Source organism: Microtus pennsylvanicus, chromosome 8, assembly GCF_037038515.1.
Source record: "Microtus pennsylvanicus isolate mMicPen1 chromosome 8, mMicPen1.hap1, whole genome shotgun sequence".
In the NCBI taxonomy this organism is placed as follows: Eukaryota; Metazoa; Chordata; class Mammalia; order Rodentia; family Cricetidae; genus Microtus; species Microtus pennsylvanicus.
In genome coordinates, this window is record NC_134586.1 from 7,296,779 (window position 1) to 7,368,574 (window position 71,796).

Consider the following 71,796-nt stretch of genomic DNA (forward strand, 5'->3'; position numbering starts at 1 on the left):
CCCCAGATCATTTCCTGAAGTCGGGTCCTCCCTGAAGCCATGGCTCCCTTAGAAAACTCCAAGGACATTCTAGGAAGGGTCACCAGTAGGCCAGCTGTGGTCTAGTCCAGGAGATCTGCCTGGCTTCAGTTCTAAAACCATTCCCTATGGAACCTGAGCTGGATGTCTGTACCCAACAAAACCTTCGGCCCACACCTGTCCTGCCTGCAGGGGCAGTGGTGGCTCAGAGCCTGTGAGAGTGGACAACCAATGAGCTGTCTCACTTGAGGCCCAAGAGGTGAAGGGAGCCCATGCCTGACACTGTCTGCATGGCCAGGAATTGGAAACTGGAAGGTTCAGGGACCTAGGGTAGAATCAAACATAACTGACCAAAAATATAAAATAAAATTAAGTGAAATAATTCCTAATGATATTCTGCTATATTCATAGATGGATGCCTAGCCCAATTTTCATCCGAGAGGTGTCATCCAGCAACTGATGGGAGAAGATGCAGAGACCCACAGCCAAATGCTAGGCAGAGCCAGGGGAACCTCAAAGAAGAGGGGAAGGAAGGACTGTAAGGGGGGTGGTCAAGAATACCATGAAAATATGGCCCACAGAATCAACTAACCAGGGTTCTTTTTTTTTTTGAAGTATACTTCTTTATTAGGTTTCTGTTTCTATTTCACAAATTTCCATAAATTCATGTCATTGCAGAATTCATATCTATGTGGTTACATCTCTGAAGTTTCAGTTTGTATTGTGTGCATTCTGTGTCTCCTGTCATTTTCTCATATGTCATTGGGAATCTGGGAATAATTTTTTTAATTAATTTATTTATTAAGGATTTCTGCCTCCTCCCCGCAACCGCCTCCTATTTCCCTCCCCCTCCCCCGATCAAGTCACCCTCCCTCATCTGATCGAAGAGCAATCAGGGTTCCCTGACCTGTGGGAAGCCCAAGGACCGCCCACCTCTATCCAGGTCTCCTAAGGTGAGCATCCAAACTGCCTAGGCTCCCCCAAAGCCAGTACGTGCAGTAGGATCAAAAACCCACTGCGATTGTTCTTGAGTTCTCAGTATTCCTCATTGTCCTCTATGTTCAGCTAGTCTGGATTTATCCCATGCTTTTTCAGACCCAGGCCAGCTGGCCTTGGTGAGTTCCCGATAGAACATCCCCATTGTCTCAGTGTGTGGGTGCACCCCTCGCGGTCCTGAGTTCCTTGCTCGTGCTCCGTCTCCTTCTGCTCCTGATTTGGACCTTGAGATTTCTGTCCCGTGCTCCTCTGTCTCTGTCTCCTTTCATCGCCTGATGAAGGTTGATATTCATGAGGTTCTTAGAGGAACACAGAGACTGAAGTGGCAATCATGGAACCTGCATGGGTCTGCTCTCAGTCTTCTGCATACATGCTGTGGTTGTTACCTTGTGTTTTTGTGGGACTCCTAACAGTGGGGGTAGAGGTATCTCTGACTCTCTTGCCTATTCCTGGGACCCTTTTCTTCCTATTGGGTTGTCTCGTCCAGCCTTGATATGAGGGTTTGTGCCTAGTCTTGTTATGTTGTGTCTTGTTATGCTGTGTTTGGTTGTTATCCTGAGAAGCCTTCTCTTTACTGAAGGGAAATGGAGGAGCAGTGGAACTCGGGGATGGGAGGATGGGGGAGGGGAGCTGGAGGAGTGGAGGGAGGGGAGGCTTTGGTCAGGATGCTGTATGAGAGTGTAGTGAGAGAGCTGTGGGCCTGCTTTTCATCCCGCTCTGCTCCCAGCATGGCTATCATTACACCCGAAATAACTGTATTCATATAAACACTGCTTGGCCCATTAGCTCTAGCCTCTTACTGGCTAACTCTCACATCTTGATTAACCAATTTCTATTAAAGTGTGTAGCACCACGAGGTGGTGACTTACCAGGAAGATTCTAGCCTACATCCATCTTGCGTCGGAGCTTCATCATGTCTGACCCACTTCCCTTCTTCCCAGCATTCTTTTCTGTCTACTCCACCCACCTAAGGGCTGGCCTATCAAATGGGCCAAGGCAGTTTCTTTATTAACCAATGAAATCAACACAGATTGACAGATGACAATACTACATCATGAGAGAAGAAGAAATATAAAGAAAATAGTTAAAAATAAAACCTGAAAAAAAGAACAAAAGCAAAAAAAAAGTCTCCTCCGCTTGGTGAAATAATTAATAGCTTTCATTTAAAAATCAGAATTTTGGATTTGTTATGCAAACCTAAAATATTTTCATACCAGACTCAGCTCCCATGGGGCAGTAAACTATGGAGCATCTTTGTTCCAAGGAGACAAACTAAACAGGCTCCCGTTTCCCACATTCCCACCTCTCCCAGTTATCTTCCTGCAGGCAGCAGATGGCTTTTATTATTATAAAAAATTATTTCTATTTGCACATAAAATATTCTGAATTTTTGGTAAAATATCATTTGTTTAGTTTTATAAAGATGTATATTTTAATTCACAGGGGCAGAAAAGAGCATCAGTTATAGACAGTTGTGAGTCATCTCCGAGGGCTGAGAACTGAACCCTTGGTCCTTAGAGCAGCAAGCATCTTAACTCCTAAGTCATCCTTCCAGGTCCTGCCTCCTCTCTCTCTCTCTCTCTCTCTCTCTCTCTCTCTCTCTCTCTCTCTCTCTGAAGGTAAAAGCTTGAGAAGGCCAAATAAATCATTCACGAAAGACAAAAGTTTTGCTTATGGGAATCACCATAGTTAGGATGAAAACTGTCTGCTCACAAAAGATGGTCCCACATCAGCCTGCCGTGCTATTGGTAGGTGGCTAACCTTTAAGAGCAGGTACCCAGTGCAGGAAGGTAGGCCACTGGGAGCATGCCACAAGGAGATAAAGGAACCCTGGCCTTCTCTTCTCCTTCTTGTTGCTTCCTGGCTACCAGGATGTAGAGCCTTTCTCCAGTGTACATTCCCCTCATGATTCCTTATGACTCCACAAGGCTAAAGCAACAGGGTCCAGTGGCCTTGTAGGAAACCTATGAAACCCTGATCCAAATCAACTCTTGTCTCAGGCATTTGTCAGGACAGCCGAAAGCAGACCAACAAGAGTGAAGGTGGTTTTTCTAAATGTTGATTATGAAAAGCTTTCACATCTATCTTGTCCTTGATGTCTTTCACTTAACTGTATCTCAGACTGTTTCCTACAGGTATCGGGTTATGTGACCTCTGGCTGAGGATTGAGTCCTCCCTCAAGAATCCAGTGCTCACAACACAGGCTCAGTTTGATTAATTAATGTTCTCCTGGCCCTGTTTTATTCTTAGTGAGAGTTTATATACTATCTGCGGGGCCAAGACTCCCCCCAAGTTCCTGTCAAAGTCAGCCTCAGCTGTCAGCTCACATACTTGGGAAGAGGCCACCTCGCTGGTTAGAGGAACTGAGAATGGAGGGGATTGTCTTCCCAGAAGTCCTTGTGTTTTGACCTTATTGTCTGTGATGGAGTGTCCTTGTTGAGGGGGCAGGGAGGAGCTCTGAAAAGAGCAGCAGCTCACTGTCTTCCCGTTTCATAGATTTTCTGGAATAAACATTTTTTGGCTGCCATCTACCATTAGGGCAAGTTGTAGAAATTCATCCTAAATGTTTGTTTATTCACGTTATTTTTTAAAGACTGCTCACTCTCGACTACCAGTAGGTCCACCAGGTCCTTGGCTCTGAAAACAGACATTGTTGATACTGTTAGTGTTGCTTTCCTATTACTTCATGAGTGCAAATGCTGAACCCTTTTCAAAGACATATTCAGCTCTCCTCTCATTCTTGAGTTGTTTGATCTTTTTTAAAGAAATAACTCTTGATCATAGTAGGGGTTTTTTTTAAAGCCCGCCTAAAGAGCACAAAGTTTAATATATGAGTTTCAATATTTTCTGGCAGTCTGTGTCTTGCTGTTTATTCCCTTAATGATGACTTTAACCAACATGACTTCCTAACTTGTGGAGTCCAATTTTAATACTCTAACAGTGAGTACTTTTATTTATTCTTTGAAGTAGTCTTTGCCTTACTCAAGATTCTGAAGATGTCCTGTTTTCCTCTAGAAGAGTTTTATTTCAAACGTTTATCTATATGTAGTATAAGGTGGGATTCATGTCACTCCCAAGAATGAGTACCATTCATTGAAAAGAATTCCTCTGCTTACTCAAATTCTCCTTTGCCTTGAATCAAGTGACCATGTATGTGTGTACCATTTTCTGGACTCTTTCTTTAATTCCATTGGTCTATCCGGGTAGTGTTAGGTTCAGTTTACACAATCCTTAACTACTCCTGCTTTTGGCACACTTTAAAATCTCTGAAGCCCTAACAGTTTTTCCCCTTTAAGAGTTATTTGGCAATTCTAGGACCTTTTTGTGTCTACATAGATGTTGCCAACTGTCATTCACTCATGAACAGATAGAGAAGTGTGATTGCCTGTTTGGATTTTGATCCAACAGTATTGATTTTATAAATCATAAGAAGAATTTAGACTTTATAATAATCCTGAGTCATCTGCTCTGTGATTTATTTCTATGATTTCTATATAGGCACTCACTAATGATCTCTGGAATGTTTTCTGTTCTCTCTCCTTTGCTTGGAACTCGCTGTGAAAGACTAATACTTCGACATGATTTTTCCATATCATCATAAATAGTATTGGTTTCCAAATCCTTTTTTCCTCTTTTGACACAAGAGCTCATGTAAGCCAGGCTGACTTTGAACTTCCTATGTAGCCAAGAATGACAAGAAAGATTGTACTCAGTAAGGTAACCCAGGCTCAGAAAGACAAGCACGGCTTTTCTCTCTCTCCTTTGGTTTCTAACTCCAAATCTCCAGGTGTAAGTAAATAATCTGGAGTAACTGCAGTAACCAGGAGTAAAGGACGAGGACTGGCGATGCAGGGTAGCTCTAGAGAGTGGGATAGCAGGGACACAGGTGATATGAACAGAAAATGGGAAATCAAAGAAGGGTCTTAGTTGGGGAAGTAGGAAGGAGGATGATATAAAAAAAGAGGAAGAAGGCATAAATTACCCTAATGGTGCTTGAAAACGACATAGGGAACCCCGAAATTACATATAGCACCAATTTTAAATATATGCATCATATACGTTAAATTAAGTTACATAACTTGAGGTGACAGTACCCCCCCCAAAGAGCCATAAACTAACAGAAACCCCAGTACCAGGCATGAGAAGCCTCCCTTTGAGTTGTTGATGAGGGTTGTACAAGAGACTCCCCAAAAGCTAGTGCTATTGTCCTTGGTTGTCTCCGAAAAGCTGAAGGTGAGACCCTGTTGCTAAAGACTCCATGTGCTTTGAACATAGGACTCAGGGGATTTTAGCTGGAATTGACGGGAAAGCCTCCCCTCTAAGGACTGACTTTCATGGTATTAGATATGCAACCTAAGGGAGAAAGCGGTCAATAGTCCAACCTAGTCATAGTGAGTAGGACAATGGTGACCAGCATGGCGAGATATCCCTGTTTCCACAGCAACGCTTATCTCTTGGCGATAACCAACAGCTTTCTATTTGGACTTGAAGCCCATTCAACAGGAGGGAAACCATGCCCAGCACTGGAAAGTATAGGGCTTGTGAGGTCATGGGTCTTAACAAAGACCTCCACCTACGACTTACTAGGCAAGCATAATTTCTGACTGCGTTCTAAATACTTGTCTTTATATTCATGGATGCGTGTAGCTCTCACCCCTCATCAAGGAGCTTCTGTTCATAGTAGACAACGACCATCACAGAAAACAGCAGCTGGTCAAAATACAGAGAACAACTCACCACAGGATGCCCAGCACCCGTGAGTACATCTACAACACAGTTCCTGAAATTAAGGCTCAGGGACCATCAAGAAAGAGTGGGCAAAAGATTGTAAGATCCAGAGGACCAGGAAGTCTGCTGTGAGAGTGTACCTTCTAGCCAGGACAGGGAAACTGTACCCGTGAAATCTCAACAGCATGGCTGCCTAAACAGGACCTGAACAATTCCAGCATCAGCTGATACCCTAGTGGAGATGATGGGAATCTCATGAGCTCTATCCCTAGGTAAAGAGCTGTGAGTGATTGACAGCTGCTGAGAGAGGGGAAATCACCATTTCCCAGGGGTGAGCACCATTGATTGATTGTCTAATACCGAATGGTCATCCCTATAAGTATATACATGCAGGCAGTGCTGAGTTATTCATTTATGTAGCTATTCATTTATATGTATAGGTAACAACAAAAATGAGGAGGGTGTGAATTAGGGAGGGGGCTTGAAAGGGGCAGGGGGAGGGGGAGGAGGACAGAAATGAGGTGATTTATATTTTAATTAAGTAAAAGTAAATAGTTTAAAAGAGAACCAATGGGGATGGAGGGATGCAAAAATTAACTATTAAAAACCTAATCCTAACAATAATTTTATTTTTTAAAAGGACCTTGAATTTCCAGTCCTCCAAGCTACCCTTGCTGGGTGTTGGCATTACAGGGCTCCACCATCATGTGCTGTTGCTATGTTGCTGAGCATCCATTCCAGGGCTTCACACTTGCTAGGCAACTGTACCGACTGAGCTACAGCCCCACTATCAAGCTCCACTTCCCTTTGCTGTCTCTCAGAGCACAGGTGTCCGGTTTATGTCATGTACTGACCTCACAACCCAGTGACTGTTCTCAGTTCATGTGTTTATCCCATTAGTGAATTCTTTGCTATTGCCTGCACGTATGATCTTTCATTTCTGTTGCTGCCATAGGCATCTTTCTCCTTCAAATATTTCTCCTTTAGTATATCTCTATTTTTTGATACTCAATTAAAAGTTTGTTCATTTCTTCATTAATGTATATTGGTCCTTCCATTGTTAGGCAAGCCAAAGTTTCCATTGTGGTTCACTGAAATGATTGAGCATTTCATTACTGCATCTGATGGAACCTGGGATATTGGAATATTATCATCAAAGTGACTGAAAGAAGAGTTCATTCTTCTCTCTCCAGCGTCCTGTTTGCGTTTGTCCTCAAGAGATCTTTTTCTACCCCAGTATTACGACTCTCATTGTATCTCTTCTAAACTGTATCTCAGAAAACTTTGTTGAAAGTTCATCTGCCAAGTCCTGGAAACACTCTTGTTTCCCATGTCTCTGTTCCCTTCCCCCTCAAACTGTAGCTACTGGCTACTTCCTCTACTGTCTTCATAAGTAGGAATCTAATTTTCCTAAGCATTCCTTCAGTGATATAGTTCATTGTAGTGACTAAAAGACTTTACCTATTTAGACCAAAGGATTTTATTAGCAGTATTATCTTAACAGTGATTACTCTTGGTTGCCTAGTAGTATTCTGTGCACATGAACCTGAACTGAGTGGAAGAAAACGTTTTGTAACCTCTGTTATCAGAAAAAATCCAGATAACACCATTTTTATAATAGACTTTGGCTCAGTGATGGTTTAAAAATTATTCTTGTGAAGAATTGCAGAAGGTATATATAGACACATGGAATGTCAGCTTAGATACGGAGATTGCTCTGCCACTTGCTGGGGTTGTGGCCGAGGTCCAGGGCTGTCTGCGGCTTGTGTAGGGACTCAGCCGTGAGTAGATCAGGTGGACGATGTCATCCCAGAGTCAGTCGGGCCTCCTTCACAAGTACAAGGGCATCCTCTTCTCTTCCATGTCTTCGGAAGGACTCCTCGATTCCTTGGATTCTTTTGATGCGAGAGAAGATGACATATTTCTGGTTTCCTACCCAAAATCTGGTGAGTTTTTTTTTCTTAAGTGTACTATAAGATGCAGAGATGTAACAATACCAAACAGAACAATCATTTTCAAAATAACTTTATTTATCAGAAATTTTATTTGAAAAGGGGAACATGATCTTTCAGGATTTAATTTTTTGAACTTCAGAAAGATTCAGGTGAAATAATTAAAGCTCTGTACAGCTTTCCTTTTTATTCACTTTGTGAAGAAACGTAAGTGTTGATAAATCATATGCAATAAGAAAATCAGAGCACACAAATTCCCACCGTGCCTTGCTCCCGTCTCTGTGATGAGTAAACAGCCTCTATTCAGTTCATGCTTATGGGTCTGGAACATTTGCATCTGCCCTAAGAGCCGTCCTTTCCTGGCTAAAACGTTTTCTTCTGAACTGGTTCCTGAGCAGTTGTATACGCACCAGCATTAGCCATCGGAATTGGTTCTGTGCTAATTTTGTTTTTCTAAGTAATGTCCAATTGCCTGCTGCTAATTCCATAATAGTGGTCACATGGAGATGGCAGCTACCCAGTAACCAGTTCAACAGCGAGCAGGCAAACTGCCTTTGAGTCGGGTGTGCACTGTAGTCACCAATTAAACCAGGAGGTTCTCACTGTGGGAAGCAGCAAAGTGCACATGGGTGAGAAGTTTTTAGAGACCACGCGCGAGCGCGCGCGCGCGCACACACACACACACACACACACACACACACTGTAGCAACTGTATTCTGCTGTTTATTCTAAAAGAGGAAGGGTACCGTGGGGAGACAGAAAAGGGAGACAACTTCTTGTGTATGTGGTGGGGGGAAGGTAGAACATAGTCTGTAAGAGAAGGCTGAAGGGCTCATGGAACATGGAATCACATTAGAGAACACGTACATGAGTTGGTGCTTTGAAGAGTCTAGAAATGAGTAAAAACAACTTGTCTTTTGCCAGGGAACCAGCAAGCACCCCTTGCAAACCTTTTCACTCTTGTAACAGGATTCTACTTAAAGCAAGTTAGCACTCATCAGGTTTCGGGGGCATCATAGTCACGACTGCTGATTAGAATCATGCTTGCCTTGCTTAACTTGCTCACCTTCTACATCCGTTTCTTCAGCTGAGACATTTAATTAAAGCTGCATTTCATCATCTGTTTGTGTGAAGGAACCCACTGGGTAGCAGAAGTCATCGAGAACATTCCCAACATTGGAATTACCCTCACATCTCCTATCGAGTGGGGAGACGTCTCTAAGTTTGAAGAGCTAAAGATGGTCCCGAAGAGAAGAGTCATCCCGACACATCTGAGCTACGAGATGATTCCTAGGACTGTTAAACAGAAGCAGTGTAAGGTGAGTCCTGCTCGCAGCGTGCAGCTTTGGAAACGATGAGTTTCCCCCCAAAGATTCATTTTCTTGTATGTGTATGTGTGAGCGCCTTTGGGTGTGTGTGTACCATGTGCATGCAGTGGCTTTGGAGACACAAAGACAGCATCGGATCTCCTAGACCTGGAGTCACAGACAGTTGTGAGTTACCATGCAGGTCCTGGGAACAGAACCTGGGGCCTCTGCAAGAGCAGCCAGTCTCTGCAGCCCCAGCTACCGTTCTTGGGTTCTTGCCTTGTTGTGGGGCTTGATGGCAGCAAAGCAAGTGCCATTTACATCTAATTTTTTTATGTTTTCTAGGAAACAAATGTTATAACAAGAAATGCTAAAGGACAGTTTCCTCAAGCCATTATTATTAACTCATAGGTTATTATTTTTAAAAGCCAATTATAATTTACATGAATATTTCCGTTTTCACGGTTTTCTTTTTCTATTTACATTTTCATGGAGGGGTTTTTGTATAATAAAATGATGAAGAAACCATGCTCTTAGGTATAGTATAACAAATACTCTCAGTTTGATTGAAACATTTCTATACAGGGGGAAAAACACTAAATGCCAATAGCTCAACAAGTAAAGTGAATTTCTAGTGTATGGCATTAACATTCAATTTAATCTTTTTACAAATATGTGCATAAGGAACATTTTGATCGGAAATAAAACACAAGAATAATGTTTGGAAATGAGAGATAAGACACATATGGGATCGCCAGAAATGAAGCCTCCTCCATCCATGCCAGTCATTTTCTAACCACACAAACCTAGGCACCTGTCACTCCGGAAGGCACAGAAGATTCTCCTTCGACTGTGACTGCAGCTCTGCATGCTCCCTCTTCTACACAAACACAACCAAGCAGGGTCAGAATGTCAGAACAGGGGAAGCTGTCTGTCTTTCTGTCAGAACAGAGGAAGTTGTCTGGCTGTCTGTCAGAACAGGGGAAGTTGCCTGTCTGTCAGAACAGGGGAAGTTGCCTGTCTGTCAGAACAGGAGAAGCTGCCTGTCTTTCAGAACAGGGGAAATTGTCTGTCTGTCTGTCAGAACAGAGGAAGTTGTCTGTTTGTCTGTCAGAGCAAGGGAAGCTTAACTCAATTACATTTTCAAAACGTAGTGAACAATTTTCCTTTCTGAGACAGAGAGAGGGGGAGGGAGGCAAACAGAGAAAGGCAGTTAGACACTCTCATCCTTCATGTCTGGGTTAAATGCAAACCCAGAAAGGAAGGGAGGAGACATGGGGGCAGCAACGTTGGAGACAGAGGAGAGAAGGGGGAGGATAAGGGGAGGGAGGGAGATAGAAAGAAGGAGGGAGGGTAGAAGAGAGATACACACAAGCTCACTGTAAGAGAGGAGGTGGGGAGGGATGGAGAGAAGAACTTACTACAGTAACTAATGGCATTCTTAAACCGGGAGGTTTTGTGTTTGTCCCATGCACATGGCACATGTAGGTCATAGGCCACTTACGAGTAAAGAACCTAAAGCTCAGATAAGTGCTTCTTAATCTCCACACTGAAGGTTCAGCCTTAAGGCACAACCCTACCTTAATGGCCCTAAGGAGAACCAAGGCCATTATAACTCCCTTCTGATCTCCAGAAGTTAGGATAAAATTAGTGACTCAGCAAATACTCCCTTATCTGTCCGTCCATTGAAACGCAAGTTGAATATCTTGTTCCTATCCGAATATGATGCAATGCTGCATATAATTGAATACTGGCCTCCATGGATAGGATGTAGACTATTTGCCCTTCATGGATGGGATGTAGACTATTGGTCCTCCATGGATGGGATGTAGGTTATTGGACCTCCATGGATGGGATATAGGCTATTGGTCCTCCATGGGATGAACTTGTAGGCTATTCTCCCTCCATGGATGGGATATAGGCTATTGGTCCTCCATGGATGAGATGTAGACTATTGGTCTCCATTGATGGGATGTAGACTACTGTTCTCCATGGATGGAATGTAGACTACTGTTCTCCATGGATGGGATGTAGACTATTGGTCTCCATGGATGGAATATAGGCTATTGGTCCTCCATGGATGGGATGTAGACTATTGCCCCTCCATGGATGGGATATAGGCTATTGGTCCTCCAAGGATGAGATGTAGACTATTGGTCTCCATGGATGGGATGTAGACTACTGTTCTCCATGGATGGGATGTAGACTATTGGCCCTCCATGGATGGGCTGTAGGTTATTGGTCCTCCATGGATGGAATATAGGCTATTGGTCCTCCATGGATGGGATGTAGACTACTTTTCTCCATGGATGGGATGTAGACTATTGGCCCTCCATGGATGGGATGCAGGCTATTGGTCCTCCTTGGATGGGCTTGTAGATTGGTCCTGAAGGCCTGAGAGTAGGTCAAGCTTCCCTGTCTGTGCAGGGCTGACTTCCCTCTAAATGTCCCCTAAAACTTTTCACTTTGACTTTTCTTTTTTCAGATAAAAGTACTTTATGTGTATAGGTGTTTTACTTGCATGTATGTCTGTGCAGCACATGTGTAGCTGGGGTGTGTGGTGGAAAGGCAGAAGAGGTCATCAGGGAGTTATAGTTGTATTATTTTCTTCTTAATTGTTCTTTCCTTCCTCCCTTTTTGTTAGGAAAATCCCTGACATGAAATTTATATTTTGTAACTCATTTTATGATACTTAATCATGGTTTTATTTTTATGATTTGTGTGTGAGAGAAAAAGATGGGGGAGAGGGAGAGGGAGAGAGAGAGAGAGAGAGAGAGAGAGAGAGAGAGAGAGAGAGAGAGCGAGCGAGAGAGAGAGAGCATGTGCATATGAGTAGAGGTGTCCATGGACACCTATAGCATTGGATTCCTCTGGATCTGGATGACAGGTGGTTGTGAGCTGCCCAGTGTGGGTGCTGGGAACTGAACTCAACTCATCTGGAAGAACAACAAGGACCACTAAGCCATCTCTCTAGCCCCTCATGATGCTTTGGTTAATAACTCTTTCCCTGCCTCTCATAGAGTATCACACTCTCTTTTCTTTCTAGTCCCTAACTTTCTCTGGTAATTCTTCAGGTTTCTCTGTTGACTCTTATATCTACAACAATGCGTTTCATTATTTTCGTGAGTAGATATCACAGACATATAACAGCAGGGCTTCTCCAAAAGCTTGCTTCTCTATCCAAACAACTATCTTTAACTGATCAATGGCGGCTTAAATCTTTGCTACTTTATCCCATTTTGTCTTTTTAGAAGTGAGTTTGCCAATCTTTGGGTTTCTGGAAGCCTGGCAGAGTGAGAGAAGGCAAGGCCTGGGAGGTTGCTTTGTGTTATGAAAGCTAGAGAGGACCTTGGGTGGGGCTGGGTAAAGGTGGTTCTTTATTCCTACACATATTGACCTTTACACATCTCTCAACTAATGAGGAACCAGGCACTCACTATTCATGTGAGCCACACAGTATTTGGACTATGAACACGCTACTGGAAGATAGCAGTGTATTAAAAATGACTCAGCAAATTCTGTCTTATCTAGGCAAATTGTGACTGCCCCGGTTGTCAATTAAAAACACAAGAACATCTCTTCCTCAACTGCAATGTTGGCTATGATCAGAGATGCTCCATTATCCAGCTTTTATTGTTTTCTGGGGTCTTCTCACCTGTTCCTTTTGTAATCCTGTCTTAGAACTCCTACCTGCTCCATTGTCAAGAGCACATGTCATTGTCTGTTCCCTCAGCTGACTATACACTGAGAGAGAGGTCGCAAATCACTTCCATTTTGCTCACTGTTGGAACTGGATCATTGCATATCGCCTGGCATTCAGCACACACTGAATACATGTTTATGGGCTGAATTATAGTTACAGTATTCCTAGACACTGGGAGGGAATCTTAGATGTTCTACTGGGCAAGGAACTCAATTGTCAAAAAGGGAAGGTCTAAACTATAGTTTTTCCTATAAAATAACAATGCATGCAAGTGTTTTCTAACATATAGACAAGCAAAGAGTAATTTTGCCTGACAATAAATAGGGATTTTCCCATCCCTGGCCCTGAAAGACAGGACCACACTTAGTCAATAGATTTAGAAAGCTGTCCACAGGCTGTGAGTGCCATGTCTGCTGGGAGATGGTGAAAAACACAGGAATCCAGGTCAATTCTAGAACCTCTGGAATCCAAATCTGTACACTGACTTTCGTCAGTGATGACTCTTACTGCGTACACTGGATTTCCAGTGACAGAACCTAGGAGTGTTGAGTCTGCAGCTATTAAAAAAATAAAAGGTATAATTTGCACAGGTAAATTTTAGCCACAACTCTTTTGGGAGATACTGTGTGTGTGATTATTTTCATCCTAGAATAAGGGATTTGCATGTTTCAACAGATTGTCTACGTCATCAGGAATCCAAAGGATACGGCCGTGTCCCTGTTCCACTACTACAGAGACAACCCCAACCTTCCATCCCCTGAAACTTGGGCTGCATTTTTAGAGCTCTTCCTCAAAGGAGATGGTAAATCTAACAACCCATCATTGTTTTATTTTTAAATTGTATCTGTTTACTTGTGTGTGTTCATGTATGTGCATGTGTTTATTGTGTGAGTGTGCATGTGTGTGTGTGAGTGTATGCACGTATGTGTGCACAGCACATTGGCATGCAGGGTTATTAGGAGAATGTTAGGTGTCCTGCTCTCTCCATCCCCACCTTGCCTTCTTGAGACAGGGTCTTTCACTAAACTTGGAGCTGGTTCTGGCCGATGGGGAACCAAAGATGTCCTCTGGTCTCCACCCTGGCCAGGCTGATGGTACAGAGTTGCACTTGGACACACTCAGCTGTCTTATAACCTGGATGCTGGGGTTTGAACTCAAATCCTGGGATTTGTGCTGCAAGTGTTTGTATCTACTGACCCATCTCCCAACCCTGACAATCATCTTTTAAAAAAATCATTAAATGTTTTGAACTTTCTCGCTCAAAATGAAAGCGGGCTCCAAATTTTTGCTAGATCTGACTGCCAGCTTCTACCCATGTGCTGAAGAAAAGATCCTTGTTCCTTCTAAGGAAATTTGTAATTCTTTCACAGCCCTTTTTATGGCTTCTGGGGAGAAGCATATTTGTGGGTAAGTTATAATATCTTCAAAATAGAGATTAATTTTGTAAGAACTTTGTTTTCATGCACCGTTTTTTTCTGAAGTAATGACGTGCTGAGCGAAGGGCAGCTAGGTTACCTGGAAGACGCTGTGAACCGAGAAAGTACATATGCACATACAAATTCTCCCAAGGAAACCAGCAAACACATCGTGAGCAAACTGATTTCATGAAAGGTAGCAGGAAACGAACGATTGCTCCCAGAAACACTGACAAAGCCGCTCAGGGCACATTGCACCTGCACCGCTGTTTAGCTCATTCCTTTCCCCTGACTCAGTGGTTGGGGGAAACCTTTAAAAATCTAAATAAAGACAGTTTGCCAAGATAGTTAAGAAATTAGGAGAGATGAGTTTAAAATGATGAAGGCCCGGAAGACCCAATTTTGGGGAGGTAGGCTACTGCAAGTCTTTCTCAGTTACACATTTAATAAATAACTTTTACTTGAAGAATAAGTTGCAAAGAATATCCAACTTTCTGCTAATTCCCCACCCCATCCTGGGTTACTTAGCCTAGGTTAAAGAATTTATTTACATATCACTTTTTTGAGGTTTAAAAAACTTAGTGTTTGAGACTTCATACCTGTAATTAATGTGGTTAGGTCAAATTCAGTCTCCTAATCTCCCCCATCTCTTCCAACTATCTCCTCCCCCACTCCCCATCCCTGCTGGACTCCTTCAGGTGCTTGTTTGAACCCGCTGAACCCTACCCCGTGCACATCCTGCCCGGAGAAGTGGACCAGAAGGGCTTCCATTTCACAGCTTTGCGGGCAGATAGTTCAGCGGTTAGCAGTTAGTTTCAGGACCTGTAGGCTGATCCTGAGATCCGCAGGGACTCCTGCAGGAGGCACAAAGGACTAGGCTGGACTCGTGCCATTTCAGTTCGTCCTTCAGATAAGGTTCCCTCCTTGACAAATGCTGCACACTTAGCAGAATCCTGATGACTCAAGACTGGCAGGTACGTTACGTGACTCCACAGACACCTCGTCTTTGTGTCGCTCCCAGAACCTCTGGAGCAGTGAAGGCTTGGGCATCCTAACACTGGGCCCAGGCTCACAAACCCCACACCAGCCACGCACGGTTTCATCCTTACCGTTTACTATTGCTTACCATGTGATGGAGATGCTTAGCTAAGTACTGGTAAATACTATCTTATTTCACCCTCACCAGAACCTCATGTGGTAGATGAGGCTATCTTCGTTTTATAACTCCAAGGAGTAACAGACTTGGGAGGCTAAATAATTCAAACACAGACAGATACATAGCAAATGAGGAGTAGAGCCACGACCTAATGTTTATTCCAAAATCTTTCTGCTTACTGTGGTGCCACAAGGTGTCCAGTCTAAAAAGCCACCTGATCATGAATTCTTCTTCCATATGACCATCCTCTAAATATTTAAAGATGGTTAGCATGCCTCTCTCTGCCTCCAGTCCATCTTTGGAATAAGTAGAGTCTAAACACACATCTTTTTTTTTTTTTCAGAACAGACCCCGAGTCTGCTTTTTCTCACGATGGCAAATACTATTTTTTTTGTTCCCATTTTGCACATTGTAGCTCCTTCTCATCTATGCTTCCTGTGCTCCGACCTGGTCATGTCTTCACTATGACTCTGCACGCAGAATACGTGCAGGTGAGCTATAGGGAAGGCCGGGAAGTAGCCGTGTGACCCTGCTCCTCCTCTACATGTTAGTTTTTGGTGGACAGTCATAAAAAGTGCCAGGGCAGGCCAGAATGAAGCAAGGCTAACTGGTGCCGGGGAAATGTGCACCCAGTGACCACCGTACCACCATAGTGGATTATCTGGGAGGAGGGCAGGGAATGGTTGGACAAAACATTCCGGGCATTTCTCCTACACCTTTTTGGGTGAATGAACAGATCTTTAGTGGTAATGGGCTCTTATCTATAAACATCCTACATCTGGCCTCTCCATCCTGCACAAATCCTTTTTAAAACCAAAGCTTTAAAAACATTTATTTGGACGTGAGCAATGACTTTACTGTTCTTATTTGTAAGACAGAGGATGGACATAGAAGCCCAGCACGTGAGAGGATGATGCAGGGGATTAGGAGTTTGGGATGATCCTGGGATACACAGCAAGTTCAAGTATAGCATAGGCTGCATGACACCATCTCAAAACAAACACACCTCAACATCATGAAACAACAGCAGGGAGAGCAAAAGCATTGCATGTGCTGCCATGCAGATGCATGCGTGTATGGGTGTGTTAGCCTGTGACCTTCAGGGGGTGTTTGAAGGGCTCTGAAGAGTGTCACATGCTCAGAAAGACTAGATGACTGAGGTGGAAGGCATGGCATCAGTTCTGGTCTGTACTTCATTCTGTGTGGTTTTGGTTAAGCCCCAAGACTACTTAGAGATAGATCCTTCACGTTCCTTCTGTTAGAGGAAGACTACCAGAATAGCACACCTGTAAGGACCTTGCAGATTCAACTTAAGAAAGGACCACATTCCATCATAGAAGTCCACTCAGCCCTTCTACCAGACACGGAGACTTCTGTGTGGTTTCACACGAGGCAGATGTGCATCCAGGGAGGTTCTTTCCTACGGACGGTTCTATGATATCCTGGGTTGATCTTCTCAGCTCCTGCTTACATGAAGACAATAGAGTAGAGTGATGTAGCCAGATGCTTATGTCACCATCTAATTTACCTCTTACTTTCTGGGTAGTAGCTTTCAAGTTAAACAATAGCTTTAAATTTTGCTCTGGTGCTATCAGGCCGCATTAATAGCTCAATGAAGCTAACGCCTTAATATTGAACACACTGGCACTTCTAGCTCCCTCTCCAGCCTTGTCCTAGGGTTGTCTACTTCCAGGCCCTTTATTGCAGAAAGTTTTGCTTTGTAATACAATGGCTGTATATTCAGAGTAACTTCTAGAAACTAGAACCTAAGACTTGCATTACAATTGGTGTCAGGAAGAAGGCAGAAACAGCTAATGCAGAGAATAGAGCATTACAGTAATGCATGTAGGTGGGAGGGAGCCGTGGAGCCATAGGCTGGAAGCACATATCCAGAGTCTAAACTCGGAGTTGTAGAAAGTCCTCTAGCAGCAACTGGAGAGAGGGGAGAAGATGGAGCGTTTTGCTCTAATGCTGAGTGACTTTCCTTCTTCTTTAGTTTATTGAAATAAGCATTAAAGTATCAGGGGACCATTGCTAAGGACATGGTTGAGTGAGCCAACAAGGAGAAGATATCAAAGACAGAATGGGCTGGTAGAGAATGGTAGGAGCTGTCCGGTAAAGCCATTACAGCCACAGGTAAAACAGGTGACAGAGATGATTGCGACAGATGGTCAGTGTCCTTAGTGACATTGGCTGAGAGACCAGGTTGATCGAAGGCTGCGATCAGGAGGAAAATGTGCAATATCCAAAAGGTATAATGTCTCAAACAAACCTTCATTTTATAGGAAGAGGGGGAAGTTCTGGAAGTTTCTACCAAGTAAAGTTTCTTACTTCTCAGACACACAGACTGGGCGAGCTCTGCCCTCGGGCATTCTGGGGAGGAGGGTAATTTGGGTGTAAGCTAAAGCCAGGAGTGGGGAGAAAGGGCCTGGTGAGCCTGTGACACACGATGCGTGTGCAGAAAGCAGTTCCCCTCAGAAGAGGATTTGGCTTTACTTTAGAAGTTCAGTTTTCTTTGCACGAAGCTCTATTAACAACTTGGAAACTGAGGACTGTGATTTACAAATCAGCTCCAATTTTCACTTGAAGAGTCTAAGTGGTTTAAGGATTCCTCTGCACACAGTAGTAATGGACTCTCACAGAGCGCTAGCCAGGAAGCCCGCACAGTTCTCTCTTCTTCCAGCTGGCCTCCGTCCGTTTGGAGAAACATGGAATAGAGTTTCAATTCTGACCAACAGAACCTTTGAAGTTACCATCAGTTCAGCTCTGAAATTTCCTCTTAAGTGCAGTCTGTGGCTCGCTGCAGTTCATTTTTTTCTGAAAGAGCCTTGATGGGTGAGGTTGAGTACATTCAACCAGTGGTCAGGACTGAGTCGGCTGCCATCCCTGGTTGCAGGACACAGGCTTCTCTCGCTGCCCAAGGCCTCTCGCTGCATCCACAGTTGTGGGCAGTGACATCCTCTGGGAGCCTAGGCAGTGCGTACTGGTAGGAGGTAGAGGGTGGAGGTTGTCTTAGGCTGAGACCCTGCTGGTGTGAGATCATCCTTCATCCCTTGAGGCTGGAGGAGAGAAAAGGCAGTCTTCCTTCTACAGGTATTTGAGTCTCAGGAAAGGGTGGCCATTCTTAAAAAACCAGTTCTCCACTGCTGCTGTGGACATCGGGCGATTCTGAGATAAGATTGAACAAGACTGCAAATCAGCTTGAAGCACTGCTAGGGAAAAGCGAGGCAGCTCTTTGGGGAGTTTCCTGTCTGTCTACCTGGGGATGCTAGAGGAGAAGACCAACTCCATAATGGCGTCACAGTAGTCCCAGAATTTCCTGGTTTAAAAATACACAACAAAATATGTCAGACTCAGAAGGTCAAACACCATGCATTTTCTCTCACATGTGGAATCTAGATTTCAGTGTGTGTGTGTGTGTGTGTGTGTGTGTGTGTGCATGTGTGTACGTGTTGTGTGTGTGCATATGCGTGTGTAATAGCAAATAATAATACTGTACATGGAAATGTCACTAGGAAACTCATTACTGTGAGAATGGATGAATAAAGAGAAATATGTATATTTACAGGATTATTTATTTGCGTTTTGTTTCCTCAAAATCTGAAACCATCAAGCATTGTGGGTAGTTTATGAGTTAATTATATCGCAGCTGGGACACGGAGGTCATAAGCCAAATTGGAGATGGGGTGATAGTGACACCTGGACAGTGAGTAGGGACACATTTAAACCTCCTCTGCTTTAGGGATCGTGGTTCCAATGAGCTGATGTCCTGAGACAAGAGCAGGCTTTCCTTTCTGACCATCACTGCTGAAAAGATCGCAGTGAAGGATATTTTACTTTTGAACCTGGAGAATTTTTTAAGGGTATCATTTCACAACAAAATACATAATGGCAATTGCATATAAATACTTAAGGCTGAATTGTTCAGTCTTAAACTAAAATAAGTGAATAGAGTATTTTTAAATTTATTATGTTTTTAATGTGGTTTAAAAATTTTAGACAATAGATACTATAACTATTGTAAGAGTCTTTAAAAAATAAGTTTTAAAGCTTGGCATGATAACTCATGGTTATAATATCAGTACTTGAGAGGCTGAGGCAGGAGGATTACTGTGAGTCTCGGAATTACCCTTGGCTGCACAGTAAGACCATGGCTCAAGGAAAAGTTTCAAAATGTTTGTGATAAAAGCCTGGAATTTTGAATGTCACTTTAAAGAAAGAAAATGACTGATACTAAATGTTTCCTTAGAGAAGCTTAAAAAGCTCAGAATATAAATATTGAGAAAGACATATGTTTTGACTTTGCTGTTACTTTTCATGGTGATAAACATATTTACTAGAAATAAGGAAATAAGATAACCAGAGTATTTTGCAAAGATGTGGCCATGAGCATCTCCTGACAACACACACCCGGCAGAAATAACAGGAAATGAGCCTTTCCCAGCAATCTCACCCCAGGCTGATGAGCTAGTGCTCTCCTGACCTCTGTGCTGACTAGGAAGGAGCCAGACGTGGGCGAAGCCATCACTGGAAACAGTAACACTGCTGTGTACTTCTCTTCTAGTTGTGTATGGCTCCTGGTTTGATCACGTGTTGAGCTGGGAGAAACACAAAAATGATAAAAACGTCCTCTTCCTATTCTATGAAGAAATGAAGAAAGTAAGTGTTTCACATCAGCCTAGGCTAAAACCAAACTAAATTCAAAGTCCGGGGAGGAGAAACGAGGGTGGTGGCGCACGCCTTTCATCCCAGCACTCAGGAGGCAGAAGCAGGAGGGTCTCTGTGAGTCTGAAGCCAGCCTGGTCTACAGAGCGAGCTCCAGGACAGCCAGGGTGACATAGGGGAATCCTGCCACAAACGAGCAATTAATAAATTTTGCTTAAGGAATGGATTTGGTAAGTAGATAAGAGACATACTTACTTTCTTTAATTTTCCTGTTGCTCAGGATTTTGTTAAGAGTCTAAACAAAATAACTGATTTCCTTGGCTTTGATGTGAATGACAGCGATATTAGTAAGATTGCCCGGAACACATCGTTCAGCGAGATGAAGAGTAACGCAGTGAAAGAAAACTGCGACCCCAATCACACCATCTGCGCCCTCACGTCCGACAGGAACCTGGTGTTCAGGAAAGGTAAGTGAGGAGGAGATGGCTCCATCCGTGGCTTCCACTGGGGAGCGCACTTTGGCTTTTGGTTTCTGCACATTCTTTCCTCATCTGGCAGTCAGCCACGAAGACTGGAGATACTTGAGTATGTGCAGACTCATTTTGTTTTCATTGTTTCCGAAACAATAGCAAGGAACTACTATGTGTGGACATTGAGATTGTAATAAGTAATGTAGAAATAATAAGCGATAACGGGAAGCTTTCGTAGGCTATATGCAGGTTTTATGGACGCAGAGGTTAGATGCTATTTTATATAAGCTGTGCATCTCAGAATGTTGGTGACAGAGAATTCTGGAGTAGGTGAAGTTTCTCTGTGTCCCAGCACCTGGCTCCTAAAAACCACTCAGAAACTATTAATTGTAAATGCTCAGCTGATAGCTCAGGCTTGTTGCTAGCTAAAATCTTTAAAATTAACCCATGTATTTTATCTACCCTCTGCCACATGGTGGTACCTTTTCTCAGTACAGCACGCTCATCTCTTGCTTCCTTTTTGTCTGTCTGACTTGTGGTTCCTCTGCCTCCACCCTTCTTCCCAACATTCTCTCTGCCCTGAAATCCTGCCTAGATATCAGGCAGTCAGCATTTTATTAACGATGACAGCGACTCATTTTCACAGTGTACAAGAGGATCACTCCACAGCATCCTGGAACCAATCTCCTCTGTGTGCACAAGGATGGCAGTGATTGTGTTAAAGTTCTCATGGAGTTTGTGCTTGCCGTGTCTTCACAATGGACCTCACATTGCTTATGTGCATAGAGACATAAGAAAAGGAATTAATCTCCCCCAGTGAATCTCCAGGCCCAAGTTAGAAGCAAGTAGTGAGTGAATATATCTCTTTTTCCCCCAAAAAATGTATATAACAGTATAGGTGCAATACCCAAAAATGACAGAAGGGGGCATTTGGGTCCGCTAAAAGTGGAGTTAGATGGTTGTGGGTTACTGGGAATTGAACTCAGGACCTCTGTGAAAGTAGCCTCTCAAACTTCTGAGCAGTCTCTACAGCCCCTATAACTGCGTTGAAGTGTGTGAAGTTTTATCCAGACATAGGAGAAATGGTCTAAAAATTATAAAGGCAAAGCATTTGTATGCACAGTTGCATGAACGATTCCTACCAGAGAGCAAGTGTTTCTTGGCCTCCTTTCACCCAGCCAAATATAATCCCCCACAGGAAATACTTGCCAACTCATTGTAAGACAGATATTATCTTAACTGTGCAAATTTTCCATTGTAATTCAGCCTTATTTATGCAGAGTCACAGAACCAAGGCTTAGAAAGGAGCCAAGCATTCAACTCAGTAAATATTAATAAGCTATTAATTCTGGAACTAATACACAACTATTGAATAAAACACACCATCACTTCTCCAAAAGTTCATATTCTAGACAAAAATGCACACTGCTAACAGCCTGAGCCACAGTGAGCAGGATTGTGTGGAGAGTCTCTGTCCCCAAACCAGCTCACAAATCACCACACAGAGACTTCTTCTTAACTATGAAACCTTGGCCTATAGCTTAGGCTTATTCCTAGCTAGTCCTTATAATTTACATTAACCCCTATCTATTATCCAATATTCTTTTACATGGCTCAGTTACCTTTCCACATCCTGCTTCCTCTGCATCTGGCTGGCGACTCTGCCTTTCATCCTCTCTGAACCCAGAAGTCCTGCCTAACCTCTTTCTGCCTAGCTATTGGCCCTTCAGCTCTTCGTTACATCACAGTGCTGCAACTTTACACAGTATAAAAGGATATTCCAGTCGGGCGGTGGTGGCGCATGCCTTTAATCCCAGCACTCGGGAGGCAGAGCCAGGCGGATCTCTGTAAGTTCGAGGCCAGCCTGGTCTACAAGAGCTAGTTCCAGGACAGGAACCAAAAAGCTACGGAGAAACCCTGTCTCGAAAAATCAAACAAACAAACAAACAAACAAAACAAAAGGATATTCCACATCGACTTTGGGGAGCAGGTGTGTGGGCAGGATCATACTTCTGCAGATCCAGGACTGAAAGTTTGAGAAATGGCTATGAAAATGGTGGGAGAGGAATGCTGTCCAGGGGAGCCAATGGCAGAGAGGGGGGTCAGAGTCCACACTAGAAGAAGCTGTGTCTCTCTTCCGTCTCTCCTCTTCCCCACTCCTCCTCTCCCCTCTCTGCCCTCTCCTCTCCTTCCCTACTCTTCCCCCTTCTTCCCTCTCCTTGCCTTTCCCTAACCTCTTGTTTCCTGGTTGAAGAAGGAACCATACAAACAGGCCAGTGTGGCGCAGAGTGGTAGAGAAGGCTGTGAATGTGACTAGAAGAGTGGGAAAGGGAGGCAGGGGAACTGAGCAAGACGCTGGTGAGCTGTGTAGGTGGGAAACATGGGCCACCCTGGGTCAGTGACGGGAGTCCTGCTTGTGTGGTTTAATCAAGAAGTCAGTCAGGGAGCCGTTGGCAGGTTGTGGAATGAGGCAGAGTCATCTGGGAGGGAACCAAGAGTGGATAGCACAAGGGGCAGAAAATGGATCTCAGGGACCTTAATACCCACGAGAATGAAGCAGCCCAAGGGGAGCCAAGAAAAACATGGGCCAGAATTAGACGGAAAGCCGAGACCACACATGGGAACCTGTCCGTGGATCATGAGCTCTAGGCAGTTTCCACAGTGAAGATGGGAAGGGTGGTCCAGAGAGAAGGAAGAGACCTATGGCTGGCCTGCATGAGCTGTGAGAATGTAGGGCAGAAAGACAATGTGGTACTTGAAAAGGTCTGGAAAAGGTCAGGGGGGATTCTGGAGAGGAGATGAAAAGAGAACAGAGAGTGCTCAGAGGAGTCAAAAAGAGCAAAGAGGAGAAAGGAAAAGATTGGGAGAGGCTGCGTAAATACAAGAGCGAGAAAGAAGGGCACTCTGAGCCCTCATAGTGATGTTTGTATTACATCACCCTTTGAGAGTCCTGTTAACAAAGCAATCATTGTTCTCAAATCTCACCCCATAAACATGAGACACTCCTGTGCTGGCTGTCCACCCCCATGCTCCAACCTACCACAGTTGTGACCCCGGCAAACATCCCTAGATGAAACTCCGCCTGAAGCCACTACCTGTAACTAACAGCACCTGAGTACCACCATGTGCTGGCTATAAACACAAAGACCAGCTCCTACTGAACACATGCACCGATGTAAAACACTTTACACATAAAATGAATAAATCTTTAAAACAACCCCAAAACATATGGCTAGCAGGTTTCAATCCACAGGTCATAGTTTTCTGCATTCAGATTATTTCTGTCTATCTTTATATCATCTCTGTATATTAATTTACATATGGACTGAGCTCATATGAAGAACATGTGAGCATCTTTAATCCCAGCACTCTAGAGGCACAGGTAGGCAGATCTGAGGCCAGCCTGATCCATATAATATGTGTGTCCCAAGCCAACCTGAACTACATAATATGACCCTGTCTAAAAAAGCAAATCATATAATAACAGTGTTTTTCAGTAAAATACACAAACTGTGAAAAAAGAAAGCTATTCCTAGAATACAATGCACTTCTTTTCTGTTGGTGACATTGTCTGGCATGCAATCCAGCCATGTGTTTTCTTAACACATGATGTAAGATGCCTCGCTCTCGGTTATACACACAGCATACATTATAGTCCCCTGTTTGAAAAGGTTTACAAGCCAAACCTTGTGAACCTTGGAAACAGAAGATCACAGAGAACAAGCTCAGAGACAAATTAATGTGCCCTTGGCCCTAAGACAAGGAGACCCCAAGGATGGAACCCGAGCTCCAAGTTTGACAAAGGAGCATAATAGAAGTGAGAAATTCAGTTTTGAGGGCTCAAGAAACACAGCTTTTCAAATTAGGAGAGGCTAGCAGACTATGTACACTTAACACCAAACATTTTGTATTGGAAACTGGTGTTTATGTGCCCAGTTCTTCACTGTTAATTTTATAGAAAGGGTTTCTAAAACTATGGTGAGATCCCCATCTCTCTGGTGCTTCCCAGCCCAGCTTCCTCTGTGTGAGACCCAAGGAGGTGAACGCTGAACCCAGCCTCCTCTGTGTAAGAACCAAGGAGGTGGATACATGAACTTGTGCTGTGCTTACTGCCTCACTTAGGCTTTGGTCCCATTTAAACTGGAATGTTCTTGGCTACTCCAACAAAAATACATCCACATATGTAATAAGAAGCTGCTTGTTTGTTTCCCCACCACCCAGCAGCTCACACCCAAAATAACCACACAGAAAATGTATTAATTAAATCACTGCTTGGCCCATTAGCTCTAGCTTCTTATTGACTAACTCTTACATCTTAATTTAACCCATTTCTATTAATCTGTGTATCGCCATATGGCTGTGGTTTACTGGGTAAAGTTCCAGCATTTGTCACCGGCGTGTGGCTCCATGGCTTCTCCTGGCTCCCCCTTCTTTCTCCCAGCATTCAGTTTAGTTTCCCCCATCTCTAAGTTCTGTTTGCACAGGCCTAAGACAGATTCTTTATTAATGGATGCTATTCACAGGCAGCGAGATGTCTCTGTCAATTTTAGAGTTTTGGAAGTCACTTACAATGTACTTCCGGTTTACTTAGGTAATATTATATCCTTCTGGAGTCTTTGATGGAGTTGAAGAATAGATAGTTATAGTTTTCCTTAGTTATGATAAAAGATAAAATAGACATAAATATTGTAACTGTAATTCTTGCTTGATACTTGTCTTGTTATGTGTAATTTTACTATGTTAATTTAAAACCTTTCTTTTTATTTAAACAGAAAAGGGGGAAAGGTGTGGAAAGTCCTTCTGTATATGTCTTGCTTTTATTGGTTAATGATAAAGAAGCCGCTTTTGGCCAATGGCTTAACGGAGTGTAGCTAGGCCAAAAAAGATAAATAAAGAGAGTAGTAGGAGTCAAGGAGAGGCCATGGAGCCGCCAGAGGAGAAAGACGCCAGCTGCTGGCTGGAACCTTGCAGTATGCCACAAGTCTGGGGGTAAAATATAAAATAATGGAAATTGGTTAATTCTAGATATAAGAGCTAGCTAGAAATATGCTTAAGCTATTGGCCAAAGAGTATTGCAAATAATATAGTTTCTATGTGATTATTTCAGGAGTCTGGGCAGTCAGGAAATGAATAAGTGACCTCCTATAACATATATTTTAAATCTTTCTTTAAACAAGTAATTATTAACTGTAGAAATTAATATTAAACCATCACAGTCATCACTAGAAACACCAAAAAAGCAAGTGAAAAATGGTCCCCGTGTGACTGCAAAGCTGACAGATCTCCTCTGTGAGCTTCCTGCCTGATAGATTTCTTGTGTTTCCAGGAGTGGTGGGTGATTGGATAAACTACTTCACTCCGAAGCAGAGGAGTGCCTTTGATGAGCTGTTCACAAAGAAGATGGAACACAGCGATGTGGGCAGATGCCTGAAGGAGTATACGAATTCAGACGGGAAATGAAGCGGATTTCCCAGCTCTGCAGTGCAATGCCTAGAAAACGTGTAAATATTCTACCGTTGGGGAAAGCAGGTCTTCGTTCCCGCGAGAAACACATACTGCAAGAACGTGTCAAAAGTGGCGCTCGTGAGAGACTATTATCAACGTGTTTGGTGACAGTAGAGAATTATTAATAAAAGGAGCCATAAAATTCTCCAATGGCTGAACTCTGTAGCCATTTCCATTGTGTTCAGAAAGGCCCGGAGTAGTTCCTGCTCAGAAAGGCATTGTTATTGTAAATCCACCATCAACTGTGCTGATGTGGAAAAGGGGCAAAGGATTGAGTCATATCACAATAAAAACAGACACCATCCTGCCAAGCTTGGAATACCTAATAGTAGGATCCTGTTCCACACTGATGAATATGAAGAATGAATAGATAGTCCTTCAGATGAACATGACTGGGCATGCCCGGATTTTCTTAATGCCATCTCAATTAAATTATAAATTTTTCTAATTTTTCAATTTAGAGACTGAACTTTCCTTTGAATATGTCCATGCTTATGATTATAGTATTTAGAGTATGCATGCTCTCTTCCAACTCATGCCCAACACTAATCCAGGATCTGCAGCTTTCTGTAAGGTGTATTACCCTGTGCCTTCACTAGAGGGCACCGTAAGGAAGGCTCAGTGAACTTAACTTCAGTGTTTTCCCACAGGTCTCAGCACAATTTACTTCTGTTGTGCACTCTTACCGAAGGCTTGCTGGGAAATCAAAACTGTACTATCTATAGCTCTTAGTGCTGAGCTCACAACAGGAGGTGGGTTTGCTGAGTTCTACTGAACTCTGATTTTTATGTCCTAGTGTATTATGAGCCTATGTAAACATTCTGGGACAAATCTGTTGGGGCATTTTGTGTGGCGTCGATAATTCAACACAAAGTTCAATTTGCATAAATCTTCTGTATACATGCATTTGTTACAAATAAAGAGCATTCCTTTTGATTTCGTGCAACTCTTTCTCTCAAACTAGCATGGTTCACTTTAGCCACTTCCCTTCTTCAAGTAGATGAAGTCACTGAAGGACAAGCCAGGGTGATCTTGACGCAGCCTTCCTCATGGAGCTGGGAAGATGCACAACCGAGCTGACTTCACATTTGCTCTTGATACCAGGGAAGGAGACGGCCATCAGTCAGGCTAGGGAGACAGATGAGGTTGAAAGTGAAGAAAGCATTGAAAGTACCAAGTCCTATAAGCTCCATATATCCTCATGGCACTAAAATGACCATTGTAATTAAGATAACTAAGACAAATATCTCATGGAATTTTGCTCTTCTAGATCTGTAAAGTAACTTTGGCAGGCTGTAGTTCAGTTATGATAAGAATTTGCTGATAGTCAATAACCCGAGGGTGTAACCAAGAATGTGCACCCTCAGTCTGTGATCAGACAGCCTTGAGTGTGATACAGACAAAGCATGAAGTTGAAGGATCTTTGATCTCAAAATGCCTACACTCTAGTGGGTTTCACAGGTAAGATGTTTCACACATCAACACACTCCACACAGAAAGAGGAGAAAAGAAGGAATGGAGAGGCAAGACCCTGGCAGAGGCTCTGTGTGCGTGTGAGAGAGAGATAGAGACAGACAGAGACAGAAAGAGAGACAAAGAGGCTCCAGTGCAAATGAGAGCAAGGTGACCTGTGTGTGCAAGCAGGGTCAATGAGTAGCATGCTGCTTAGTTTTCTGCCAACTGGGCACAAGCTAGAGACATCTGGGAAAGGAATCTCACTAAGGAAATGCCTCCAGCAGATTGGCCTACAGGCAAGCCTGTGGGGCATTGTCTTGACTGCTGATTGAGGAGAGCCCAGCCCACTGCGGGTGATACCACCCCTGGGCAGGTGGTCCTAGAGTATACATGAAAGGAGACTGAGTACGCCTGGGGACCATGCCAGTAAAAACAGCTTTCCTCCAGGGACTCTGCTTCCATTTCTGCCTTCGAGTTCAGACTTGAGTTCCTCTTCGGTGTCCTCTTGACTGTATCCAGCCTGTAAGCTGAAATAAACCCTTTCTTTTTCAAGTTGTTTTTGGTTAATGTTTTACTTTAGCAACAGAAAATGTCACCAGAATGGCTATACACATAGATTAGTTGTTTATTATGGAATACAACTCTGCTGTGTATATATACCGCATTTCCTTTACCCATTCATTCACAGACATGGTGGCTGACTCTATAACCTACAATGGCTAGTATGGCAATAAGCAGGGATATGCAGTTAACTCTATGGTGTGTTGCCTCAGAGTCCTCCAGCTGTATACCTAGGAGTGGTATAGATTAGATGTTTAGTTTTTATGTTTAGTGACTGGGCTCATGTACACTCAGACTGTATACCTCTGCTTGGCCTTGGATTCACAGCGCTCGTCCTGCCTCCTCCTCCCAAACACTGGAATAACATGCCCAGGCCATAATGGCTGTCTAGGAAACTTTTATCAAAGCATTCTGCATTGATGAGATGAATGCCCCCAAAACAACTTCCATTGTTGCACAGCTAGTCTATCTTGGGGCTCACTGCACAACTAGTCTATCTTGGGGCTCACTGCACAGCCAGTCTAGCCCAGGGCTCACTACACAGCTAGTCTAGCCTAATTGCCAAGTCACAAATTCAGCAAGAGAATCTCATGTCAAAAACAAGGAAAATAATCGAGGAAGATACCCCATATTGACCTCTTTTAAACACTACTTGGCCCATTAGTTCCAGCCTCTTATTGGCTAGCTCTTACATATTGATCTAATCCATTTCTAATATTCTGTGTAGCCCGCAAGGTGGCTTACCAGGGAAGATCTTAACCTGCGTCTGTCTGGAGTGGGAGAATCATGGTGACTCCTTGACTCAGCTTCTTTCTCCCAGCATTCGGTTCAGTCTACTCCGCCTACCTAATTTTCTGTCCTCTTAAAGGGCCAAAGCAGTCTCTTTATTTAACCAATGAAATCAACACAAAACAGAAGACTCCCACATCAGCTTCCCATTAATACATGAACTCTTATGGCTATATATGTACTTATTTTTAAAGAATACACTAACAAACATTGAAGAGCAAGCATGCACAGTGTACCCTGACTACTTGGAAAGGGGAAGAAAGGTAAAGGATTACATGTGTGATCCTCTACCCAGTCAGCGTATGCATTCCTGGGTACAGGCCCAGCGAACTGAAGCGGTGAGCAGACAGGGATGTGTTCCTTCACCATTGAAAGCTTTCATCCTGCATTCCCACAAGCTGTCTGCACACTTAGAGTAACACCGGGAAGAAATGGCTGGTCCGGTGGGATGCAGACATGGAGTATTCAGCAAATATGAAAACAGGATCCATGTGGATCTTAGATCAGAAGTGAGTTTTCTAGATTAAAAACTGGAGCTTGTCTGGGAACTCAGGTCACAGCCCGTGGTTGTTGCCATCTACTATGCTGGGCTGGGCCTGGTGAGCAGACACCATGAAAGGACAGGGGCTCCTAACTGGCAAGGGCAAGAGATGGACATTTAAGCTTAGAATACTAAGCCGGAATGGCTGAGAGCAGAAAGGGAAAGAAAAGAAAAGAGACACTGGAGAGTCTGCAGGAGACATGAAAATGGAGGCCAGGGATGGAAGAAGGCCTTAGGAGTGGGTGTGAAACAGATCCTGCTTGAAAACAGCCACGGCCTCAAGAGATGCTCGGATGTGAGGAAGTGCTACCCAATGACACTTAGGTGAGTATCTCTGAGACTCAGGAATTCCCCATTAACTACAAAGGGGCATGCGCAGTAGGGCGGGGGAAGATAGGTGGCACTGTGGGTAAAGAGATGCCCACCAAGCTGTCTGTTAAATATGAGTGAAAAGGCAAGGGGTCAGGAGAGTGGGTCCAGGACTTCTGACAAGGGGACAGTCTGGTGGATTCAAAGGCTGTCAGCAAGCATAGTCTTCCCAGGACTGTGGGCCTATAGCCCATCTGGTTGACTGCAGGTCTGATCGCTTCCACAGTGATCCGGGAAACAGGCCAAGGGCAGCAGTAGGGTTGAGCAGAATTTCCCAGAGTTTACATGTGCATTCTCAGCCCTGCTCTGCCCTCCAGAAGCAGGACACGCAGTGTCTGGGATTACAGTGGGGAAATCATCATCCCCGGAAGACTAGATGCCCGTCAAGGAGGAGCATGGTTGTATCTGAAATCACGGCAGCATGACTGGTATTCCAGTTGTGTTTTGCCTTCTGTGGTGAAAATGCCACTGACATTTTATGCTATCATATTTTTCATCACTGGAAATGAGTGAGCCCTGGGCTAGACTAGCTGTGCAGTGATCCTTGGGCTAGACTAGCTGTGCAGTGAGCCCTGGGCTAGACTAGCTGTGCAGTGAGCCCTGGGCTAGACTAGCTGTGCAGTGAGCCCTGGGCTAGACTAGCTGTGCAGTGAGCCCTGGGTTAGACTAGCTGTGCAGTGAGCCCTGGGCTAGACTAGCTGTGCAGTGAGCCCTGGGCTAGACTAGCTGTGCAGTGAGCCCTGGGCTAGACTAGCTGTGCAGTGAGCCCTGGGCTAGACTAGCTGTGCAGTGAGCCCTGGGCTAGGCTAGCTGTGCAGTGAGCCCTGGGCTAGACTAGCTGTGCAGTGAGCCCTGGGCTAGACTAGCTGTGCAGTGAGCCCTGGGTTAGACTAGCTGTGCAGTGAGCCCTGGGCTAGACTAGCTGTGCAGTGAGCCCTGGGCTAGACTAGCTGTGCAGTGAGCCCTGGGCTAGACTAGCTGTGCAGTGAGCCCTGGGTTAGACTAGCTGTGCAGTGAGCCCTGGGTTAGACTAGCTGTGCAGTGAGCCCTGGGCTAGACTAGCTGTGCAGTGAGCCCTGGGCTAGACTAGCTGTGCAGTGAGCCCTGGGCTAGACTAGCTGTGCAGTGAGCCCTGGGCTAGACTAGCTGTGCAGTGATCCTTGGGTTAGACTAGCTGTGCAGTGAGCCCTGGGCTAGACTAGCTGTGCAGTGAGCCCTGGGTTAGACTAGCTGTGCAGTGAGCCCTGGGCTAGACTAGCTGTGCAGTGAGCCCTGGGCTAGACTAGCTGTGCAGTGATCCTTGGGCTAGACTAGCTGTGCAGTGAGCCCTGGGTTAGACTAGCTGTGCAGTGAGCCCTGGGCTAGACTAGCTGTGCAGTGAGCCCTGGGCTAGACTAGCTGTGCAGTGATCCTTGGGCTAGCCTAACTATTCAGGGAGCCCCAGGCTAGATTACCTAACCAGTGGCCTCCAGGCTAGACTAGGCTGTCCAGTGAGCCCCAGGGACCAGGCTCCCTCCCAGCACCGCCACCTCAGTGTGGGCATTTCAAGCACACACCACTACATCTGGATTCTTATGGGTGTTAGGTATCAGAATTCAGGCTGCCATGCTTGTGTGGCAAACATTTTCCTGACTGAGGCCTCTCTCCAGCCTCCTTAACCTTGTCTGTTTCTGGCATTTTCCTCTTGTACTATATGAGACTATCAAGTAGAAACATCTTCACACATTTAGGAAATACCAATGAAAATCAACTAACTGAAAATCAGCATCAAAGGGGAATAAAGCTGCGTTTAGATCATTTCCACACCCTCGATTTTGACTTTAGTCTCTGTGAAAGGCTTAACTCACCCAGCTCTCTGTGCACAGGACCAGACCCAGAAGGGGCTTTCTCAGCAACCAGAGCAGGCCATGGAAGCAGCTCCATGGCTTCTCTGGATGAAAAGCTACAGGATACAGGAGGCAATGAGCCATCAGTCTGGTGAGCCCCACAAGCAGCCAATTAGGAGAGTGATTAGAGCCAAGTGCTGTGCTCCACTTAGATAAAGACAATCTGAATTATTCCTCTTCCAAAGTACGAGGGTTGTCATCTCGAAACACAGCAAAAGAGATTCGGGCAAGTAGATGCCAGCAGGTCTTTAGGTTCCCCCTCTCAGTTTCTTTGTAATAATTTCATTGAGGAATTTTAAGTTTTCAGTGTCAGTGACATAGAGCCAGGAGAGCTTACAAATCTCTAGTGATTATCTGATTGTTATGACCATTATCTCTGGGAGAAAGAAGAGATTCTCAGTTTTAAATAGTAATAGGATCAAATCCCGCTTCAACCATGAATACAATAAATATGTATACGCACACACACACACACACACACACACACACACACACACACACATCCTTTTCAAATGTGCTGTTTATTTCAGTGGTTTATATTAATTTACATAAGATTTATGGCCATAGAGAAAAGTCGATAGTGGTCTTTAGACATCCTCCACTATTTAGATTGCCCGTGTCATTGACAGCTGAGGGGACATTCAGCCAGGCTGTGGGACAATACCCTCTAATGACTAGATAGGCTTCTGGGAGAGGGCGTATATTTCTGAGTAATTGGCCCAGGTGGGATTATAATTAAAATAAATGAGGGTGGTCAACTAGACCTTGTTAGGTAGCACTGGCTGGACTGAAAAGTGGCATTTTATTCACCCCGACAGAAATGTTTCAATCAGTAAGCAATTATGCAAATGGCTCTATTACTATTAATACCGCGTGTTTTTTTCTTTCTTTGTTCCTAGTGAAGGTCAGCTGTATCCTGTTTGGCGTGTTCAGCTCCTGTGCTGTGAGCCTTCATTAGCCCCTAAGTTAGAATGCTGTTTCCCCTGACACTCCTAAGACCCTTGGGGACCCCAGGAGCCTTTCACTGAATGCAAATAAAATCAAGGCCAGAGGGTGACAAGGCTAGGGTGACAGGCTTTGTCACAGCACTCCTTCCAAGGTGCCAATCAAGTGGAGGGCTAATTATGGCGGGAAGGCACCTGGGAAGTGAGCTACTGGGGCCTCCGCTGATGTCTGTACCACCAGGGAAGACGAGACTCGGTGGACTCAAGGAAGCTGTTGGTCTCTATCCTGTTTCACTTTGCAAAGCTTTGCCTGAGCATAGGTTTTGGCTATAACAAATGTGAGATGTGCAATTCGAAGAAAGGGAACTTGAGTGCTTGCATTGTTCCCTGTAAGGCAAGCAGCTGAGGTTGAAAGCCGGCCCTTTCATTACCTTCCTGGGGGACAGACTCCATAGAGACAGGAAGCATGAGGACAGGGCAGGTATCAGGGCAGGACGGAAGGCAATGTGGTGCCATGTCCTCAGTCACATCCTGCCCTGACTTTTATGTCTTGCTCTCTACTGACAGAACACCAGGCTTCCTGCTGAGCAGACATGAAAGATCTTCATGTGAGGAAGAGCTCGTGACTTGTTTGTTTTGGGGACAGGGTGTCATGAAGCCCAGGCCACACTCACACTACAGAGCTAAGGATGTCTCTGAACTCCATCCCCTGCCTCTGTCTCGCAAATGCTGGGTCACAGGTGTGTACCACCCACTGCACAAGCCTGGCACTCTGTAGGCAGGAAGAAAATTATGGAATCCTTTGGAGTGGACACCAGGGATTGTATGTCTTGGAAATACTAATGCAGACAGTCTGCACTGGGGACCCCCGAGTTAGTGAGACCCTCATATCCAAACAGGTCTGAGTCTGGAGGAGGAAGGGTAGGAATAGGTGTCCGGGACTGACTGTCGTGGAAGCGTCCCTAGTAAGGAGAGCATCAGAAGGTCTCTGAGCCTGGGTCCTACCCTGTTGAGCTTTCAGGCGCCAACACCTGCAACTAGAGTTCTTGTACTTCAGTGTTCACAGATTACCTTGTAGACTTCCTAACGTGCAAACTCCTAGACCTAGGCCCTGGGTTCTACACCTGACACTCCAGCACAGGGATGGCAAATACATTTGCACAATTATTATGATAAAGGATTGTTTAAGAGCTTTGGCAGGTGATTGAGGGACTCTGAGAAAGTCTGGGCTCCCATCTGCTGCCCTGGAACATTCTAGAGCTGCCACCTAGTGTCCAGTCTTTGGTAGTTATTACTGTCTATTGTTCAATTTCCACGTCTATAAACTAGAGGAAGAAAAGTACTTCCTTTATAGAACTGTGTGGATTAAAAGAAACTAAGATACACAGAGATCATGTTTATGGTCTGCATAATCATGCTACAGTGCTAGATAGCTGTATTGCCATTGAACGTATACGAAAAGTTGGTGACCTTGGGTGCACAAAGTGACCTCCAGCAGAGGCACAAGTCCTTCAGACAGAGAGGTGACTCCCAGCAAGCACCAGGTTGGAACAAGAGGGTGACAGCTAAACCTATAAGCTTCCTCTCCTGACCTTTGCCATTTAAAAACACATACTGAATACAGAGCCACCAGCTGCTGAGAGGGGGCTTTAAGGCAGGCAGGAAGTGGGGGCAGGACCAGGGCTTAGCTACCACCAGTGTAGAGGACGGTCAGGGTGGAGAGAACCCTGCTGGGAACCAGACAGGGTCTGGGATTCAACAACACAGGAAGTAAGACGGAATCCCACCAAGCATCTGTCCCAAGGTTTAAGACGTACATCTAAACATAATCTAAATACACCTTCAATATTCCACAACTCCTTTTAGAAGAGTGCGTGCCCACTTTATCCTTTCCATCTCTGAGTCAGTTGCTTTACTTATCTATACGCTGTGGTCATACTATGCATTATACAATTATCACTTTAGAGCATCATTCTAAGGACAAATCAGTCTACCTTCACTTTTGTCTATTGTTCTTTGCATAGATCTGAATCTCTCTTAGATTTTCTTCCCTTTTCATCTTAGCACCTTTGTGTTGTTTTTTATGTGCATTGGTGTTTTGCCAGCGTGTATGTCTGTGTAAGGGGCTCAGATCTGGGAGGTACAGCCTGTCCATATGGATGCTGGGAATTGAAGCCTGGGTCCTCTGGAAGAGCATGCAGTGCTCCCAACCCCTGAGCCATCTCTCCAGCCCCATAAGCATGTTTTATTGTCTTTACTCTCAAAGGAAAATCCCACTGGATGTAGGAGTTGAGGTTGGCAGACGTTTTCTTTAGGTATTTCAAACATTATACACCAGTGTTCTCACTTCCCTAACGCAAACCTGCCATCACCTTCATCTGTCTGTGTTCTCCCAGCGCCTGTGGGTTTCTTCAAGGCTTCCTGTTAATCTGGGTAGGTTCTTGGATTCACACATTTCTTTTGTCTTGTCTATTTTGCTTAGATTCCTATCTCTGTTATACTTTTTTGATTTGGTCTCAATAGGCTTTTTTTGTGGCTGTCTTTGAATTCTAGTATTTTTTAAATTAATTTTTGGGGTTGTAGGGTTGAGCCTCACTAATGCAGCACAGGCTAGCCTAGAGCTTGAATTCCAGGCATCGGGCACCACGGCCCGTCTATGCCATCCTTGTGGGTTCTATCTCTTGACTGACTTTACTCATCTGGACTTTCCCATTATCTGTTGGCATCAGATCTCAGCTCTTTTAAATTGCTGTCTGGTAATATAAACATCGATGCCATACCTGAGTATGGGTTCCACGCATGTTTTGTCTCTTTAAATGTAGCCATTTCTTGCCTTTTTGTTTTTAGTTTTTCGAGACAGGGTTTCCCTGTAGCTTTGGAGCCTGTCCTAGAATTAGCTCTTGTAGACCAGGTTGTCCTCAAATTTAGAGATCTGCCTGTTTCTGCCTCCCTAGTGCTAACGTGAGCCACCACTGCCCAGCTTCATTTTTTGCCTTTTGCTAAGACATTTTGTTGTGGAAAATAGGGTTTTATGGACTGTGACTAATCTGTTTTTAGTAGAAAGGTTTGTGTCAATCTTTCTGAGAGGTGGGTTATATCTTTACTATAGCTATAAATACCAGGGAAATCAAATTACTCCAGGTCCTTGCCTGTGGCTTGGGAATTTTCTTGTCTTTTTCAAGTGAAAGCCTATGTTTTGCAAGTTATTTTGTGTGGGGGCTGGAGGGGTCTGTCAATTCACTTCCTTTACTGGAGACTTGGTGATTGCATGAGGTATAAAAGTGGAAGCTGGTTCCTGGCCATCCAGGCAATGTCAGGAGTGGGTTCCCTCTGGTGGCATTGGGCTCGTTATACCTCAAGTTGGTTGGCCACTCCTACAAGTTCTATGTCACCATTACCTCAGTACATTTAGCAGGTCAGACAGATTGTAGGCTGAAAATTTTCCCACCCGGTTGGTGTTCCCAATCTCACTGCTGGAACCTTTCTGTGGTTATAGACGATGGCTGGTTCAGGCACTATATCCCCCATCACCAGAAGTCTCTGAGAGTAACTAGGGTTACTCTCGTAGATTCTTGTTGGGTGCCTGTCCAGCCTTGATAAAAGGGTTTGTGCCTAGTCTTATTGTAACTGTCATGCTATGTTCAGTTGATATCCCTGGGACATCTGTTCTTTTTCTTTTCTTTCTTTTAAAGGGAAAGGGAGCAGTGGATCTAAGGGATAGGCGAGGCGAGAGGGGATTAGGAAGAGTGGAGGGAGGAGAAACTGCAGGGGATATAATGTATGAGAGAGGAATCAAAAAATTTATGAACTTTTATTTTTTTAAATTTTCAAAAAATTAAACACTACACACTAAATTTAACCAGAAAAAAAAAGAGTGGAATCTGGGGGCACTCTGAAGTGGTCACTCTTAAAGCTGGTCCCGCCAGGGCTTCTTCTCAATGTTCTGGTTGTCTCAGTCAGTTTTGTCCCTTCATGTCTTCTTTGCTGTTTACTAGATTCTCCTGAGCTGAGGGGAGGAGAGGGTCTTCACGTTGGAGTAGTCTCATTAGGGAGGAGAAAGTCAGGGATCCCAATGGCCGTCTTACCGCTCTGCCTATGGACATATAGATTCCCAGGTCCTGTGAGAGCCCGCTGGCACCCTTGCTGTGAGCACCCCCAGATCACACTCTAGTCCACACTTAGCCTTCCTTACCAGACACTACTAAAGTGCCTCATCCGTGGCATCTGGTTGCAACTGCTTTGGCAAGTTTGAGGCTCTCAGGGTGACCCTGTGTTGTCCTGTTCAGACAAGCTCCAGAAGTCTTACTTCCGTTGTCTAACATTTGTCTGTTGGGAGAGGAGGAGCAAGCTCTTGTCTGCGCAGATAAGCACACTGCATCTTCAGGCAGTGGAAACCTAAGTACCAGTTTCTATAGTGAAGCTGCACTCTTGCCCCATAGAGTCTGGAACAAGGACCCTAGTGTACTTTATTTTCTCAGACACTAACTAGCTCCCGTGGGAGGATGTGTCTGAGGAATGAGCAGTTTATGCTGATACGAACTGAACGTGACAACAGACTAAATAAGGGCACTGTTGAAAATAACATAAAGCCTTGACTATTCGGGACCACCCACAGTAATCAGAAGCTGTCGTGGCCAGTGTTTGAACTGAAGTTGTTTTTTCTGTGGTTAGCATGGAATACCTAGAAGATTCTGCAAAAGATAACATCAAATGCTCGAACAAGGGACCTAGAAAAAACTGACGGGTGTGGACCTGGCAGCATCAGACTCGAAACTTGCTGTCTGAACAGGCACAGAGGAGAAACTGAGGCATGCTATCTTGACTTACCTTGTTTGAGTCAAGGTTTCACTACGGCACTGAACTCCCAGGGGCTGGAGAGTTTGGCATGTGCTACCACACCACCTAGACTGTCATCTAGCAGGAGGTCAGCGACTTCACAGATACAGTCCAAGGCTCTGGCTTACTGCAGGAACAGCCTGTGACTGAACCAGGACCCACCACAAAGGCTAGGAAGTCAAGGTCAAGGAAATGATGATGAAGGTGCCTGTCTCTTCCTTCAACTCATGCCTGCCTTCTAGGGACAGACTCAGAACTGCTGCCTACATGCAGTGAGCATGAAGGGCCTACTTCTAGTCAGTACTAATAGGAGTTTCTTTTTAATGGAGGCAAGAGTTGCAAATGTTCCGTAAGCAACATTTCCTATTTATTAAGTGTCTACATTTATGACTCGTTCTTTGCTGTAGTATGAGCGGCGAGGCTGCGTCCCCGGCATCCACCCAGCCCGGCTGCTCCTAATTCAACAGCTCTTGAAATTCAACAGGGACAATCTGGGTTGGCCACAGGGTCACAGTGAAAGCTGAGATTAGTATATGAAGGTAACATTACTTCAGCCATGGCTGCCAATGGTTCATTCTACCTTCTCTAAATCAATACATGACAGGCAAAAAGACAAGAAGGTATTTAGATGTCTGCATTTATGTGTGTGTGTTCTCTGTGCATGGATACACAAAGTACAGTCCTCATGAATCACTTGCTTCCGAGCTTGCATAACTAGTACGTAAAGAAAATGCCTAGGAAGTGTCTTCTAAGAACAAAAACTTCATTGAGTTTGTGAACTTTATTAATTAACATGGGGTGTGAATTGCCAGACACACTGCCTTAAAATAAATAAAACCTCAGCATCATTAAAACCACACAAACACAGTTTGACAGGATACAACACAAAGTTGATTGTTTATGCTGTCTGACTTGCATTTTCTAAGAGTCTGTGGAACACTAGATCAATCCCTCAGTAATCAATCACCTTGCACCAGAGGAAAGCAGACATAATTATCTTGTGGGTCCTGGAACAATGATTTGAGAAAAGTCTTTGAAAAGAGTCAGGTAGCTCACACATCAGATCACGCGTCTGCGAATTACACCGTGGGATGTGACCAAAGCCAAAGCAAAGTGGCTGAAGGAGCCTCCATCCCTGCTTCCCCACACGACACCGATCTCTACTTTTGGCATGAGTTATTAACCTTCTCTATCATGAGGAAAATGTGCTCGGCGAACTCCCGGATGGCCCCCCGGCCACCGCCGCATTTGCATATGTACCCCACAGCCTTCTGGGCCCCGGAGCAGGCGTCAGCAGGAACGGCGCTGAGACCCGCTCTCTTCAGGCATTCTTCATCAGACACTTCATTGCCTGCAAGCGAGATGAACATCATTCATGTATGAAAGAGACACAGAATGTTCTAGCTAAATGATGCAGAGGACAACCCATAGGTGACAGGGACACCAACAATCCGACAGAACAAAACAACCCCTGTAGGCACAAGTGAGAACAGGGCTTTTCTTGAGCAATTCAGAACAAGTTCTCACCAGCTATGGAGGGAGAGTGGAGTATATATTCCCTTTACCCAGTGTGTATTATAATTATCAGAAATTACACTTTTATAATGAGAGTTGTTGAGATGTAAGCTCGAGCCTGCAATCCCGCTGCCGTCCCATGCTGAGGTCACAGGCACACTCCAACATGCCTGTTACAGCACTGATACTGTCAAGACATCTAACAAGATTATTTTTTATTTTATGTGTAGCAATGTTTTGCCAGCATGGATGTCTGTACACCACACTCACACAGGTCCTGTGGATGCCCGAAGAGGGCGCTGGATCCTCTGGAACTGGACTTATTGAGAACTAAACCTGGGTCCTCAGAGAGAAGAGCCTGCACTCCTAACCTCTGAGCCACCTCTCTAGCCCTGGCATGTGTTTCTATGCGCCCATTCCAAACACTGCTCACATTCTGAGGTAAGATTCAGGAAGTCTAGGGTTGCTGTTGTCTGGTATAAGCCATATATATCCACAATAGGAACATTTTCTTAAATGCAAACAAAGGACACCATCCGGCATGATTATCACTGCCCCTCTGTTTTCTGGAGTCTGCCTCTAGGCCTCTGCCTACATAGATGACACATTTCCCACACAATGTGAAGCCTTCTGTTTATCTTTGGGTCTTTTTCTAATGTTTGTTTAATTTGTTGAATATGTAAAGTCAGTCATATGAGAGCTCCCTTGAGGCCTCACGGAGAATGGGCACAGCAGGGATCCTATGTATTGCATAGCTGCTGCTTCCTACAACAACTACATTTTTCTCTATATTTGGTTCCAAAGCTATTCCAGCATCTCAAGACCATGGGCTCAGGCAACTGTGAGGCTGGTGTGGTCTGCCCGTATGTATTTCATGCATGATCTGTAGTTAGTGTGCACCTTAGCAACTAGTCTGTCTGAATACTTACCATGCTGACATCATGGGGTGGCCAGCTCTGCACACACAATGTTTATGGTTCCTTGCCTGCACTGTGAGGACCCGCTCTGCACATCTGCTTAATAGTAATCTGAAAAGTCTCAGACATATCTGAACATGCTGATAAACACAGATGTCAGCACAGTGGTTAGCATCCACTGTGTGCAGGAGCTGCAGTCTTCGGCAATTTAGGCAGATTCTTTATCTCCCCATCATTGGCACATTATTCCAATTTCTGTCTTAAAACTGGAACTTGTAAAAAACAAACAATAAAAATTGTTCTGGTGTACTAGAAACTCCAGGTGCTCTGCTTCAGTTGCATGAATCTCTGTAGCAGTTCTAAGGCACCGTGTACTCCCAACACCTCCAGCTTACTGATGGAGTACAGCAAGACTGCACGGCGTGTGCTGGGAAAACCCACACTGTCATGGCAGCCTTCAGAATAGCTGCTTGCTTGCTTGCTTATTTATTTATTTATTTACTTATTGATTTATTTGTGTGTGGGGGGAATAAGCATGTGCTGACCCTAACCCTGTAGAAATTAAAAGGGTAGGGCATTTTTCAAAGGTCAGCTCTCTCCTTCTTCCACGGATATCCTGGGATAGAACTCTGGTCACCTGATTTGGCAGTGATTGCCATTTCCCACTGGCCCAGACTATTCTAATACTCAGCTCTGCAGTTTAATGGACATCCATTTCCCTACAGTCATTTGGGGACTTTTCCTTCTGGTTATTCTGACAGGATAAGCAGATTTGCAAATGACCCACCGAGATAGGCCACTTCTTTCCAGCACAGGCCCATCTCCTTCCTCCACTCATCCACGATGGCCAACTTGTCTGACACGCTGACTTCCATTTTGCAGTCCAACTTTAAGGCAGAGAGTGTCTGCTTGGAGCAGGCCCTTTCTGAGATGAGTCTCACCTGGAAAGGAAGAGGGCCGTTAGAAGGGAGGAAATCAGATAGGCTGGATAAGAAATCAAGCTGAGAAGACTCAAGTCACAGATGAGTGGGCCTCTGGCTTTCTGAAGGGCCAGTCAGGAAAATCACAGCAAAACAAAGCTTGACTTCTAAGGCCCACTAAGGTGACACACAGCTGCTCAGAAGGAACGCCCACCTCATGCTGTAGAGCATCATCTAGCGAAGATTTCTAGTGAACTGTAATTATTTAACTTTCTCCCTCCCGAACTGTGGATTGAATCCAAGGTATCATGCAAGCATGCGAGGCAATGTTTTATCACTGAGTTACATCTTCAGGGCCCTCTTCATGTTTTATCCTGAGACAAGGTCTTGCTGAGTTACATAGTCAGTTCCTCAATTCATGAATTCATGATTTTTTTTGTTTCTGTTTTTTTTTGTTGTTGTTTGTTTGTTTGTTTTTTGTCTCAGCTTCCCAGTCCCTGGGTTTCAGGTCTGTGTCAGCAGACCTGGCTTAATCTTTGTTTTAAGAAATTCAACTATACATTAAATGATTCTGAATGAACAATTTCATTCTCGTGCACAGGCCAGGGTTAGAAAGTCTACAAGGTGTCTGCCCTGTCTAGTTGTCAACGCGAATTAAGGAAATATATCTCATTCCAAGGTTCTAAGGAAAATGAAGAGGTGTGTTTAGAGTATGATTAGATAGATTTTAACGAGCTGGAAAATCCCCTTCATCTTTCCAGTGTCAGAGTTCTTTAAGCATACATCAAGCAGTACTTTGAAGACTTTATGTAATTAGCAAAACCTTAAATCTCTTAATTACTGCGATGTTTCTGACCTTGAATCACATCGAGTACATACTGCTACATCCAGGGATCGCATACCTCAATGCCACTCTTCTTCAATAAACTTATGCCAATAGCATCTTTTACATCATAAGATATTATTTCTTTTTGGTCTCCTGATACATAAATGTGGCCATTGGTGAGACATCCATCAATATTGCAAACCAAAAGTTTTATCTCCTTCAGTTTCTCTTTTCCAAAATAGCCAAATCTAAAAGAAACCAAGACAGACTTCTGAGTACAAACGCACACCCCTCATGCTGGCCAAGGCAGCAACAGCAGCACCTGGTCACTCAGACATCACTCTTCAGATTTGCTTCACTGTGTACTTCACGGACAGTGAGAGAACTCACTGCTCAGCCAAACCATGCAGCGCACCTCATAGCTTACAATATAAGTCATTGCTTATAAGTGTGGTTTATATGCACACTTCCCCATTCAAAGAAACCGAGTCCAAATACTATCTCAAATCAATGTCTTCAAGGCTGGTTAAACATGCTGAAAACAGCTCTGTGTTCCAGCCCACAGCTACCACAGGCTCTTTTCCTTCTTTTACCTCAAAACTCTTTGCTCTGCAATCGGCCAATCAATGTCCACGTCTATGTCCACACTATGCTCAGCTCGCATTTCATAATATGCCATTTTTCCACCCTAAAGACAATGGAGATGCTGTGAGTGTCCTGAGAGTTACTTATGTATATACAGCATAGATTTGGGGTACATTATTGAGAAAACAGATAACCCAGTATATCAGCAACACACCCGCAGTGATTATTCTGAAAACAAAGTTCAAACCAAACACTTGATTTTTCAGATTCTGCCTACCATGCCCGGTCCCTGTCCCCTTTAAAACAGACCTGTCTTAACTGAGATGGCAGAGACCCTCCCTCCAGCACTCTGACACAAGAGCTTTCTGAGGAGTCTGAGAGCAGCGGCTTCCTCTCCACAAATCTCACTCTCATCTAATAGCAACGTGTGATTTTTCAGGTCTTTGGTCAGGGCTGGGGTGGACACCTGCAACTACCGCAGCACAGATTGCCTCAGGTTCCGGGGTGCACGGCGCATGTCAAGGCTGAGGCAGTGTCTGGGTACAGGGCAAGAGCATGACCGTTCCTCTGACGCTGTATCAATGCGCAGCCAAGACACTTCCTCATTCCTGCTCCCCAAGCCTCTGACCCTAAAATAAGGGCCTAAATCTCAACAGGACTATTTCTGTCTTGAATTACTTCATTTATAAAAATTTATTTCTATGTATGTAGAATGTTTTGTTTGCATTTATGTCTGTGCACCACATGCATACAGTGCCCAAGGAGGCCAGCAAAAGGTTTTGAATCTGCTAGAGCTGGAATTACAGATGGTTATGAGCTGCCATGTAGGTGCGGGGAATTGAACCTTGCTCCTCTGGAAGAGCAGCCAGTGCTCCTAACTTGGGTCAGCTCCTCATTATTTTATTTCAGAGCTCTGTAAGGTAGGGTAGAGTGACCACGTTTCTCAGCAGCTGTGCAGATTGCTGGGGTAACCAGAGTGTTGTCCACAGCCCACACACGGTAAGAGTGCTTGGCAGCTATAATGAAAGTGAACCAATTTTCCAGTCTGTGATCTAAGAAGGAGAGACGCCAGTCCCCTCCTTTCAAAACAAGAACAGCCAGCACGCCCGTGGGGCAATAGTCAAGGTGACACAGAAAGAGACAAAGAATTTGGCCTTCCAGAAAACCAGGTCCATGCGCACTCAGAACCACTGAACTGGTTGTTTTCTGTTTTGAAGTAGTAGAAATGACTTAACCACACAGCCACAATCTAATTGTAACCTACTGTGGACCACAAACAACCTGCAAGGCTTAATGGGAACAGTAAGACACTGACAGCCCTCAGCCCTTACACCATTGTTATCTCAGCGTACCACTGAACAGACTCTGCAGGTGTCCACTGTGAATTCCGAGGACGACCTTGGGGTCAAGCTGCAGGACCAGGACAGACACTAACCCCACCTTTCCTTTAGAGCTGGCACAGCCGCTTCTCTCCAGAACTCCCAGCACAACATAGAGGGTTGATGAGTTGTATAAAATGGATATACAAACCTGTAAGTAACCCATCTCTATCAAATGTCTTTTAGCAAAATAAAATGAGCCGTTCTCATATAATTCTCCATCCCAGTCTTGTCGACGAGGCCGTTTGGCTGGATTCAAGTTCAGGGGCTCAGTCACTTCACGAACTAAAAGCAAAAGCTACAGTAGTCTACATTACTTAGAACAGACACTGTTCACTCAGTAAAAGCACAAATAAAGACCCCCTCACCAATGCATACATCTGTATCTACATAAGCAAACGGTGCTACTTCTAAAGCAACAATTGCTAACATTCTAATAATTTGTATCTACTTGTAAATAGTTACTATCAGAAAAAGTACGTCATGAAAGAATTCAGAGTAATTCAGGTTGAGGGTATTAACAGAAGTACTGTGGTGTTGGGGGGCATGCAGGCAGCCTTCAAACAGTTCCCCAAGGGGGTTTTGTCATAAAAATATCATTCCATATTTGACCTCTTTAGTCCATTCCTCGGTATTTCCAGCTCCAGAAACACAGTGTGTGTGCGTTCATCTAACATGGTCAGAAAGTGTTTTCATAGAGCGATTGTGGAAACCTAAAGACTTTCCCATTCAATCACTGGCTGTAATCCAGACTGGCCTCAAACACTCAGCCGGTTATAACCTTAAACTTCTGATGCTCCTGGTTGTACTTTCTGAGTGATGGAACGACACGACAGGCATGTGCCAACATGCCCAGTATTAGCAATGCTGATCTGAACTCAGGGCCTCGTGCATGCTAGGCCAATACTTTGCCAACTGACCTATACGCCTAGCCTATATCAAAGCTTTATTTATACCAGTGGAAATTTGTAAATGTTTTTATTTGGTGTTTAAAACATATGAACCACAAAAATAAATATTGATAATATAGATAATGACAGCCCAGCAGTGTCAACATTAATCAGTACAATGGGTGGAACAGTGGAGCCTGGCTAGCAATATGGAGGTATCCTTCCCCCTCATTGCATTTCCCCAGATTTTGCATATGAAGATGTGTTTGGGGATACACGCATGTGTATGTATATTTGGCAGTATATACTATGTGCATGTGTACATGTGCATGTTGCTATCACTTAAGAATCCTTTACTTTGGCATGAGAATGCTCCCATGACTAACCTCTATCCACTTCCCTCCCTAACCATGTTCTGGACCATCCAACTGGTGTCTGACAAAGAAGGAAAATCCAGCAAATATGTTTGAATAGCCAATGGCAACACTTTACAAGCGCCTGGAGATGCAGACGAGGGAGCTCTCCCCTTCAGGGACCTTGCAACAGAAATGTAGACAGGCAGCTAAAAGTCCAGGAGACTCAACATGATGGGGCAGAACAAACCCTTCTCCCGGGAGACACTTTCTGGAGTATAAGGGCAAGTGAGCAAGCTCACACTGGGCACAAGCAGAGGGAGTCTGCTGTGTGAAGACCTGAGGGAAGGTTCAGATTCATGGATGTGTACAGACTGTAAGGTACGGGGACACACCTGTACCCCAGTTCTTCCCATTGCATGTCCTACATGGGGTGGGGGCAGATGGGCGGACTAGAGACTGGGCAAGAGTTTCATAGCAGCAGAGGGCCGTCATCTCCTGTCCTACAGCCCTGTGTGATGGCATCTCCTGTCCTACAGCCCTGTGTGATGGCATCTCCTGTCCTACAGCCCTGTGTGATGGCGTCTCCTGTCCTACAGCCCTGTGTGATGGTGTCTCCTGTCCTACAGCCCTGTGTGATGGTGTCTCCTGTCCTACAGCCCTGTGTGATGGTGTCTCCTGTCCACACAGCCCTGTGTGATGGCGTCTCCTGTCCTACAGCCCTGTGTGATGGTATCTCCTGTCCTACAGCCCTGTGTGATGGTGTCTCCTGTCCTACAGCCCTGTGTGATGTGGTGTCTCCTACACTGTCTACAGTGGTTGACTGGGGGCCAATTGAAGCTACAAGACCTTCCCATAATTAGCACCATACTGAGCAGTGGACTGGGATTCCAGAGTGAATCTAGTACAACTTCTCTCTGGACCACCATTATCAGCCCCTTATCTCTGTGTCTCAGCGATGGAGGTAAGTCCTTCCTGAAGGAAAATGTGGGTTCCAGTGTCTGTGGCAGGTGCACACCATGCCATGAGATGCCCAGAGAAGCAGAAACAGGAAGGTCACATTCAAGAGGACAAGCAGTAGGAGAAATGACTCAGCGAAAAGAGCAAAAATGCTGAAATTTGCACCAAGAACTTTCCAGTAACTGCTATATGTATACTAAAGACGTAAAAGAAAGATCTTGAAAATGCATAAGCATGGAAATTTCAACAGGGAATGGAATTCCCCAAAACAAACTCAAATATGCAGACTAGAAATACAACAACAACAACAACAACAAAAACCCTGAAGTAATTCAATGATTAAAACTGGCTGACGGGAGTTAACACCCTCAGGCCAGCTGGGATTGCTCAAAAGCAGGCAGAGAAGTAGGGAGAGCAGAGCAGACTGGGAAACACAAACCGGAAACTACTCAAAACTAACAGAATGGATTCCAGACAGAGACAAAGAAAACACTGTAGAGCAAAGCTAGGCCAGTGTCTGGGACAGTTTCACTGCTGCCGGCAGTTTCCAGCCTACTGTGGGGGAGCTAAGAAAACACTGCCACATAATGGGGGAGAGAAGACACGGACTTTATGAGCAGCCCGAGGAAGACGACGTGCTACACTTGCAGAAATAACCATAGGATGATGGCTGTACTGCTGAGAGGAAAGTGCGGAAGACAGAAGACAGCATCTCCATGACAGCGCTTCAGGAGGAAACACTATCATCTCATCTCAACATTCAGTAAGTATACGATACTGACAGAAACCGTGATCCTTAATTCACACTGAACTGCAGAAGTGCAGTGTGTACTTTTCCTTCTATTGCGTGTGTGCACAGGCTATGATGGTCACACATGTAAGAGCACATGTGTGTGCATGTGGGGGTGGGGCATAGGATGCAGGCCCACCCAACATTTGCCTTAGGCATTTTCCTACAGTTCTCTGCACTTCATGTTGTACAGCTGGGTCTGTCAATCAAACCCAGAGATGGCAGACTGACGATGCTAGCCAGCCAACTTTCCCAGGAATCCCCATCTCTCTTTACAGGAGGCTGCCACACCCACCCATCTTTACACAGGTTTTGGGGATCAGAATGCTGGGCCTCATATGCTGTGGCAAATGCTTTACTAGTCAAGTCATCTCCCCACACCCATGCGATAGGTAAGAGACATTTCAGTTTGGCATGGTTAACACCTCAGCCTGAGCGGTGCTAGGACCACCATGGTGGAGTGCACATCTACTCTAACAAGGACAGAAAGTGTCACAGAAAATGTGACTTACTGATTATACAACTGACACAGTTAGCAGCTATGATTTTATAAACACGAAATGTAACAGAGCCCATGAATTACCAGACTGGTTTAGACACCATCCACCTGCAGCATTCTGCTTCCTGGGGGCTCCGAAGAGTCATGGTACATGAAAAGATGAAACAGCAGTGCCCAGCACGAACTCTGGCTTATGTGAGGCGCTTGCTCAAGCAATCCCCACTTCCTTAAGGTGGATGGCAATTGCTCCTGGATCTGTCATCTCTTGAACCTAAAATACTGAGCTTATTCAACGGACTCTCAGAGCACATCACCCTCAACACTCTGACGTCAGGATTATCCGTGCTGCACGAATTCAGTATGGAGGGTTGGTGTGGCTTGGTGTTCATCTGACAGGCCAAGAACCAACACAAAAGGAGCTGATCTAAAACCTGATGAGTCTGCTTTGCCACTAACAGAAACAGCCAGGATGTCTAAAGAGGCGGGGGCTGAGTTAGTCTGTTTTTATCATGTTGCTTTATAACAATGTCTAGACTGGAATAACCGCCACTGCCTCTGTGGCTCTCACTGCTCCTTCGCTCTCCTACTGCTAATGGTGCTACATCACAAACCAGAACAAAACCTGACTTCCAGTACAGTGAGCCGAGTTACCTCCTTTCTGAATTTCACTCCACCGAAACTGATGGCGCCTCACAACGGAGAAGACAGAGTCATAGCCTTCTTCTCGGATCATCTCTGCAACTTTCTGAAGGTCCGTGGGATGTAAACATGGAGACGTGGCTTGGATATTCCCCACAATGTCAACCTCTGGAGAAAAACAAAGACAAGCTGTTGCACCCATCCAGTCCCGGTCATCATGCGATACTGAGATCTTAAATGAGATGTTAACCCACATCTTGTGTAATGGTAAACATGGCTACAGATCACATACAATGTAAATCTAGAAGTCAGACTCACCATTGTGATAATTAAGGAATTCTACGATGGCGTCTAGTGAGGTAGAGCTGTCTTTGGACGTTTCAGAACTTCTTCGATGAACCTGTGCCCCAAACTGTTTGGCCACATTTTCAATTTCATCATGGTCTGTTGAGACCCACACACTGTTTGGACAATAAAAAAAAAGTTAAATATCCAAGTCACCAGAAGAGACTGCCAACAGTAAGACAGAGCTCTGCATTAATGCCCACAACCTGGTGCTGGAAAAGCTTTTGTGCAATTACAGCAATATTAATCTAGACGTCATGGTCCGTGCATGGACCCTCAAGGCTCAGGAGCAGAGTGGGGGTGGAGGTGATGTTTCCAATATTCACACCAGCCAAAGTCACATAGGAAGACCCTGTTTCAAAAACCCACCAACAAAATAAAAAAAAATAAAGATACAAAACAATGCCAAAATAAATGCAATACACCGTCATTTAGAGAGCTCCAGATTATAATTCTATGAACTAGGAAAAAGTGAACTCAGTGTTTTGAAGATGACCATAGAATAAGCAAGATAGCACCAGAAGTCAAATCTAAGGTGAGTTGAAGGTGATTCTACTTTATAGTGCCAATTTAAACACAAACTATCTTCCACACAAGACTAATACATGTGTAGAAATAAACTTGACAGCTTAACTGTGATAGTTTTAAGCTTAGAAGAGAGTAGTATCCAGATGTGCGTGCACAGCGATCAGAAAATCCAACTTCATTTTTAAGACAGTGAGCAGTGGACACCCGAGCAATAACCACTGATGATCTAGACCATGACTGTCTGGGTGGGGAATGTCTACCTGCAGTCACCACAGCACAGCTGCCTGTTTGATTCTGTAAGACCAAGACAGAAAGCAAAGTGCTTCTCTGTAGGGCAAACTCTACTCAAGTCCTGTTTCCGAGCCTTCACAAACTCCCATTCCTAAAAATAGAAGACGTAAATATTACTCGAGTCACAGTGCTTTAATAATGATTGCACGCAGATTTTTCAAGATTTGCAGTCTGTCATGTGCATATAGTCTTTTCTTTCCTTCCCATTCATTGAGCATTAAGCAAGAGGAAAAGAGTATCCATGCCATATGTCCAAGGTCACCTAAGAAAGTAAGGAAAAATTCCCAACCTCTGGATTTCATTTATTAAGTCCAAACATTCCCTTCAGCGTTTGTAGAAAGTGGATTTAAGGGCTGGGAGATGGTTCTGTAAGAGATTGGGTTTGCTATACAAACATAAGGACTTGAGTTCAAATCAATAGCCCGTATGTTAAAACAGAGCCAGGTGTGGTTGCAAGGTGAAGAACAGAAAGAAGAGGGTGGCAATTGATGATCGCCAGGCTAGCTTCAACTCAGTGAGAGACCCTGTCTCATGGAATAAGGTAGAGAATGATACCACAGGACTCTCCTCTGGTTTCTGTGCACTGCCTTCCATGCACATAAATCACGCCCCCCACACACACCATAAAGGCACACAACTGAGGATTTAAATAAAAGAAGAAGTGTTGTGAGATATTTGATTACACTGTGTAAAGATATGTCACTGTGATTGGTTTAATAATCTCTATGTAATTATTTGGGAGCTGGCTTGCGGGAGAGAAAAAGACGCATTCATTACACATGGTGCCCAATGTGGGTCTCCAGATGAAGTGTTTATCTATTCTTCTTTATCAATAAAAACTCAGGAATCAGATATTGGGTTAAGAACCTGACTGATCAGAAAAGCAGGAACGAAGCAACCAATAACCTCCTTTCTCCTTCCTCAATCCAAAAAAGGGCTGAGACTCTAAGTTCCAATCCTACTACTTTCTGTGTCTCTCTATCTGTCCTCAGTTCTCCAAAATCTCTATGGTTAATTTTGGTCAGCTAGTAGCTTGCACTGTCCTCTGATTCAAAGTAAACTGTATAGTCAGTCTTGAGGGGTGTCAAAATGTGATCAAAATATTTCACAAATGGTTGAGGGTATAGGGCCAGAAGGACAGAGAGGAAAATTAAGGCCACATGTGGCTAGTATAGCAATGAATTTATGGGGACATGATTTGTTACAGCACTGAAAAACACAGATTAACATTCCTCCAATCTCAGGAGTAAACCATAAAAGAAGTTATCATCAAGAACAGCCATATTGTTCAGGTTGTATATAAGCAGGGAACAATAATAGTTGGTCTTTAAAAGGTAGCAACAGTCCTACCTTTAAAATGGTTAACTGATAAACCTGTCTGAGAGAACTCTCAATATGTAGAAAGAGTTTTTTTTTAAAATATTGAAACTGCTGAACTTTTTCCAGATGATTCAGAATCAGCTTTGTTATTCATTCAATTATAAGAAATAATCAGAAACAGAAATGATCTCTTGTATATATATATAGCACATATCAGATCTCATACTGGTCTGGAGGGACCTCTAGCACAAAGTAATGTTTAAACTGATCAGTTATTGGTAGGAAATATGCAAACACCATATTAACAGCAAAGGTTTGAAGAAAAGTTTCTCTATCATGTAGCAAGAAGGCAAGGAAACGATAAGGGAATGTCTTACTTGTTCTCTGTGTAACCAAACTCCACTACCTGCAGGAAGTAACTCAAAGGTTACTCCAAAAAAAATGAAATTTTGCAAATAAATGAGTTTCATTTTGCAGAGATTAGAAAATGAAAATATATACACCATACCATAGATGCATTTTCAGTATTTCAATGGGCAGCTGCTCTGAGTTCTGAAAAGGCTGATTCTGTAATTATACACTTATTAGAAGTTTATGGCCATCACGGGGATACCTGAACAAATTAAGACTGACAATGCTCCAGCATATGTCTCTAGTAAAATGAAGGATTTTTGCATATTATAACATAAAGCACATTACAGGTATACCACACAATTCCACAGAGCAAGCAGTTATAGAAAGATCTAATCAAACTCTAAAAGATATTCTTAATAAAAGGAAAGGAGCAATAAATACCCCAAGAGATAGACTGAACAATGCTTTACCAACTTTAAATTTTTAAAATGCTAATGAGAAAGGAATGACAGCTGTGAAGAGAAATTGAATAGTAGGAAAAATCCTGCTGAATTAAATCAGTCTGTATACTTTAAAGATGTGTTGACCTCAGAATGGAAACCAGAATATGTGTTACATTGCAGAAGAGATTTTGCTTTTGTTTCCACAGAAGAAAAGCTATGGATACCATCAAAATTGAAAGGATTAGATTTGAACAGAAGAGACCTCCTGATTAGAAGAGATAATAGTTCATCAAATAGCATGACCATTCAGTCTAAACTAACTTATAAGACCAACAAATGCCTTTCATTTGATCTGATATAAGCTGCCAAAAGAAGAGTCCCCAAAGTTAGGGTTAGGCAGGGTTTTGTTTTTGTTTTTCTAAGAGAATAAAGACATCCAAGTAAGGAATCTGAAGACCACTGGAAAAATGAAATATCTGAAAAAAACAAGCATGAATCATCCAGAGAAAATGTCCCAAGGAAAACAGTAAATGGCCTAATGATACAGCACATCTCCATTAGAATAAAGTTTCATAAATCTTCCCAAATATTTATCTCTGCTCTTCTCTTTAGACATAAAAGGCGAATAGTCCTTTTGTAGTCCCTGTTCAATTAAAATTTAAAGCTAGATTTGAGGTTGGGAATGTGGTTCTCCCCCTCTTTTAACCCAAGCATGTTTGTTAAAGGAAAGTCCAAAATATCTTTCTCATGTCAGAGAAGCCACCTGGTATGGGACAGAAGAAAAATCCCAATTAAGGAACTATTCTACTGCCACTAATCTTACAATCCTTTGGTTTTACTTTGACTCTTTAAAAATTACCTTAAGGTATAAATATTATCTCAAATTTTATAAGATAAATATATATATATATATGTATGTATATATATACATTTAAATTTTCTGTCAAGATATTAATGACCATATAGAGTACTAACTAATTCTAGAAAAAGGCTTCATCTAGCTTCCTGTTTATGATTTATGGTTTGAGTCTAAATCAGGTAACTAGGAATTAAGTTTGTATACTCCTAATGTACTTAACAAATTGTGGTTCTTTAACCTGAGATCTGCATATGACATTTAAAATGTTTAATTTTTCTGCAATGGGCCATCACCATTCCTAACAATGACCTTTGAGGTCTCCAAAAGGATGGTGGGAATCTCCACAAGGATGACTCGACCTGGACTGTGGTAACGCCACTAAGCTGGCAAACACCACCCAAAGATCAGCTTTGGACTGCAAACTGCTCAGGATTATTTCAAGATAACTAGCCAAGATGGTCCAGCCTCAAAGACTGCTCCAGCCAGGACTTCAGATAAGCCCTGCTGCACTTTCCCATCACACAGAGACTGAACAACAGAGAGCACTCTCAGGACTTGACCATTATCTCAATTTTCTCAGGGTCTCCTAAAGATGCAGTCACCTCCAGACAACAGAAACCAGTCCAGAAAACATGACACCCACATTCCCAAGAGGTGGGATGGATGTGTTTTGGTTGTTTGGTAGATTGTGGATGTTTGCTATTCTTTAGGTGTAGTTTCTTTGGGTTGACTTAAGTTGTTAACGGTCATAGTCAAGGAGGAAACTAAGCAAAGAAGATTAGATTCAGGGATCTCATTCTGAAAAGAAAAGGAGGATATAGGAATAATAGGATAAAACGTAGAATATAGGATCCACTTTTAAACCAAAAAAAAAAAAAGTAACTATTAGTCTTAAGTTTTTTACACTGGTATAAATTTTTGCATATTGATACAAATGTAAGGTTATTCTGTTATACTGTATATATATTTCTATTCTCATTTAAAGTATTTTTGTATATTGATACAAATTTAAGGTTATTTTTGTTAAACACACTATACATATGTTTATACTATTGTTTAAGGTATTGTATCTGTACACCTCAATTAACAATGTAATGTAAATTTCTAGTCCTTGAAAGTTAGTATTAAAAATTATTTAGGATAATAAAGAAATGCAGGTTAGTTTTCAGTGACTTATAACAATCAAATTTGTAGTCATGTTAGGTATGTTTTCAAGGTCTGAGATGTATTTTAGATAGATAGGTGGTCCTCAAACACTTCAGAGACCTACAGAATATGGTATTTAAGATGTTTAATAACATAATGCTTTTCTGGACTATGAGACACATTTGTCCCTGGCATCACCAGTGTACTTCAGAGAAAATGATGGGAACTGAAGAAACTCTATATGGAATTTATTTTCTTTGTGGCAAAGATTAGCACTGAGCAAAAAACTGCCCTTGCTTCAACTGCTGACAATATGCTGTCCACACTTGACAAGCAGAGCACAAAAGGGACAGCTGAATTTTGCCATGATAAGGTAGGACAGTCCTTCAAAATTCTTGCTTCACAAAAAAAAAGTCTGTCAAAAGCTATAGGCTTGAAGGCTGATGATGGATGCCCCAATGTGACAGAAGAATCTTGGGTGACTGGCTAGGCAGAAGACTCTGCAGTTTCTACAGCTTTAGAAGTAGTTTGTTCTGAATTTCCCCTTTACTCAGGTAATATTATATCTTTCTTGGGTCTTTGATGGGGTTGAAGGCTAAATGATTATAGTTTTACAGTTTTCCTTGTTATCAATTTTTTAAAAAAATTACAAAAGAAAGATGTGAAGTTTAAAAGGCTGAGAAAAATAAAAGCTTAAGTTGTTTATCTAAGAAAATGTTTTGAGGTTTAAAAATATAGTTTTAGATTGGTAATACAAGTTATGATAAAAAAGTGGTTTAGGTATAAAACTTTGGACTCATCAAGAAAAGAGAGATAATAGAGTATTTTCTCTGACATAGCCAAATACAAATGACCTGGACATTGCAAATGAAATTCTTACCTGAAATTTGTTCTTATTGTATTTAGTTTCACTATGACAGAGTTAACCCCACCTTTTTTACTTAGACAAAAAGGAGGAAATACTGCAAGATATTTGCTTACACTGTGTAAAGATATGTCAGTGTGACTGGTTTAATGAAAGGTTAAACAGTCAACAGCTAGGCAGGAAATATTGGCAGACTTCTGAACAGAGAGCTCTGTGAAAAAGTAAGGGGGAGTTGCCAGCTGGATATAGAGGAAGCTGGACATGCAGGAGGAGAAATAAAAGTCACAAACTATGTGGCAGTGAATACATTGATAGAAATGGATTAATTTAAGTTATAAGAGCTAGTTAAAAACAATCCAAAGCTAAGGCCAAATTTTCATAGTTAATAAGAAATCTTGTCATTGTTTGGGAGCTAGCTGGTGGGACAGAGAAAGATTTGCTACAGATAAAGTCAGTAAGCCCCCATTTCTTTCTCTCAAAAGAAGCCTGGTAACCAACTTGGCTACAGGCTAGTGGTCATGTCTTTGGCACTTACTCATGGTAGTTGATGCAAAGGAAAGGCGCTCATGATTTTATTCTGCACTGTAAATAGTTTGGTGACAGATTATTTATTTGCTTATTTATTTATTATTTTTGGCAACAGTATATAACCAAGTGAAACACCAATGAAGGAACTGCACTGGATTTTGAAAATGAAGGTGGAGGGGATGAACCAAATGAAAGCACACATCTCCTGGCATTTAGTTTACAGCTGAAGAACAACTGAGCGATGATTCATTCAACTTGGAGGTTTTAGAGATCTTTTTTTAAATGTTTGCAAGATAAATTAAAAACAAAAATGATGAATCTGTCGGCTTGTCTCCCTTTTATCTTTCTCTCATCCCTTTTTTCTTGAAATGTGTTTCTTGATCTGTTGTCCCAGGCACCACACTGGACCCTGGGGTATGACAGCTAATGCAGGGCAGTCTCTTTTCTCAAACTCTTGGCCTTTCATTAGAGACGGGCCCATGCAATGCTGTAATTCCTATTAAACTGTCAGAGAGGCATGAGAACCAACTAAGTAAGAATGCTCCTTCTAATGCCTTTCCTTCCCCCCACACCCGTTACAGTCCTTGTTGACTACCATGCGCTCGACCTTGTTTGATGAATGAATCAAAGGTGGGTGGTTTCAGCGCAGCAGCAGCTGCAGCACAATGGTGGTGATGACTGTACGTACGCCTATGGCTAAAGGCATTAAGTATAAGTCACTGCCACAGCACACACAACACACTTAACACAACGGTCCTCTCTACTAAAGGAACACAGCACATACAATACACTTAACACAACGGTCCTCTCTACTAAAGGAACACAGCACACACAACACACTTAACACAATGGTCCTCTCTACTAACGGGACCAGGCGGACAGATCTCTCTTTGGTTGAGGAGTATCAGGGAAATGCGCAAAAGTTAAAGATGAACAAGAATGACCAGACAGGCCAAAAACAACTCCAGGAGAGAAAATGTCAAGGTCCAAGTGAACGGCTTTTGTCTGGAAGGAGTCACACTCTACCTAACTCCACACACAGAGCATCAGCCATGGTGCCTGTGCAGATATTTTCAACCACAGTGTCATTTCAGGGGCGATAACAGAGCCCAGGGCCCTCACAAATCTTAAGTCCTCAGGCTTACAAGTGAAACAAAAATGTAAGTTGACTTTCACCGTATTGTACAATATTCAAAAGATCAACCTGCTCTCAGCTTTGCTCATACCACCGCTCATGCTTGGTTGAAAAATCAAGACTCTTCCAAAGATGAGAGGAATGGTTCTCTAGTGAACACGCTCACCCGCCTTTTGGGGGACTGCCAGCCATCTTAGCAGCAGAGTTTAGTAACCTGGAAAAGTTCTGTTAAATTCCATCATATACATGCAGGCTGAACCAAAGCAGGGCCTTGAACAAAATTCCCAGTCTCCTCTGGTTCTGAAAAACTCACAGAAGGCTGCTGAAGTTTCTACCCACTCCTTTGCAAAGGAAGACAAGTGAGAGCTGCAGGGAGGAGGATGCTCCAAAGCCCTCCAAGGGTCCCACAGAGCCAGTTCAATTCCAGTCTATACATTTTAATTGAGGATCTAAGATACATGGGTCACCAGAATGAGCAGGGCAGTGTCTCCTCCTCACTGTTTATAATGTCCTACTGGCGAATGGCCACATTTCTTCATGGACAGTGCACTGGCCACTTTTATTACACACAGACTCAGAACTGAGACTTTACAGCAAAGGCCATCTGTCCTGAAAAACTGGCAATGCACAGTGTGTGGCCCCCTCTAGAAAAAGTCTGCAGAAAGCTGAAAGACACAATAAAGACATGCTTCCACTAACTGTTTAAAGTCAAAGGGCTGTCAAGGCATTTTCAGGGTTACTAATTCTCAGTTTATAAGCAAGGGAACCATGGCCCAAGGGAAGTAACAGATTGTTCTATAGGAGGTAGGAAAATATATACACAAGGAAAACTCAGTGTTACACCAGGGCTGAGTACACATCATCTCCCTTAATCCTCAATGAACCTCTCTCTCAGATATACATTCAAGTATATCCTGTAGGGGAAATGTTGGGGTACAGAAAGGCTATGGTATCATGGTTACCACTGTGGTCTGCACCACCCCACCCCACACTGCTGGCCCCAAAACGGGGCACACACGGCAAATACAGGACTACTGGTCAGAGCGGTCAGCAGAGACTGATGGAAGCAGTACTGGTCTATTGCCTTCTATTACCCAATTCATCCTGGCAGGTCCCTAGAGGCTGCCCAGAGGCAGCTCAAAGGAACACAAGTCACCATCCAGACCAGCAACACCTCACATCCTACATGCAAAGAGGACTATATCCTACAGGAATGGAAGACCACGTCCTACATGGATGGAAGACCATGTCCTATACAGGTGGAGGACTGCTACAGAGAAGCTGATTCTTCTGAAACTGATCACTCTTAATGGGAGCTGTGTTGTTTTCTCACTTTATGGAGGCAGTGTGCAGGGGCTGGGCCACACAAATGCCTCAGTGTATGCAGGAGTCTGTTCTCTCCTTCCACTGTGAAGATTCATTCTGTAAGGGAGGATTTTAAGGTTTATGAGCCCATCATGATCTCGCTGGAGCAAACAGTCCATTCTACTAAAAGTATTGCATCTTCTCAGGTGAGTAGGTTATAAGGGGGCCAAAGTTAGGAATGTGGCCTTTCCTGCCAGAGACTGTGGTCATGTGTGCAGAGACTGGGGGTTCTCATGACACTCTGCTTGACATCAGAAAGGGACAGCGTGTCCAGAAACAAGGAATTGACATTCTTGTGGCAGAGCATACCACCCCCGGGCACTACTTTAGGGTCATTACAGTAGGGATATCTTCCGACACCACACATATGGCTGTGTTCTGCGTGCTTCTCAGCTGTGGTGGTTACAGTGAGAAGAGAACTGGAGGGAAGATTTGTTCTGGCCCACTTTCTGAGGTCGAACACCGTGGCCTGTGCTAAGGCAGAGTATCATGGTGGAGAGGGCTGCATGGAGCAGAGACACGACCCATGGTGGCCAGGAAGTCGGAGACGGAGAAGGACTTGGACTACGTGGTTCCTGGCACACACAAACAGGTGTGTTTTTCAGTGTTTGTCTTACTTTATTCCCCAAAGAATTAACACTAAGGACAGCCTTGCCTGCAAAGGAACCTGTCAAAGACCAGCATCAGCCACATCAACTCCTATCTGTCCACCTTTCTTCAGCTTTACAAGGACCAGGAATGCCTGCTGATGACTGCCGACATCTGCATGTCAAAGCATCCAGGGAATCGACAGGCAGGAAAATGCACCACCATCCAGTGCCCACTTGACCAGAGCTAAAGGCAGACTCCTCAGAAGCCCTGCATGAGCTTTATAGTGCCACCTCCAGAGAGACGGAACTGGGGTGACAATCTGCCATCTTCCACCTGCTGGCCTGTGGTCAATAAGTCTTTCTCTTCCTGCCAGTGTCCGTGGCTGCTGGTGGCTCTAGAGCAGGCAAGCAGGGCTGCATCTGTCATGATTCCATTTAGACTGGCTTCAGCTGGCTCAGGACAGAGCAGGACCCACACAGTAGGTAGACAGCATTTGCTGAATACAAGATCTGTTGTCCTTAGGCCTAATTACTGTACTTAAAAGACACCCTCTTTTGTATGTGTATGTTCGTGTTTGTGTGGGTGCAGGAATGAGAGCCACGGTATGTGTGGAGGTCACAGGGCAACCTCGGGGATTGGTCCTCACCCTTCACCTTGAGACAGGATCTCTTCTGTTCTTCCCTGGAAGTTCCCAGATGCCCTTTCTCCACCTCCTGCCTTGCTGTAATTAGATGCACGCCAAGTCCCTACCTGGGTTTTATGTGGATTCAGGGAATTAAACTCAGTTTCTCAAGCTTGCAAGGCAAGCCCTCTACCCACTCTCCTGCTCAGAGACTGTGTATGTGTGGATATCTGCATGTGCGGGGAAGGGCCAGAGACCAGAAAGCGGTATCGGATCTCCTGGCACTGAAGTTTCAGGCAGCTGGGAGCTGAACTTGGGTCCTCTGGAAGAACAGAGCATGTCCTCCAGCGCCGGGCCATTTCCCCAATTCTGCCATTACCCTTTATGAGGCCACTTTAAAAGTCATTTCCTGACGTGTGACCTGAATCATAAACAATAACTTTGTGCTCAATCTACTGTCAAAATGACTTTGATCTCTCTTCCCTTGCATGAATGTAAGATTTTACTTTCCCACTGTGGCCTATACACGCTCACTTCTCTGCAGTCTGTATTCTGAGAGGGTTAAAAACACAAAAAAACAAAACCAAATCTGACCTCCATATGGGATAGAACTGTGCAAGGGCCATCTTGCTATTTCTTGAGTACAGCAAAAAGTGGGGCTATAAAAATGTTGACCGAACTGAACCAAATCCCCAGTACTCCCCTATCTCTGCTTTGCACACTTCCTATTACATGTTATTTTCAGAATGCCAGCCCTATTTGCTTGGCTCCACCCAGAGCTTCCTTTGGGTTTAAACACACAGAAAATTAATAAAACTGCTATCTCAGTTTTAAACGAAGTTGGTAGGATGAAAAATCTGCCTATGTAATATGGAGAATTAATAGTCTTCAGAATCAATCATCTTAAAATTCAAACCATTAGAAGGCAGCAATAAATAAAAGCACAATTAGGCATGTGCGTTTAAATTTATTTTTGGCAAAGGATTTTATCTTCCTCCCTTGATGAATGGCATCAACTTGTAACTCCTGATCAATCTGGTAGAAGCCAAAATGATGCAGAAATAAAACGGCCATTAGTGAGGCCAAAGTTCAAGAGGTGGGTGAAAGCCATTCACACCCATGAAACAGTCATACCTCGTACACACGTAGGAAGCTTCCCGCATAGTGCTGACTCACAGCCTCACAGCTAGAGTATTTTTTTTTTCAAAGGAGAGGGAAGACTCTCCAGGCTGTCAAGCCCCAACTCTGGACTCCATTCATGCATCTGCTGCCTCCCTGGCCTTGCAGCGCCCGACAGTCAGCGCAGCCCAGAGGTGACAGGTGCCCATCAGCCGGGGCCGTCCAGGGTCAGGCCTGGGGACCCCGACCCCCGACCCCCGGCCCCCGCTCCCGCACATGCGCACCTCTGGAAGACCCCCGCATCCAGGGCGGCGCGCAGGACCCAGCCAATGAGCGGAACCCCCGCCAGGCGCTTGATGTTCTTCAGCGGGATGCCTTTGCTGCCGCCGCGGGCCAGCACTAGCGCCGCCAGATGTGGCGGCTTCTCCAGGCCGCGCCCCGCGCCCCGGCTGCGCTGCAGCTTCGGGGGCCGGCCCCGGGACGGCCGTCCACGCGGGGCGGGCACCGACGTGGCGGCCCCCTTCTCCAGCGCGTCCATCTTCCTCCCACGCCGCCGCCCCAACGGCTCCACATCCGGGAGCTCGGCACCGCCGACTCCACTCGGTACCGCCCGCCTGCTGTGGCAGCTGAAAGCCACGCCCACGGCCCGCCCCGCCCCTGGGGCACGCTGGGAATTGTAGTCCGCTGCGCCCTCATCCCGGGGTTGGACCGCCTAGGCAGGCTCAGAGAAAGAGAGAGAGGCTAGCTGAGCCCTCTCCCAGGTGCTGGAGAAGCACTTTGAGCAGTGCGCAGTAATGTTTGGAAAATTCTAAAATAAAGGAGGATTGGTCCTCCTCCACTCACCCCGCCCCCTCTCGGTTCCTACTTCTTTTTATTCTCCAACCTCTCCTCCCTCCTCCTACTCCTTCCTCCCCTTCTTCCAATTCCTTCTATCCTTTCTTCTCTCTCTCCAACTGCCCCCACCCGTATCATCATTGTTGAGCCTAGCCTTAAAGAATTGCTTAGTCCAGCCTGACTGTAGACTCCCTCTGCACGAACAATATGCCTGGGATTCAGAAGCAACCTACTCTGCTCCCAGTCAAAAATACTTGTAACTTCCATTTGCAGTGTGTGTGTGTGTGTGTGTGTGTGTGTGTGTGTGTGTGTGTGTGTGTCCGTGGGGGGTGTGCGTGTGTGTGTCTGTGTGTGTGTGTGTTCCCCCCCCCCCCGCGCCCCCTCAGCTCCTCCTAAATGAACTCAACCTACATTCTGCAGGTAGTTTGGGGCTCCTCACTGCTCCAATAAATCAGTAACAGTCTGTGAGGATGGAGTCTCTTCTCTGCCCCATTTTTCTTACAATCACTGTCATTATCCTCCGAGTAGCTCTCTCACCGGGCTAGCTTTTAAACCCACTTTATGACCTTCACCTCATTATATAGGTCAGCCTGGCCTGGAACAGGAGGCAATCTCTTGCTGAGCCACCACTCCGAGGGAATGAATGAATGAGATAAAGAACTTCTCCACTTGGAAATTGAGGCTTGTTAACATGTACCATGGAATGCATAAGTGTGAATCACTTTTGTTTTAACCTTTACATGTTAAACATTAATGATGTGTGATTCCCCTCTGTATGCTGTGAATACTATTGTTTAATAAATGACAGCTTTGAGCCCCTAGCAGAGCAGGGCAGAAAGAGCTAGGTGGGGAAAACTAAAGTGAATGCTAGGAGAAAGAAGAGGAGTTAGAGAGAAGCCATGTAGCCCCACCAGAGACAGACACCAGAACTTCAGCTGGTAAGCCATAGCGACGTGGCGATACACAGACGACTAGATATGGGTTAAATATGTAAGAGTTAGCCAATAAGAAGTTAGAGCTAATGGACAAGCAGTGATTTAATTAATACAGTTTCTGTGTGATTATTTGGGGGCTAAGCGGCTGGGAACCAACAAGCAGCCACTCCTTCAACACATTAATCTTTCTCTTAGGCTCCTAATTCACCCCCACCAAGAAATTACCTCATTTTAATGTCCTGCAGGTGCCTCAAGCTCAACATTTTAATCCATTGTCCCCTCCCACGCTTGGCTATTGTCTCTGCTAATTGAGTAACAGTGTTACTTTCTGCTGGCATGTCATTTTTACTAATCCCCTCTGGTGCAGTGCAAGCTGTTCCCTCCCATGAAAACTTAAAGAAAAAAGTTGTCTCATAACGTGTGTTTCTTTGGGAAACTACTGTCTCTCAGCAGATGCTGTGCAAACACACATTCTTTGCATGGTAATGGTGTGTGACCAAAGTTGACCCTTGAAATTCCCGATCTTCCTGGACACAGCTAGAGTGTGGAGACAGGGGTTGTGAGAAGAAAAGATCCCTTTCTTGCTAAGATGTTAAATGTTAAAAGATAGTGAGTCTGAAGCCTGGAGGTAAATGGGCTGAGAGATTTGGTGTTTTGAAAGGGCCGGGAGTCTGCTCTCAGTCTAAAGAAAGCAAGCCCAAGATATGCAGAGAGGACAGAGGAAGACCCTGGTGAGAGAGCTGTGTTGATAGCATTGATGCTTTCCCCAGATGGACCCCTGTTGATTTCTACTGTTCTTTGCCCATCAGCCCTAGTGGCACAGTGACTGGAATAGGACAGGAGAGAGTTGCAGCTGTAAGTATTCAAGGTCAAAGCCTGGAGGGGTTCTGAGTGCACGTTACCTTGAGTTGGAGACAGTGCTGGTCCTGTTTCCCACAGTGCCAAGTCCATAGGAGCTACCTTTGTCCCTTTGTTCCCATGTTAGGGAAAGAAGTTGGGGAAGAGAGCTGTGCTGTCTCTACGAAAGTCACACAGTTGCTTGTGTCTGTGCCCACTCGCTCTGCTCCGACTGTAGAGTCGGATGCTACTTTTGAATTGTGTAGGAGTCCATGACCCTGGGAGGAAGCCAGAAATAATGGGATGCCCCAGATAACACACTGTCCAGTCTTTGACTGTCACAATCTTACTGTGTGGGCCGAGCACAGAGATCATTGCATGGAACAGAAAGATCCGGCCGGGAGCAGTGTCTCTCCCTTGCCTATTCATTGTGCTCAATAATCTATGTGTTATGAGTTTCAGTGTTCGACTTTGGGAAAATTACTTTTCCTCTGGGAGTCTAAATTTTCTCAACCGTCTCACAGATATGGTAAGAATGATGCCCACATCCATCAGGTTGTTTTGAGAACTAAGTGGCAATGGATAAAAAAATTACAGTACAGTGAATGGAATACAGTCATGGTTCCAAAGGACAGCTTTAAAATATTGGATATTAGCAAAAGAGGGTTAGCTTATAAGCAGGTGCAAAAGTTAATGTTTTTAACATGTTAGCAGATTAAAAAGACAAAACAAAACAGAACAGCTTTCCCAGTTAAAAATGCAAAGTGTGGGGGCCAAGTGAGTGGTGAATGGAACATTTCAGGATTCTTGTTGTGTGACCTGTGCTGTAAACTGCCATATAAGTCACCTGGACCACCCATCATATTGGCTGATATCCTTGCTACCCTGACATTTCTTCTCAAAGAACATTTTCCAATGACACAGAAAAATCTTGGAGCATAGCCCCTTTAAATTTGGCATCTGCCCCGTCACACGTAAAATAAAGGACATGCATTTATAAAACATGAATGAAAGCATAATGAGGACGTGATGCTCCTAGGTCTGGTGGAGCAGGTTTCCTGTAGATGCCAGAGAGAGCATAGCAGCCTTCGGAAGGGGCCACACTGAACCAGCCTGTGGGGGTGGGCAAGAGCAAGAGAGCAAGAGAAAAGAGGAGGAGCAAAGAAAGTTCCCGGGAACCCAGAGATAAAGAGGCCACGAGGTAAAAAAAGGACCATTAGCCAAGATGGTTGAGGTTATATAGGAATCAGAGAAGTTGCGGAGAAGGGAAGCCTGGGCTGGACAGTTTAGGGTGGGGGTGGGGTATGCCAGCCAGGATGGCTCTGTAACAGGCACAGAGAAGCAGCAAGAGTCTGGTGGCCGGGACTGCTTTGATGTGCTAAATAGGTACCCCAGTTAGTCATTTGAAACCTAGCAAAATAGGTATGAAGTATGTTAGGAAGTCTAGAAGATGAGGAGACTAGAGAATTTTCCTCTGTCCTGTTAGTGCCCAGTGAAAACAAAGCACACTTCAGTCAGTTGTAGCAAGGTCACTTGTTGAAAACACAGACAGTACTCAGAAACTTCTTAGGCCCGCCTTGTCCTTCACACTGGTTGGCAGGTTCTGTTTCCTAAGTTCATGTGCCATTTGAGGTAACAATTTTTTGTTGTCATATTTTGTTATCTGAGGCCTGGGAGACGCTCCTCGCCTCTTGCATTCAGGCTAAGAAGTCCTGGATGCCTGCAGAAGCTGGGAAGGACAAGGAATGTCTTTTGCCCTGTCGTCCCCAGACAGGAAGCTCCTGCCAACTTTGCTTTTTCTGTCATTAGGAAGCCAGCTTCTGATATAGAGGTCTGGGTGACTTTTCAGGCCGATGGTACACAGTTTCAAAGGCTTGGGAAACAGTTCAGTGGGTGATGTGCTTGTCCGTACACATGAGGACCTGAGTTTGATCCCTGACACCCACGTTCAAAACAAAGAAATAAACAAACCGACAGTCCAGTGCTGGGTGCAGAGTCCAGGAAAAGAGAAATAAAAAGGAAACGGAAAGGAAGTGGCAGCTCCTAGGTGTGGTGGAGAAGAGAGGTTATTGTCGACTTGTGGGAGAGCATAGCCAGAGGCAGGGACATCTGGAGAGTCCAGAGTAGACATGACCAGACTGCCCTGGGATGTGTGGGAGGAGGAAAGAGGAAGGGACAGGGGAGATAAGGGAACCATGTGTAGCAACCAGGAAGCTAAAGGTACAAAAAAGGGGGGAGGGGAGGGCAAATAACCCAAATGTCTGGATTATATAGGGAAGATCCTCTGGGGAAAGGGAAGCCTGGCCTCTACGTTGGAGAGTTCAGGGTAGAGGATGAAGTGTTCCAGCCTTACTCTGTAAGGAGCAGGGACTGAGGGATGCTGGGAGAATCTGGTGGCCAGGACCAGCTTTGATATGTTAAATAGCCACGTTGGCCATTTGTCCAGGGCTTGAGATTTAACACCCACTTATAGTCATGCTGAGGAAGCAGAGACAGGAAGAAGACCCCTTGGGCTTGCTGGTCAGTCAGGCTAACCCTGCTCCAGGTGCAGGAAAGAGACCTCTCAGAAAACTACGGTGGAGAGCAAGTGAGGGCGTCCCTTCGTGTTGAGCTCTGGCTTTCATGTACACACACCACACACACACACACACACACACACACACACACACACACACACACGTTAACCAAGGTCCCGCCTGGTCCCATAGCCGTTCAGCCCCAAAGAAACACACAGAGATCTATATTAATTATAAACTGGTTGGCCTATTCACTTAGGCTTTTTATTAACTCTTACATCTTAAATTAGCCCATTACTCTTGTCTATGTTAACCACGTGTCTTGGTACCTTTATCAGTGAGGTGTTCTCATCTTGCTTCCTCTGAGTCTGGGTTATGACTCTTCCCAGAATTCTGTTCTCCTTGACCTGCTTCTACTTCCTGCCTGGCTACTGGCCAATCAGCATTTTATTAAACAAGTACAAGAAATAAATCTTCACAGGGTAAAACCATTGTCCCACGGCACATGCACACACACTTGCACACACATACACACTCACATCCCACGCATACACATACACACATGCATACAACACACATACACACACACGCGCGCATGCGCACACACACACACACACAATTACAAGGGTCTTACTGGGCCTTGGGAAGGACAGAGCCTCCCCAGCCTCAGACGTGTGCACATTACAAGGTCTCAAGCCCCTTGGGCCTATCACACACTGTGTATTTGAGTTGCTAGCTTTGGACCTATTAACCCAAAAATGGGAGGAAAAAGACATTGACCCAAATCATCAAGACCAAATTAATTAAACTAAGCAATTATTTAAAGTAAGCTTTTTTATTCATGTACATGGGCTGCCTCTCCCTAAGGTGGTTCTGAGAGGCCAGCGCTGGATGTGAGGAAAGCAAGGCTTCTATAGCTCAGGGGAAGAGGGTTTCCAGATGGGGGGGCTGGTGGGCAAAGTAGGTGGGGTTACAGGAGCAGAACAAGCAAGTTAGTCCTAATGACCTCTTGAAACAAAGATAAGGTTGTGAGGTGGGCTTCACAAGGTAGTCATGATGATAATAAGGTAGTAACAGGTGGTTGTGTAAGCTTTTGAAACAAAGACAGGATTTCAGCTCCTGGAACAGGCAGGACAGAAGCATTTGTAGTTAAGGTAACAGGTGGGGCATAGCCCAATTCTTGAAAACCAGAGGTTTAATCATAAACAGGAATCCTTTTGTCCTGTTTGTCTATATTATAAGATGACTTTTAAGCCTCAATGGAGGCAGGCTGGTTTCTCAGAGCTTCATTCCTAATGTTCTTTTTACGAAGCTTTGGCAGAGGTCTTCTTCAGCTTCTTCTGCAAGGGCCTCCTGTGGCCAGAAGGATGGGGAACCCTGAGAGATGCCCTTGTGTGAACTTTCCCCTCCTGCTCCTTCCTCATTACCCTTTCTCTGACCTCAGGGGCCACAAAACTTCCAGAGTCCTTTGCTTGGGTCTCTCCACTAGTGAGACAACCCCGCACCGGGCTGGTCCAGGGAAAATGGAACACCAGGTCCTCTGAGTTAGACTCTTGCTTACACCAGTGCAGAATGTGCTCAAAACCTTCTATAGCTGCTTTTCTCAATGACTCAGATACTAGGTAGACCGGTCCACCACCCACTTCCTGCTCAGCTGGGCTTCTGGTAAAAGAAACTGGTTTTGGATTTCTAGCGCCAGAAGTCTTCTCCCTTCCCCCTCCCCTCCCCTCCCCTCCCCTCCCCTCCCCTCCCCTCCCCTCCCCTCCCCTCCCCTCCCCTCCCCTCCCCTCCCCTCCTCTCCTCTCCTCTTTCCTTTTCTTCCCTCCCCTCCCCTCCCCTCCCCCTCTTCTATTCCTGTTTCAAACCACTAGATTTATGGCAATTTGTTGCAACTGGAGTATGAAACAGTACTGGATGGGTTTGTGAGTCAGCTTGACACAGGATAGAGTCATCAGAGAGGAAGGAGTCTCAGTTGAGGAAATGCCTCCATGAGATCCATCTGTAAGGCATTTTCTCCATGAGTGATCAGTGATGGGGAGCCTGGCACATGGTACGTGTTATCATCCCTGGACTGGTGGTCCTGGGTTCTAGACGAAGCAGGCTGAGTGGGCCAAGGAAAGCTAGTCAGTAAGCAGCACCTTCCATGGCTTCTGCATCAGCTCCTACCTCCAGGATCCTGCCCAGTTTGAGTTCCTGTCTCGACTTCCTTCAGTGATGAACAGCAATGTGGAGGTGTAAGCCAAATAAACCCTTTCTCTGAAAACTTGTGGGGTTTTTTTTTTTTTTGGTCATGGTGTTTGTAGCAATAACCAAAACCCTCCCTAGGACAGAAACTAATACACTAGCATTTTGGTGAGAATTATTTTTGTCTGTATTCTTAAGTTGTCCCAGTTTCAATTCTGTTGGTTGTGATGAAATATTCCAACAAAAAAGGAACTTAGGGGGTGCACTGGCTAGTTTTATGTCAGCTTGACACAGCTATAGTCATCTGAGAGGAGGGAACCTTAATTTAGATAAAACGCTTCTATATGGTTGGGCTTTAGGCAAGTCTGTAGGACATTTTCCTAGTGATTTTTGTGGGAAGATCAATACCATTGTGGGTGGTACCAAGCCTGGGCTGGTGGTCCTGGGTTCTATAAGAAAGCAGGCTGAGCAAGCCATGAGGAACACATCCCCTCCATGGCGTCTTCATCAGCTCATGTCTCCAGGTTCCTTCCCTGCTTGAGTTCCTGCCCTGACTTCCTTCAGGGATGAACTATTACCTGGAAGTATAAGGGAAATACACCCTTCCCTCCCTAAGTTGCTTTTGGTTGTGGTCTTTTATCAAAGCTATAGAAACTCTAACTAGGAGAGGGAAGAAAGCATTTATTTAGCTTATAGATCCAGGTTGTAGTATACTCACTGAGGCAGGAAGTTGAAGAAGCTGATCACATCACAGTCAAGGACAAGAACAGAGAGAAAGAGATACATACATGCTCAGGGCTCAGCTAGTTTAGATTTCAGATCCCAAACCAGGGTGTGGTGTAGACTGGGCCTTCTCACAGCCACTACGGTAATCAAGACAGCTCTTACACATGGGCCCACAGGCCAGCGTGAGCTGGACTCCCTCACTGAAATATCAGATGATTCTAGACTGTGTCAAGTAACAAGACAAAGCACCTTGTAGGGTCTAGTGGTCTCTAGTTTTCTGTGCTGTTTGACTGGTTGGAGGCAACATAAGATGCTTTTCCTGGTTTGGATTAGGGAGAATTCTCTTTTCTGCTCCTGTACACATTTGTGTGATGGGCATGTCTTGGTGTGCTTAGTGAATTTACCTGTTGGCTGGACTCTGTGTAAACATTTTTTTTTTAAAAAAAAAATTCTAACTCTATGATTTTTTAAAAAGATCTTTCCAGGGTTTCTATTTTCTTCAAGTCAGTTTAGTAGTTTGTGAATTTCTTGACTGTGTTTGTTTTGCCTAAGTTGTCTAACCCATTTGGAGCATAACTTATGCCTAATCCATGTTGAACATAGCATAGCAGTACTAACTTTTGCTCATAGCCGAAAACGTGCTATGAGCTCATGCAGAAAACGTGTCACATGCTCATGATTCCAGCATTTAGGAGGTAGAGGCAGAAGGATCGGGAGTTTCAAGACAGTCTCAGCAAAAGGTGAGCTTGAGTCTGTCTATGGGAAACATGAGCCCTTGCCTCAAAATGTTAAGACCAAACAAACAAATCAATAACCCCCTATAAGTTTTCATGAGTATACCTGCATACCAAAAGTTATATAACATCCACAGAATTCACTTGCTTATTTTATGGTGTTGGCTTCTTTCCTGGTAAAGTATGTCTTCTTTTACATTAAATTATATATATATTAAATTTTATGTGTGTGTGTGTGTGTGTGTGTGTCTGTACGTTCAAATATTTCCTGTTCAGGTATTGAACTTTTATTTAAGATAGGATTTGGCAACTCTGCTCACGAATGAGAACTGGGAATTCCACTCACAAATTCCTCCTTCTCCTGATAGTGGGTCTCAAACCTGGGGCCTCATGCATGTGACAGAAGGGCTCTTGACACGAAGGTAACACTCCAGCCCTTGCTTTTTTGCTTTTAATAATGTTTCACATTTGCCTTTGTGAGCTCACCTCTGTTTTCTCTTCATACCGCTTACTTTTATTTCCAACACTGCCTAACTCCCCTTCCGCTCCTAATACTTGATTTTCCATTTCCTACCAGCGTTCTATTATTTCTTTCCATGTCTTTTAAATGCTTATTGTGTGTAGAGGGTTCGTTTACGGCGCCCACAGTGGGTGTATGACTGAGTGGAAGGATGCAGGTATGAGTACACTGTTGAATTGACTGGTGCTTGCACACGCAGAGGCCACCACGGAGATGTCTGGTGACTTTCTCTGTAGCTCCCGCCTTATTGCCTTGACCCACATTTCCACACTGAACTCGGGGTTAATCTTTCTTAGATTACACTGGGCAGGCTGGCCAGTGACATCCCAGGATCTGCCTGTCTCTGACCCCAAGTGCTGGGGTTTCAAGCACTCACGGGCCTTTCCGTTTGTGTGTGGACTTCACAGTTAGGTCCTTACACTTACAGGGACACGTCCCTGCTTGCTGGACCTGTTCCTCAGCCCATCTTCCTCTTCCTTGCTCTGCCTTTGCTCATTCAGATCCCTGCTGCTTCTTCTTGTCTTCCATGGAGACAATTGCTTCATTAGGAGGTTCTCATTTTCATAAATATGTGGTTTGAATTTTTAGTTGCTGGTTGACAAATTTTTTCTACTGACTGTGGCTATCCCATGAGTTTGGGGAGATAGAGGGAGGGTGAGAGAGAGAGAGAAAGAGGATTATGCCACGTGTGTGCAGCTGTCCTCAGAGTCCAGAACTGGGTGTCATATCCCCACAAGATGGAGTTCCGGGTAATAGTGAGCACCAGACAAGGATGTTGGGAAGCAAACTCCAAGGTCCTCTGGAAGATCATAAGTGCTCTCAGCTGCTGAGCCATCTGTCCAGCTGTTGATTATTGAAGGAGGCAAAGCTTCTTCTCCACTAACAGGAAGCAAGGTTTGTGTCTCAGTTGATGGACTGCTTGCCTAGCCTGTGTGAATCTCTGGGTTCAATTTCTGGTGCTGCGTGAAGCCAGGCATGGTGCACATTCTTATGTTCCTTGTGCTGGGGACATAGGTTTGAGGCCATCCTTGGTCATGTAAGATCTTTCTAAGAAACAAACAAGCAGCCCCTTTCGATGCTTCAGGTACCAGCATGTGGGAAACGTACTGATGTTTGCAGTTGATTGACCCTTGTTTCCAACATAGCGCCCCAGGGACACACATCTCTGTGGCTCAGGCCTGCCCTAATTTTGTGTTTTATACGTGTCTTTGTTCTGGCTCTTTCAGAGATAACCAGCTGCATTATTTTTCTCTCTAGTTCTGTGGGAATGTCTGCCCACTTGATTCTCACTAGGATGGAAGACCCTTTCATCCGCTTTGTCATTGGGATAAACTGGATAAAATAATACTGTCTTCTACAGTCACCCAAAATAACTTTCTTGCTTTCTTTTCTCATTGCTGTTGGAGGGTTTCCAGTTAATGTCAGCTGTACCATCTCTGTGCCACTGTTTTAAATAAGACAACCTTGTCTTGGCTCTCAGTGTTTCCTAAGCTTATTGTTGATAATGCTTTCTCTCACTTTCTATTCCCTTTCTTTGTAGATTTTTTAATGCTTGCAGTTTTAACAAACAACTTAAAAGGTCTTGTCTTTGAATTTTGACTTTGCTCCTGTGCACTATGTATCCCTAAGGAAGTTCTGATGTGATTGCCCTCCATACTTCTATGTCAGTGGGATTGGTTCTTATAACCAGTCCGGCTGAAAATCTCAAGGTCACGTTTGATGTTGCTTTTTGACCCTTCATATTACCTTTACTACTGAAATTATTTCTTTTGTATTTCTTTTATTTTATTAATGTATACCTGTGTCTGCACTTGAATATATGTCTGTGTACTATGTGTGTGCAGATCTTCTCAGAAGCAGAAGAGAGCATCAGATCCCCTGTAACTGGAGTTACAGAGACTTTTGAGTCACCATGTAGGTGGTGAGAGCCAAACCTGGGTCCTCTGCGAGAGCAGTCAGTGCTTTTCACCAGTGAGCCATCTCTTTAGTTAGGATTTATTTTAAAACTAGTTATCGGCTTTTCAAAAGTAGGATATGAAGTAATAGGTTTCACAGTGGCATTTTCATACAAATGTGTCATGTACTTTGTCTCAGTTCATCTTCCTCCTCCGCTGTTCTCTTCCAGCTCCTGCCTCCCTCCAACTGGTTCCCGTCCTTCTTCTTGACAGTCCCTACTCTATTTTCTTGTCTCACATATTCTAGTCCCTCTTTCCTTCCTGCCTCTCATAACAGTCCTTCTTTCTCTCTCGTGATCTCCTTCTAGTTTTAAGTACTTCACGTGCATTTATAACTATAAACACACACATATACATATGTGTATGTGTGCATAGATGTGTGTATATAATATATATTATATATGTGTGTGAGGGTGTGTGTACATGTGTTTATATATGTGCATATGCATGTGTGTTTTGTGATTTAAAATCCACTTTCTACACATGAGAGCAAATGTGGTATTTATTTTTCTGAGTTTGACATATTTTGCCTCACATACCGATTTCCAGTTCTATCCATTTTCCTACAAATGTCACAACTTTTCGGTGACTGTGAATTACATTGTCCACACAATGACTTATTTCTGGCTCTTCCTCTGTCCATTCCATCTAGTTGTAGAGCTAAAACTTTGCCGGATACATCCGAATGTGCTATTTCAGAAACAGTTCAGCCATTAGCCCATGGTTCTTCCTCACTTCCTCCTTGCCATCCCTGAACATGGCTTTCTTATAGCACCCTCCTTGGGATTGCATGTCTACTTCCAGGCGTTGCCTTTAATAAACACAGCATCCATCAGTTGTGAGAGACTGTCTGACACTTCTCTTCTGGAATCCTGCCCCTCCTGTCAACAGCCAGCCCCAGATTAGCTCACTGCTGCTTGTGCTCAGGACACACGCTGGAGTTGAGGATGGACTCACCTGTGTGGGAAGCACTGTGAGAAAACCAGGGTGTACCACTGAGGAAAAGTGGGGGGAGCTTAAGAAGCAACAGTGGTTGCAGACTTGATTATGTGTTAAAATTCAACATTTCTTCCTGTCATTTGAAAGTTTTTATTTTTTTCCCAAGAAGGTCGAACCTTGGCTGTACATTCACAGAAACCTGTTGCTATGTCAAGACACTTGACTTCATCTTACAAAAAGGCTGGGCTTAAACAACAACCAGCAAAGACAATTACTCTTGTCAAAATATATCATGTGATTTCTAACATATTGGTAAATGAGAAGGTTTTATTTGTTTAGTTATGTAAGGTTTCTTTTTGTATCTGAAAGGTTTTATGATTCCTGCTGTTGGAATCAGTGAAAGAACTTGATTCTCCATAAACCAGAGGTTACGAGGGATTCGTGTTTTACATAGGGTTAGGGCTCTGTCATCCCGGTTCATTGGTGGTGTTGCTTACAGCAGAGTCTCCCGCTTTAAGAGGCTGAAACACATTCCA

At 44.3% G+C, this 71,796-nt stretch overlaps 2 protein-coding genes across 2 annotated transcripts; one reads left to right on the forward strand and one right to left on the reverse strand.

The window, feature by feature from the left end:
* Positions 1 to 7,543: 7,543 nt before the first annotated feature.
* On the forward strand, positions 7,544 to 26,043 carry LOC142855418 (sulfotransferase 1C2-like). The gene is made up of 6 exons (XM_075981912.1): positions 7,544 to 7,688; positions 8,829 to 9,013; positions 13,380 to 13,506; positions 19,840 to 19,934; positions 20,221 to 20,407; positions 25,737 to 26,043. The coding sequence occupies exons 1-6, from the start codon at positions 7,544 to 7,546 to the stop codon at positions 25,868 to 25,870; spliced, it is 873 nt and encodes a 290-aa protein (XP_075838027.1). The 3' UTR covers positions 25,871 to 26,043.
* Positions 26,044 to 38,062: 12,019 nt separating this feature from the next.
* Positions 38,063 to 59,692, reverse strand: Cmas (cytidine monophosphate N-acetylneuraminic acid synthetase). Its single transcript, XM_075982393.1, has 8 exons — positions 59,365 to 59,692; positions 47,888 to 48,030; positions 47,582 to 47,737; positions 43,590 to 43,723; positions 42,068 to 42,162; positions 41,551 to 41,722; positions 40,516 to 40,669; positions 38,063 to 38,647 (listed from the first exon to the last, which is right to left on the reverse strand). Exons 1-8 carry the CDS (start codon positions 59,616 to 59,618, stop codon positions 38,457 to 38,459), a joined length of 1,299 nt encoding a protein of 432 aa, XP_075838508.1. The 5' UTR covers positions 59,619 to 59,692; the 3' UTR covers positions 38,063 to 38,456.
* Between the last annotated feature and the right edge of the window lie 12,104 nt (positions 59,693 to 71,796).

Bases quoted from the DNA above. Each gene is read 5' to 3' on its own strand.
- LOC142855418 (XM_075981912.1), top strand. From the start codon at position 7,544: ATGTCATCCCAGAGTCAGTCGGGCCTCCTTCACAAGTACAAGGGCATC. The intron at 9,014-13,379 runs GTGAGTCCTGCT...ATGTTTCAACAG, and splicing joins TTAAACAGAAGCAGTGTAAG to ATTGTCTACGTCATCAGGAA. The intron at 20,408-25,736 runs GTAAGTGAGGAG...TTGTGTTTCCAG, and splicing joins GAACCTGGTGTTCAGGAAAG to GAGTGGTGGGTGATTGGATA.
- Cmas (XM_075982393.1), bottom strand. From the start codon at position 59,618: ATGGACGCGCTGGAGAAGGGGGCCGCCACGTCGGTGCCCGCCCCGCGT. The intron at 47,738-47,887 runs GTGAGTCTGACT...GTTTTTCTCCAG, and splicing joins ATTCCTTAATTATCACAATG to AGGTTGACATTGTGGGGAAT. The intron at 38,648-40,515 runs GTGGGTCATTTG...TCTCGCTTGCAG, and splicing joins GAAAGAAGTGGCCTATCTCG to GCAATGAAGTGTCTGATGAA.